At 47.0% G+C, this 72,089-nt stretch overlaps 1 protein-coding gene across 5 annotated transcripts; it reads right to left on the bottom strand.

Moving 5' to 3' along the window:
- Window positions 1-15,740: 15,740 nt before the first annotated feature.
- Aasdh (Aminoadipate-semialdehyde dehydrogenase) lies at window positions 15,741-62,363 on the bottom strand. 5 transcript variants are annotated; one of them, XM_069329844.1, is made up of 4 exons: window positions 62,183-62,363; window positions 58,043-58,115; window positions 57,486-57,603; window positions 15,741-19,300 (listed from the first exon to the last, which is right to left on the bottom strand). In XM_069329844.1, exons 3-4 carry the CDS (start codon window positions 57,568-57,570, stop codon window positions 15,867-15,869), a joined length of 3,519 nt encoding a protein of 1,172 aa, XP_069185945.1. In that variant the 5' UTR covers window positions 57,571-57,603; window positions 58,043-58,115; window positions 62,183-62,363; the 3' UTR covers window positions 15,741-15,866. The 5 variants fall into 5 exon arrangements, with proteins under 5 accessions (XP_069185945.1, XP_045607603.1, XP_045607602.1 ...); XM_045751647.2 differs by lacking the exon at window positions 62,183-62,363 and adding an exon at window positions 62,077-62,109; XM_045751646.2 differs by lacking the exon at window positions 62,183-62,363 and adding an exon at window positions 61,967-62,103.
- Window positions 62,364-72,089: the final 9,726 nt, after the last annotated feature.

The raw sequence follows: 72,089 nt of genomic DNA, 5'->3' as shown, positions 1-72,089 counted from the left end.
AAGAGAGCAATGAACATCAGCCTGCACTGACAGGCGGCGGGGAGAGTCGATACAGGAGGAGAAGGATGGGAAGGAGGATCGGAGGGAGATGAAGAAGAAGACACAGGAGACACGACAGACCGAGCAGAAAGAAGGGGAACCCCAGACAGAGGACCAGGAGGGGGACCCTTCGGGACAGAACTCAAAGGAACAGAGGAGAGGGCAGTGGGCGTATCAGGGTCCAAGGCCCGGAACCGATTGTCAGTCTGAGGAAGGTGGGAAGGACGAGGAGAGGAAGAGCGCAACACGCGAGCATAAGAGACGTGAGCATAAGAGACGTTAGCATAAGGCGAGAGCCGGCAAACCTGGCGCCTCGCCTCAGGAAAAGATAAACGCTCCCGGTGCTTCAAGTTGAGGACGGCTGCCTCTAGCTTGTAATGGATACAGGCACGGGAGAAGGTAGGATGGACCTCACCGCAGTTGAGGCAGCGAGCTTGGGGAGAAGTGCACTCCGAATTAGAGTGACCTTCGCCCCCCACACAAAGGACAGAGACAGTGCCAGAGCAGCAAAGGGCACCATGCCCAAACCTCCAGCACTTGTTACAGAGCCGAGGAGAAGGAATGTACTCCTGGACAGAGCACCTGGCACCAGCAAGAATGACAGAGGATGGAAGGGTCCTACCATCAAAGGTAATCTTCACAACCCGACGGGGTTGACGATGTCGACCACGAGGGGGATGAGTAAACGAGTCTCCCTGGAGGACAGAATGGCCCTGGGCTTCGAGGATATGCCGAATATCTTCGTGGCAGTCCTATAGATTCCGAACACCAGTTGCAACATGGGGTGGGAGGAGTATAGTGCCAACACTGGCATTCAACCGAGTGTTTTTCGAGACCCGAACAGGGGTCTCACCAAGGCAGGATAAGGCGGCCAAGCAGGAGGCTGCATCCTGAGAAGGAGCAGCAACGACACGTGTACCAAGACAGGTGGGGTTGAAGGTAACAGAGGCATGTACTGAATCAACAAGGTGCCTATGGAGGGAGAAATCGTCAGGAGGCATAAAATCAAGAGGGAGGAGTTCAAAGTATTTGGCCCACGAGGCGGGACCAAACAACCAGCGTCAAATGTAATGAAACACCTTTTTCTGGGCGAGACCCGGAGGCTCCCCGGAGCTTTACCAGGCTGATATGCTAATGTCAGACTTTGGCATCAGTCATGTGTATGGAGTTCTAGGGCCTACCGGGGACCACGGCCAGAACTTGGCCCCCTCAGAGAGGCAAGGAGACCAATGGCCTATAGAAACCCCCGTGTGGTTGGAAGCATTCTATGTCTGCCATCGACTGGGTCAAGCATCCAGAAAGGTAAGCATTCCAAAACAAACCCCTATTCTGGTGAAATTATTGCTACCGAAAGCCGAACTAGTGGATAGAATTCCCCAACAGAAAACAAGCAAACTAGTATGACGTCACACGTCACCGCGCCGCTGTCTACGCAGTTCCCCCCTCCCCGGGAGGGGGAAGGGGGAGCCCCAGACCTCTCACACTGGCTATCCACCCATCAGTTCTCAGGCTGGATGTCAAAGCTCGCAATAAACCGCCAACCGGAGGGAGAAGGTTGCCAGGGAGCCTTCCGGGTCTCACCCAGAAAATGGCGTTTTATTACATTCAACACTGGTTTTCTGGAAGGAGCCCCTTCGGCTCCCTGGAGCTAACTACCCACAGAGGAAGGTCAAAGGGACGGATCCGGGAGGCGAACACCACGCACCCCTCAACGGAAGCAAGACAACCGGCAGCAAACACCAACCCAAGGTGACACAGCCCCAAAAGGACTAGGGAACAACACGAGACAACGAGCAGCAAGGCCCCAGTACGAACACCAAAAGATCCGTGCCCGAATGACAGTAAGGACACACCACTCAGACGGCAGCAAGAGCAGCGAAGCCACGAACGCCACGGGCAAGGGGAAAGAACAGTCAGGCTAGCCGCAATAACACGGCAGACAACCCGGGACACCTTGACCTGCGAATAGGGAAGAACGGAACTGGATCAACTCAAAGCGCACCCCGGACATAGAGGCCGCGGCACGCAAATAACAGCGGAGGGCTGTCACTGAACACAAAAACACAGCGCACCCCCGGCCCGACCAACCAAGCACCAACAAACTAAGGACCCCTCCGGAACGCAGCAGCCCCATCCCGTGCCAGAAAAAATGGAGACAGCTGCCACCGAACAACTAAAACACCAAGACCGAAGGAGCAGAAAACCCCTGCGAAGGAGAGCAAGAAGCCCAGCGACCCGACCCCCAGAGGCAAATGCCAACAGGAAAAAGAGCCGACGAAAAACAAACCGGAACCGAAGGGGGCACCACCAACCGAGGAGAAGACAGAGTATGCTGACCAGAGACCAGGACAGTGCAAGTGGCGCACGAACAGGCCGGAGGTGAAACAACGCACGAGACAGCTTACAAACGGTGCAGAAGCAACACCAAGACCGAAAGTAAGCCGAAGTGGCTCCGCCACCGCCGCACGAAACGAGGTAACAGTATGTGGCAAGACGATGGCCCCCAACCCCCACCAGAAAAACCAAGCCGACACTAACAACCGCAACCACCTAAGAAGGAACAGGAGGTAAAGGAAGGACCACCAAAATATCCCATACTGCCGCCAAGAAGAAGCACGCAGGTGGGACATCAACAACGAAGCCACCAGACCACCAACCGGAGGCGAGACATGCGAGGCAGAACGTAATCAGCCCCAACAAGGCTCATCCGAGCCCAGGAAAAGGCAGAACAGCGGGAAGATCTCGGGCGCGACCACCAAAGAAGCCCAAGCCGGCAAAAAGGAGATGGAACGTCTGCCGAACAAAAAGCTCCCCAATGCGAGCAAGCCCGCCAGGAGATCAGAAACGATGGGTCCGACGCGAGACATCGCAAGACCCTGAAAAGCCAACAGGCAGGGCAAGCCAGGAAAACCGAAGGTGTAAGGGTTGCCACTAGACCAGTACCCAAACCAAGGGGTACACGCAATGAAAACAGACCAAGACAATAAGTGCACCATATGACACAGGCTGAAGGAACGCCCAAGAAGCCAAGGAACGCACGAAGAAAACCCCTGTGGCAGAGGAGAAAATAAAGGGAACGCACAAGGAAGGGAAGCAGCAGAAACCGACCCCCCCCCCCCATACAGCAGCAAGTGCAGGCAAAACCGAGCAAGAAGATGCCAGGGAAGCGACAGGGGAGAGGCAGGACGAAAGAGCCAAAGCTCAAACCCCAGGAAACACAACCAGGGGTGGACAATCAGCCGTGGACAGAACCCCACGCACATGGAAGGGCCAAGCCAGGGACCCGAAGACCACGAAAAATAACAGCAAACCCCAGGCACAAAATAGCAGCAAAGTGCCACACCACAACCTGACACAGGAACAAGGACACGCCACCGCAAAACACGTTACCAATGCACACGTGCAGCAGCAACATGCACCACATGCAGCATGTATGTAGCAACATGTCTCTGCAAAGGCAGAGAACGGTGCAGGCAGACTCCAGGTCGACCCCAGACAGGGCCAAAGGAGACACGACAGAACCCAGCAGGCCCAGGAACCAGCACACCAGGCAACCGACGGCGGAGATACCTGCTTGATACCAGCTTGATGGGGTTCTGGGAGTTCATTTACTTTCCAAGCCCGGCCCGAGGCTAGGCTTGACTTGACTTGTGAGAGGTTGGTCCACCAGGTTGTTGCTTGGAGCGGCCCGCAGGCCCACATTCCCACCACAGCCAGGATGGTCCAGAACCTCTATTAGAAAACAGCCTAGTGTTCTCTTGAAGATGTCCACAGATGTACCGGCAATATGTCTTATGCTCGCAGGTAGGACGTTTAACAACCGCTGACCTCTGATGTTTATAGTGTTCCCCAATTGTGCCTATGGCACCACTGCACTCCACTGGTACTATCCCGCATGTTCTTCCATATAAGCAGGACCAAAGAGCCAGAGATCAAACCCCGCAAGCACAACCAGGCTAGCCCAACCAGGTGAGTACATAACCAGCACCACAACCCACACACCTCATAACACGAAAGAGGTGGGTCCCCTGAATGACTCTAGCATGGGTAGGACATGCCTATGAGTGGGACTGGAAGGGTTGAAAAGGGACAGTCACCGGTGTGCCGATGGTCTCATATTTGTACATAAATATACCTAAATACAGTTATATAAATATCTCCGCATCCAGCACCCGGCCGAAAGACGCCATACTGCAGAAACTCACCTGTCGAACGGAGGCACGAACGTGACACGACCCAACAGTGCCAAGAAGATCCTGGGAGCACCACCAGGTGAAGAAGCCAGAGCTGGAAACGCAGGAGAGCAGGGTAGAGGCGAAGGAGGAGGCCCACACCCATGACAAAGGGAAAACCTCGGTGTCCTCCGCACAGCTGTAATCCAGGACACCCCCCGGAGTGACGAGGCACTTACCGGAAAAGGGAGAAGAGCGAGAGGCGAAGCACCAGAGAAAAAAGGGCGCAAAACTCCAGCACTGAAACACACCGCCCAGACCAAAACAAACTCCCACGACGCATGCGCAGGACACACTGGCCAAACTGCACAACTCGCTCTGCGGGAAGGCGCCAACTAAGACTACTGCACAAGAAAAGCAGCCAAACAAAACACAACCCTAGGGAACCGTTAATTAGAAAAAACAACCCATCACACAGGACAGGAGCCAAAAGAGTAAGCAGCAACAACATAACTGGCCAACAAAGCGAAGACAAGGAGCCCAATGGGAACCCAACCGGGCCACGAGTAGCCCAACTGGGCTACAAGTAGCCCAATCCGGCGACTCGGACTAGGAGCCGACAGACGTTCCAATAATACAGGAAGTAGCAAAAACCTACCCGAACCCTCGAGAACACAGAAGCAAACACCAGTCCCGAAGGCACACAAAGGCACAGTCGCACCCGAGACCAAAAGTCACGCTGAACCCCAATAACAGGGAAACATGACGAAGATACCCTGTCCCCAAAAAAAAGGGGGGGGGGGGCAACGGAGAAGAGCACCCACCTACAGGACGGAACCAACCGACTCAAAGGACAAGGAACCGAGCCCGGGGGGAGGGGCTGACGCCTAACAACTCGTACGGCAAGGGTGGGAGGAAAAACCCCACTCCGCATAACCGCAAGCCCCACCTAAAAGGGAGAAAAAAAACGCGTGGTCCTACGGGGCCTTAGTCCCCCCAAATCAGCCCCTCCCCAGCCTCGGGAACCCACACGATAGGCCCCGGGGCCGAGCCGTCCCCTCAAAGCCCCGGCCATACCAGAAAACCGGGGCAGCCGCGAAAATACTAAGGAAGGGAGCCCACTGGCAGACTCTAACAACACGGCTGGAGGAACAGGCTCGAATGCCCCCGTCACTACCCCGGAAGGGGAACTCCCCGAGACCATCTGAGTCTCAAAACCATCGAACCCCGCCCCGACCCCGAACCCACAGATGGAGGTAGGAAGGGGAGATCTAGGGGAAAGACAAGGGGGTGTGGAAGGAACCGAAGCAACCAACATCCCCAAGTCCCAACTCGAACCAAAACGGGGCAGCCCCGGGGCTCCCGGGGAGCAAACAAACGAGAGCATTGCCACCACCAAAGCTCAACGTGCACCGCCTTTGCACCCGCTTTTCAGCACACAACTGGGTAACTGAGCCACAACGAGCAACAAAACTCGCAGGCCTCCGGGTCGAAGGTGTCACCAACCCCACAGGCAGCAGACGGAGGCAAAACAAAGAGTCACCCTGAGACAAGGGGTGAGAGCAATCCTCAAATTCGCTGGAAGCGAGGGGGGTCTCCGGGGTCACATCCATCGGACCTGCTCGCCCCAGGGGTTTCCCAGGGTCCCAAGTGTTTACTATAATGGGACTCACGCTCAGGTAATCCCAGGCAGAGTACTGCTAACCGCCGCCCAAAGCTACCAAACAACTTTCTAAGAACTGAACCCCCAGGACGTGTACACTCACGAGGACCTAGCAGGGGGAACCACCAGAATAATACTCAAGGGATACACAAGGGACACAGGGTACAAGAACAAAGGCAGACCCCCCACCAGGTAGATAAACAAAGAGAAAAAAGAAAACCCCGCAAGAGGACAGCGTACCCAGGCGCACCTGCGCCCCACCAGTGCAAAACTGACCCTTACCCTAAGGCGAACAAGGGAGACAACACCCGAGCACCCAAAGAGCGGCTGAAAACCAAGCAGTAAACGGCCTAGCAAGGGCAAAACCCAAGGAACTTGTGGAAGCTGGCCCCAAGAGCAGTACTTATAGGGCACCTAGGGAAGGGAACCCTAGGCGCATGTAGCCCGAGTACTGGAGACTCACTCCCAGCTCACGCACCACCTAGAAGACAGACACCACACTCTAGGTACAGTGCTGAAACAACTAATGGAGCTGGAGCACACAACCGGTGCCTATAGGCCTTACTTGGGGGCTTGGTTCGGGTGGATAGCCGGCGTGAGAGGTCTGGGGCTCCCCCTTCCCCCTCCCGGGGAGAGGGGAACTGCGCAGACAGCGGCGCGGTGACATGTGACGTCATACTTGTTTGCTTGTTTTCTGTTGGAGAGTTCTATCCACTAGTTCGGCTTTTGGTAGCAATTTTAACCAAAATAGGGGTTTGTTTTGGAATGCTTACCTTTCTGGATGCTTGACCCGGTCGATAACAGACATACAATGCTTCCAACCACACAGGGGATTTTATAGGCCATTGCTCCCCTTGCCTCTCTGAGGGGGCCAGGTTCTGGCCGTGTCCCCGGTAGGCCCTAGAACTCCAAACACATGACTGATGCGAAAGTCTGACATTAGCATATCAGCCTAGCAAAGCTCCGGGGAGCCGACGGGGCTCCCCCCCAGAAAAGGCTTGATAAGTATCAGTACTGGAAGGAATCGAGCGAGTGCGGCCATGGCAAGGACAGCATTGAGAACCCCCAGAGAGAGAGAGAGAGGGGAAGGGGTTAAAAGGTGCAGTAGTCACAACTAGAGACTGAGCAGCCATGCCAGGGGACAAGGTGGTCACCACTGGGGGCTTGGGGCTCGACCCAACCACAGAGGAGGGAGGGGAGGCTACCTTGAGGCTACCTTGAGGTGCTTCCGGGGCTTAGTGTCCCCGCGGCCCGGTCGTCGACCAGGCCTCCTGGTTGCTGGACTGATCAACCAGGCTGTTAGACGCGGCTGCTCGCAGCCTGACGTATGAGTCACAGCCTGGTTGATCAGGTATTCTTTGGAGGTGCTTATCCAGTTCTCTCTTGAACACTGTGAGGGGTTTGCCAGTTATGCCCCTTATGTGTAGTGGAAGCGTGTTGAACAGTCTCGGGCCTCTGATGTTGATAGAGTTCTCTCTCAGAGTACCTGTTGCACCTCTGCTTTTCAACGGGGGTATTCTGCACATCCTGCCATGTCTTCTGGTCTCATGTGGTGTTATTTCTGTGTGCAGGTTTGGGACCAGCCCCTCAATTATTTTCCACGTGTAAATTATTATGTATCTCTCCCGCCTGCGCTCAAGGGAGTACAGATTTAGGCTCTTTAGTCGGTCCCAGTAATTTAGATGTTTTACTGAGTGGATTCTAGCAGTAAAGGATCTCTGCACGCTCTCTAGGTCAGCAATTTCTCCAGCTTTGAAAGGGGCTGTCATTGAGGGGAGCTGAGGGAAGTAGTCAGGAGGCTCAATGGAGGAGCCAGGTCGGGGTCCAATACAGCGGGGGCTACAGAGCCCGGTCTTCCAACACAGGCCTTACTCGGGGGCTTGGTCACCCACCTCACAAGCCCGAGAAGGTGTAAGAGGAACATTAATTGACATACAAACGAGGAAAGACTTTCATTCATGAATGTGCCCCCACACCCACCACGGAGCCACAATTAGAGGCAGGACACCCAACAAGAGACATGTTGCTGATCTTGCCGGGGGCTCCCCAGGGGTGCATCGTGAGTATACGCCACCTTAAGAACCATCAGTCCGTTGAGATCAGGTTCAGTGACGAAAGGAGGATTGACAATAAAAGGTTCCCCTCATTCGTTCAAGACGTTGGGTACTACAGTTCTACGGGTGCAAGAGTATGCCTCCTCAAACACCTGGGCGTCAAAACAAAAGAAGGCCAAAAGAATGAACAAAACAGGCACAAGGTCAGTGGGGAATGACAATTAGAAAGGAGGGGGCAAAAAATTAAACAAAAGGAAAAGAAAAAGTTGTCCAGCAAAATTAATGAGGACAGGAGCAGGAGTATAAGGCCACAAAAGGACAGAGGACTGTCCCATGGAGCATCACACTCAGGCAGCCGCCCACCAAGCCCCCTCACGGCAACAACGAGCCGGACAGGGAGGGGGTCATTGGGTGGTAAATACAGCCTTTTCTTCCCTATAGAGCATTCTATTGTGAACAAATTAATACCAGAATGAACGATGTAACACAAACATTATGTTATGATGTAACATTGACATTATCAAAGTAAAAAGATTATACAGTGAGGCCTGTATAATCTTTTGACTTACGATCCGTTTCCCAGAGACGGATCATAAGTCAAAGTATCATAAGTCGTAGTGATTTTTCCCATAAGAAATAAAGGGAATTGAATTAATCCGTTCCCACCCTCCAAAATATTAACTTACAAATACATTTTATACTGAATACAATTTTTTTCTCTATCTACAATACAGTACATATGTTTATCTTACCTTATGAAGGACTCTTGATGACGTATGGAAGCTGGTGAGGAGAGGGGAGGAGAGGTGTTACTGTTTGGAAGGGGAGTCCCCTTCCATTATAACATCAGGCAGTGAGGACTTCTCTGGGGTATACACTCTGGCACGTTTTGCCTGCATACTACTAGGACCTGCTTCTGGCTCAATGCTTGATTTTCTCGCTAGAAATCGTTCCATTGAAGATCGTTTTTCCCTTCTTTCCAACACTTGTCTGTAGTGAGGCATCACATTGTCATTAAAAAGATCAATGCAACAGGCTGTTACAGCTTTATCTGCGTGATTCTTTTCAGAAAAACTTTGCAGTCCTTCCCATACTGCACACATTTTCTTAATTAATGAGGAAGGGACATCCTCTAATGCCGCCGCCGCCTCCTCTGAAGATTTATTGTACTGCCTAGCTAGTTCAACAACAATAGTACCATTTTCATGTTTACATATGACCTCTTGTTTTTTCCTCTGTGGTCATTCTTACATGTCTTTTCATATATTGAACCTTACCATTGACTTTCTTGGGACCCATGGCGTGATATATAATGATCAGTTTTATGTTCAAAAAGCAAAAAATCACCACAAAAATGGAATTTCTTATAGGCGTGATCGTCACTAAGCGGGCAGCTTTAGTAAACTAAGGCAGGCCGGCCTGCGTGACCAGGAACCACACGCTCGGTCGACCCAAACGTGTACCAACAAATATCGTTAGTCGACGACACTATCATAAATCGAGTCGCATTTTTCAATCAAATTTACATCGCAACTCGAAATTATCGTAAGTCAGGGCAATCGTAAGTTGAGGTGCCACTGTATATATTTGTGTGCAGGTGTAGCGGGTGAGCAAATGTGTGTTCGCTCACGGCTTACGCTTGGCTGATTTTCACCTTTGCTGTGGGTGGGGCGTGCTGGGATTTAGAATATTATATGCATATACCCCTGTAGGGAATTGTATTGTGAACAAATTGATATCAAAATCAATGATGTAGCATGAGAATTGAGGTGAGAATCCCGGAAAGAATAGACACATTTTGGTGGGGTTGCGCATTCACGAGTAACCCTCGGCCGATTTGTGATTGGCATTTGTACTTCATTTGTATATATCCCTGTAGGGAATTCTATTGTGAACAAAAAGATACCAAAATGAATGCCGTAACATGAAAATTGAGGTGAGAAAACTGAAGAGAGTACAGTGGTACCTCGGAAAACAAGCGTCCCAGTTTATGAGTTTTTCAGATTGCGAGCAGGATTTGCTCGGAAAATTTACATCGGAATATGAGCGTTGCCTTGGAATATGAGGGTGTTGATACGTGTACAGGCCGACTAGCGCGTGGTGGCATGGCGACCGCGCCTCAGTTTACCAGTGCCTCGCGCCCAATGACTATCCCACCTGAATTCTTTACAAGGATTTACAGATTTTGTCAGATTTTTGGCCATTTGAGCATAAAAGTTGTTATTATATATCTCGCCATGGGTCCCAAGAAAGCCAGTTGTAAGGTTCAACCTAAGAAAATAGTTGTGAGTAGAGGCAGTAGAGGATGTCCCTTTTTCATTACGAAAATGTGTGAAGTATGGGAAGAACTGCAAAGTTTTGTTGAAAATACTCACCCATATAAAGCTGTAGCAGGCCGTTGCATTGACCTTTTAAATGACAATGTGATGTCTAACTACAGACATGTGTTAAAATGTAGGAAAAAACAAGTGTCTTTAGACACATTCTTAGGAAGACAAGCAAGCAGTGAGCCACAAGCAGGTCCTAGTGGTATGCAGGCAAAACGTGCCAGAGTGCACACCAGTGAAGTCCTCACTGCTTGATGTAATAATGGAAGGAGGCTCCCCTTCCAAACAGTAACACCTCTCCCTCCTCCTCACCATCTTCCATACGCCAACAGCAGTCATCAGCAAGGGTAAGTAATAACTTGAACATACTTTTGTAGTGTAGCTTTAGATGAATTGGGGATAAAATTTAGTTTGAAGTGAGGTTTTTGGGTGGTCAGGAATGGATTAATTCATTTCCCATTATTTCTTATGGGGAAATTAGCTTCGGTTTACGAGTTTTCGGATTACGAGCTGTCTCCAGGAACGGATTAAACTCTTAAACCGAGGTACAGTACCCCTGTATACATATTTGAGTCTGGCCACAAGCTCTCGGGAAACACTCGGCGCACCTAGAGGTAGGCTAGGGAGCACACACCGGGGACGGGAAAGTGTTAATAAAGTTTTTGACTGGGCAGCAGACAATAACATGATGTTTAACAGTGATACATTCCAGGTACTCAGGTACGGTAAAAATGAGGACCTTAAACATAATACAGGGTACAAAACACAATGAAATCTGCCCATAATAGGAAAACAGCATATAAAGGATTTGGAAATAATGTTGTCTGATGACGTAACATTTAGGGAGCATAACCAAGAAAATATTGCGTCAGCCAGAAAAATGATAGAAAGGATTACGAGAACTTTCAAATCCAGGGATCCCATCACAATGGTTGTACTGCACTTTACAAATCACTTGTGCTGTCCCGGCTTGAGTACTGCTCAGTACTCACTTTCCCCTTCAGAGCAGAAGAGATTGCTGAAATAGAGGGAATACAGAGAACATATATGGCACGCATAGACACAATAAAACACCTAAATTATTGGGATCGTCTCAAAGCTCTCCAAATGTACTCACTAGAAAGGAAATGAGAGAGATATCAAATAATATATAAAGTGGCAACTCGGCTTACGAATGCCCCTATTTACAAACTTTTCAGGTTACGAGCCCAACTTCTTCGTAAAATCCACATCAGGTTATGAACTTTGCCTTGGGAAACGAAGTTTGTTGATACGCGTATGGGCGACCTAGCGCATGGTGGTACGGCGACAGTGCTTCAGTTTATCAGTGCCTCCCGCCTAATGACAATCGCGCCTGAATTCTTTGTAAAGAATTTCAGTGTTTTTCAGAGTTTTGGGTAGTTGAACATAAAAGTTATTATTATATATCTCATCTCATCTCATGGCGAGATGGGTCTTGGGACCCATCTCGCCATGAGTCCCAAGAAAGCCGGTGATAAGGTTCAATCTTTAAATTGTGGCCTGAATGTATTTCAGAACTAGACCTTGAAGGGTTTGAGCCTGAACCTGAAATGCCTATTGTTGAGGAAATTGTTACTCTATGCCAGAAATTGGGCTTGGAGATGGTGCTGATGTGGAAGAGTTGGTGGAGGAACACAGCAAAAAACTGACCACCAAAGAACTCCTAGCCCTTCACAAGGAACAGCAAGAGGCAGCTGAGGATATTTCTTCATGGGAGGAGGATGAGGAGGCAGTACAGAATGTCCCTTCCTCAACAATTAGGAAGTGGTGTAGACTGTGGGAAGAAATGCAAACTTTTGTTGAAACGACTCGCCCAGAGCAAGCTGTAGTAGGCCGTGGCATTAACCTTTTTAATGACACTGTGATGCCTCACTACAGACAAGTGTTATAATGAAGGGAAAACAATCTTCTATGGATAGATTTTTAATCGAGAAAATCAAGCAGACAGCCAGAAGCAGGAACTAGTGGTATACAGGTAAAACATGCCAGAGAGAGTACCCCAGAGAAGTCATCACTGCCTGATGTTATAATGGAAGGGGACTCCCTAGGTATAAAATTAAAAAAAATAGGTATAAAATTTACTTTGAAGTTAATTTTTGGGGGAGTGTGGAACAGATTAATTCAATTTACATTATTTCTTATGGGAAAATTCACTTCGGTTTACGAATTTTCGGCTTACGAACCATCTCTGGAAACGGATTAAATTCGTAAGTTCAGGTACCACTGTACGTGGAAAATACTGGAGGGCCAGATCCCAAATCTGCACAGTAAAATAAAAATGTACTGGAGTGAACGACATGGAAGAAAATGCAGAATAGAACCAGTGAAGAGCAGGGGTGCCATAGGCACAATCAGAGAATACTGTATAAACATCAGAGGTCCACGGTTGTTCAACATCCTCCCAGCAAGCATAAGAAATATTGCCAGAACAACTGTGGACATCTTCAAGAAAGACTATAGTTTTCTTCACGGAGTGCCGGACCAACTCGGCTGTGGTGAGTATGTGGGCCTGCAGGCCGCTCCAAGCAACAGCCTGGTGGACCAAACTCTCACAAGTCAAGCCTGGCCTCAGGCTGGGCTTGGGGAGTAGAAGAACTCCCAGAACTCCATCAAGGAGGAGCCCTGGCACAACTCTTCTGGGAAGACCCCCACGAGCCCCTCCTGGAGGACTAACAAGTCCGACATAGGTCGGCAACTAGCTGAAGCCGCCTGCAGATAGTGCACAACCGCGCTCTGCAAACAGCAGTGGACAAAAAGGCGAAGACAACCTAAGAGCCAGGGCCCAAGCGGATTTCAAATAAGCAAGCAAGCACCGCCTCCCAATACGAGATGAGAATAAAAAATTGCAAAACCGCATCCCACAGGAGCGGCACAAACAGCTTCAACAATGCAGACGACGCACGCACCTCCGAAGGGCAATAAACCAGACCCAGAGACGGCCCCAAGCTCCTCCACATCCAACTTAAACCAATCCGAAGACAGCTCGTGAAGGGAGAAGAAACGCAGTGTATGCAAATCGTGTATGCAAATCCTCCGCGACCAAGGCAGCCGATAGGAAAGGAACCTGCACATGACGTAACATCACACCAACATCCAGCGGAAGGGCAGGGGTGAACAAATATGCATCGAGATGCTCAAATTCGTCCCCCAAGAAAACCTGCAATATCGTCTGAGCCTCCATCCACTCAAGCGCGTGGGACCGACGGAATGTGTGCCAAGCCTCCAACGAGAAGAGAGAGCAGTCTGCTAACCAGGATGACTCCGGAACTTCATAATGAACTCAGTACGGACACAAAAATTCATACACGAATGAACGTGGACCCATCACGAAAGCATAAACTGGGTCGCGCATGATGTAAGCCGCAAGGGCTTCCCGCACCACATGTGACGGGACATGGGAAGCCGAAAACCTCCGGAAGGACGGGACTGAGGAACCTACGAGATCACAGAACCGAACTGGGAGGGGCAAACGCCAAATCCAATTCATACAAGGAGGGGGCGAAAGACAACCCCCCTCCCCTCCAAGCCCCACTCCAAGAGACCCAGGTGGGGTCCAACAGGGCCCAAGGCCCCCAAGTCAACCCCTCTCCCGCCCTGGGAACTTCACCCCAAGGACCCGGGGTCAAGCATTCTTCCAAACCCCCCGACTCTAAAGAAAAGGCAGGAGCAGCCGAAAAAGCAGGAACGAAGGGGGCCAACTGGTCAGACCCAGAAGCTCCGGCTGGAGGACTAGGTTCAAATGCCTCCACCGCCACTCCGCAAGGGGACTCTACTCCGAGACCGCTCTAGTCTCAACACCAACTAAACCCTGCCCCAACTCCAAAACCCCTCAGATGTTTCAGAGCCGGCAGTAAGGGGGGGTGGGGGACCGAATGAACCAACGAAGGGGAAAGACAAGGATTGGCGTGCGGAACCAAAGTCGAAGCAACTCCCACCCCCAAATTCTGGTCCCTATAACCAAAACGGAGCAGTCTCGGGGCATCCGGAGAAGCAGCAAACCTCTCGCAATGCAGCAACCTAAACCGAGCATGCAACACCTCTGCTGCCTGTACCCTCATATCATGTTCAGTAGCTTGGGTGAACTGGAGCACGTACAAAAAGCAAACGTCACATGACTCCGGGTCAAAAGAATCAGCGATCTGACAGGCAGCATGGCGGAGGAACAACTGGTGATTGTCATCCTGAGACATGGGGACAGAGCAACCATTTACCTTGCACAAAGTGAGAAGGGACTCAAGGGTCGCATCCATCGGACCACGGAACCCCTTGTGGGGTTTCCCAGGGGCCCTTAGCCTTGGTATCATGCCAAGGGAAGCCCAGGCAGGGTACTACGAACCGGCACACAAAACTACTGAACAAACTTCTAAAAGCTGAACCCCCGGGATGTGTCCACTCACAAGGGCCAAGCAGTGGGTACCAGCCAGAAAACAGATGCCTAGAGAAAGATGCCCAATTGTAGAAAGGGGGCAACCAACCAAAGGCAACAACTCCCCCCCCCCCCCTACCAAGCAGGAAAACAAAAAATTAAAACCCTCGCAAGAGAACAACGTACCCAGGCGGAACAGAGCCGGCCGCTACAATAGGTGATAACTAGCTGTGCAGTACCCCGCGCCCCTACCAGTGATGAAAACTACCTCCTACCCAAAGGCAAACAAGGGCAACAAAAACTCCAGCTGACTCCCAAGGACAGTCAAGTACCAAGCAGTAAAAGAAACAGTGGAGGTAGGTCCCAAAGAGACTTGTATAAGGTGGCCCCAAGGGCAGTACTTACATGGCACCTAGGGAAGGAAACCCTAGGCGCATGTAGCCCGAGTACCGAAGAATATTACTCCAGGCTCACACACCACCTGTAGACAGATCATGCCACAATGCACAGTAATTGAAAGCAAAACTGGAGCCAGAGGCACCTGACCAGCCAGTATCACATCAGCCAAGAACTGGCAGTTGGATAGCCAGCAGAAGGATCTGAAGGATCTGGGGCTTCCCCTTCCCCCTCCCAAGGAGGGGAGGGTTGCGCAGACAGCAGCAGGCAACGTGATGACGTCATGCTCGTTTGCTAATTTTCGTTGGGGAGTTCTGTCCACTTGTTCGACTTTCAGTAGCAATATTTTCACCAGAATAGGGGTTTGTTTTGAGGCGCCTATCTTTCTGGGTGCCAGACCTGGTCGATGGCAGACATAGAATGCTCCCAATCACATGGGGGGTTTCTATGTGTCATTGCTCCTTCTGCCCTTCTGAGGGGGGGAGGGGCCAGATTCTGTCTCATGATGGTCACCGGTAGACAAGAACTCCGTGCACTCTGATGCCAAAAAAGCTAATAGTTACATATCAGCCTGGATAGCTCCAGGAACCCAACAGGGCTCCCCCCACCCAGAAAATTGAATTTTCTCCTGTTGGCTATAACAGGAGGCACAGCCCAGGGGATCAAATTTGTCTAATATTTTGGAATAATTACCTTAGTCAAAATTGTTTCACATTTATTAAAATATGTAGTACATCAATATTGCATATATAACATTCACAGCCCTAATTCAATATTATTGCACTTCAAAGTGATATACCAAACTAATATAATCTTAGTTCCTGACAACTACGAATGTAAATTAAAGCAGTAAAGAAAATCATCTCTACTTCCAACATATAATTTATTCCTGAAAAATATAGGAGATGCAAAAAGCTCGCCATTTAATATAGTTTCCAAAACAACCTCAATGACTGCATTTGGGGATATAACACTAGTATTAGGGTTTTCAGTGTCTACTTCAATTTGGAATACTACATGAACTATAAACAATCTCCCAGATGTTTCACATATTACTGCTCGGAATGTCTTGTGATCGCACAAAGAAAATAAAAATGGGGTTGCATAAATGGGAGACGACCCTTTGTATTGTGCTATTTTATCACCATAACTGTTAAGGAAATATACACTATGGTCGTGGCAGCCAATGCCGATTACTTCCGCACCATTTTCTAACGTCAACACAAATGGGGAGGAAAACACATTGCCTTCTGTCTTAAATATCCAAAGCCTAGAGCCCAAAAGAGAGTAACTAAATATCTCGCCACAAACATTTGCAAAAATTACACCTCTTGAGTATGAAGCAAGTGAACTAAAGACAGGTTTCTTAGCAGATATACTCCACTTAATATTACCAGTGTTCTTATCCACCCCACAAACTACACCGTCAAGTGTTGCAGCCAACACATAGTTACAAGTAACACAAGGCGAAGAGAATACACTGCCATGTGAAAGCTTTGTACTCCATTTTAATTCACCATCTGCTGTTAAACAGTATAATTTTTTGTCATGAGAACCAAATATCACCAAGTTCAATTCATCATCAATGACTGGAGAGCTTTTCACCTCCCCTCCTGTTTTATACTTCCACAGGATTTGTCCATTTTCAATACAAATACAATATAAATAACTATCATAGCAACCAACATACACGTGTCTGCCGTCTCTTGAAACAATGGGTGAAGACTCCACTCTATCTCCCAGCAGTAGGCACCACCTTGCCATTCCAGTCATGGCATTGATGCATGCAAATTTATGAGAATGCGAGCCAACAAAAACAAAAATGTTCCCATTGTTGTATTCAGTAACCACGGGAGATGAGTCGATGCATTTGCTAAGATTATACTTCCACAGTAATTCTATTTTATATGGTACAGCATAATAATTTGGTAACAACATTCCTCTACTATGCACACCTCGTCTTGATAAAATAGTTAGTGTTGGATCAGAGAGTAAAGACTCGTGTTCATTTTTTGAATTATTAGATTTCTCAGACTTCCCTTTGTAATGGGACTTGGAAAAACTATTTTTTGGCTTGGAATAGTCTTCATAATTTATTGTTGCTGGTTTAATGTACATGGACTGACTACTGTAGGCTTGTTTATGTTCACTTTTGAGCTTTTTTGGATTTTGTGTATACAAGCTCTCAACATTTTTTAAATTCTCTATAGAATGTTGATATTTTTTTGTTACCTGTAAGGTTTTTGAAAAGGTTTCATTAAGCAACACATCAAGAAGCTTTGGTACCTCACAGCCTAAAAAGTCTTTCAATTCTTCTGTAAAGTATACAGCATTAAGTGAGGTTCCACCAGACTTGATAAAATTATCATTTGGACCCACATTATAGCATCCAAGAATTTTCTTCCATAAATCTTCAAAATAACTTTCTAATGAAGTGTTATAATTACTGCAGTTTAATGCAGAGGAATGGTATTCAGTAGACAGCAACTGAAGTGTGTCAACTTTTCCATGTTTATTAAAGGGCACATTCTTAACTATAATTATATTATCTGGTAATTTCCAGTACGATATTTTTCTCTTCAGATCCTGCCAGACATCCTCAGCAACTAGAGTTTTTCTATCTGAGTACACAAAAGTTGTAATTTTATTTCCACTAAGTAATTCTACATGGCAATTATCCACATAATCCAAGCTTCTACACTGTTTACAAATTTCAGCAAGACTAATTTTTTGTCCATTACGCTTTACTTGTCTGTCTAATCTTCCAATACAATAAATATGACCTTTACTCAGTATTCCTCTGTCACCTGTTTTCCGGAAAACAGCTTGGATATACGTATTGTTTATATCTCTGCTTTCTTGCTTAAGAACTTCAGTACCATCATCCACCCAGCACTCTCTCTCGTGCCCTCCAATAAATATTTCTCCCTCTTCACCCTCTTTAACTTCTCCTCCACTCTTGTTGAGCAGCTTGACTGTAGTGAAGCTTAGCGAGTCACCTATTGGAACCATGTCTGAAAATGAATATTCTAGCATGTTGAATTCCCCAGCCACATAATTTGTTTTTGTATCATTACCTGCTACTATTATTTGTTGACCTTGCTCTGTACTGGTCACTGATTCTGATCTGTTTAATACAATTTCTGCTACAGTAGCCCAACAGGACACCTCAGTTATGCCATAAAGATTAAAAATTCTTATTCTGCACTTCTCATTAACTATCTGCTTTAAAAATGACAATTTCGGGAATATCTCACCTCCTAAAGCCAAAACCTTAAGAGGAGAATATTTTGCAAAGAGTGAGTTTCTTAATCTATCTTTTCCAAAACTTAACAGAAGAGTTGGAGTAGCTTGTAAAATTGAAACTTTATTCTTCACCATGATATTAAGCAAAATTCTTGGCATTTTCAAAAGATGAGGGGATACCATAACTAGCACTGCTCCAGCTGTGAATGCCATGAACATGTCTACAACACTTGGGTCAAATGTGAGAGGAGCAGCACAAAAGATACAGTCGTCCTGCTCTACTCCAAATAAGGAGGCTAAATCTATGATATTTGGCACTATACAACGATGGGGCACAAACACATACTTTGGAACACCAGTTGATCCTGAAGTTGGGATCACATATGCCAGGTCGTTCATGCCATTTCTTTGAGATATTGATTGGTTTTCACTATCGAGAGAAATTATTTTAAAGCAAGTTTCAAATAAACAAAAGCAGTCTTTAACAACAAAGGGGATTTCTGCAATATTTTCCAAGTATTTTTCTTCCACCAATATTCTCTTAGGACACACTCGACCAAGTATTGATGCAAGTTCTTGCTTAGTATATTCTGGAGAAATATATATATAGGCATTTTGACTCACTATCCCAAGTATACAAGCAACTGCTCCTGGTCCTTGGGAACACAAAATTCCAATAACAGTTTTCTGTTCATAATTATTATTGGAGCCTAGGTCCTCACTGACATATGATTGCCTGCCATTAAGGCTATACAAGTTTCCAACTGAAATTTCATCATTAAACTCATTTTTGTTCTCACTAGAAAATGAGTGCTTATCATGAACACTTTTAGTTTGAGTATTTTGTTTCAATACCACATGTTTATGCTTTTCATACGGCTGCTCTTTTGACAAACCTGCACGTATAAACAAATCCTTATCTTCATTATCTCTAGTACTTTCAGACAGAATCCTAGCTACTTTAACAGCTTCTGTTTGTAATTCACTATATGTAACCTTCTTTTCTTGGCATTCATCTGTAAAAGAAAGAAAAAAAATTATAAGATCACTCAGAGCACAGACTACTTAGGTTAAAATCCTATTTAAAATTACAGCCATATAGAGGAGCCTTTTTTTTTTTTTTTTTAACAGTGTTTTCACATGACATCAACCCACAAGTCAGCCATATAGAGGAGCCTTTTTTTTTTTTTTTAATAAACGTGGGTCTTTCCCAGGTGTCAAGACTACAGCCCTTATTTAACCATATTTTCATGTTATACAGTAAGATTGGCGGTAATGGTTCAGATGAAGACCAGAAGGTTGAGGGCAGGCCACCCCGTGATTAGAAGATAACTCGGCCCAAATTCCTACATTACCCAGTGGTCAAGAGCAAGCCTGATCAGCCTAAAATTATATTTGCTTAGAGCCTTTGATGTCTAAAACAATAACCTAGAATATGGGAGAGAGGAGGGTCCCACCTCTCTCCTGCTATAATAGAAAATCCAGTACAGTATTGTATTTGGATCACTCCCAAAACACACCCAGAAATCCTTACTAGAGTAGTCTACTCATCACACAAAGACTAACTTTGTCTTCTGAAATCCATAAGTATCAAGCCTGGAGCCTGTCACATTTAAGTCTGTCCTGAATTAAGCTCTAGATTGAACCAGCCAATGTGACAGTAGTTATAAATTTATAAACATAACCACCGACAAATTTATTGTATGCCTCCAGTCCTTTATGAAAAAAAACCAGCGTTGAATGTAATGAAACGCCATTTTCTGGGCGAGTCCCGGAGGCTCCCCGAAGCGTACTAGACTGATATGCTGTGTCAGACTTTGGCATCAGTCATGTGTATGGAGTTCTTATGGGCCTACCGGGGACCACGAGCCAGAACCTGGCCCCCTCAGAGAGGCAAGGGGAGCAATGGCCTATAGAACCCCCGTGTGATTGGAAGCATTCTATGTCTGCCATCGACCGGGTTAGGCACCCAGAAAGGTAGGCGTCCCAAAACAAACCCCTATTCTGATGAAAATTGCAACCAAAGACCGAACGAATGGATAGAACTCCCCAAACAAAAACGAGCAAACTAGTATGACGTCACCTGTCATAATGCCGCTGTCTGCGCAGCTCCCCCGTCCCCGGGAGGGGGAAGGGCTAGCCTCAGACCCACCACACCGGCGACCCACACCTCAGTTCTGAGGCTGGATGTCAAAACACGAGAAAAAAACGCCGACCGGAGGGAGGGAGGGATGCCGGGGAGCCTCTGGGACTCACCCACAAAATGGCGTTTCATTACATTTAACGCTGGTTTTCTGGGGGGAGCCCCTACAGCTCCCTGGAGCTAACTACCCACAGGGGAAAGAGAATAGGAACTTACCCGGGAGGCGGTTGCCGCTCACTCCTCAACGCGAAGTCGAAACAACTGGCTGCATCTGCCGACCCAAAGCGACACAAGCCCGACTGGGCCCAGAAACGTTTACAAGGTAACGAGCAGCCAGGACTCTGTTCGACCGCCAAAATCCCCGCACCCGAATGTCAGCTCAGGACATATTTCCAAAGACGGCGGCAAGAGCCAGGAACTTGCGGACGTCATGGACACGGGGATAGACCGCAGGCTGGCTAGCCTTAATTAACCTGTGGACGTCCTGGGAGGCCCCACACCCTCGAACAGGAAAGAAGGGAAACAATCAACCCAAAGCGCGTCCACGGATACAGAAGCCGTGGCGTGCAAATAATGGCGGAAGAGCCGCAACCAGACACAAAACATGATGCACCCCGGCCTAACCAACCAAGCATCAACAACCCAGGGACCCCTCCGGAAAGCAGCAGTCTCATTCTTCGCCAGAAAAGAAGGAGAAGGCTGCAGACAAACAAAACGATCACCCCGATCGAAAGAGCAGAAACCTCTGCGCATGAAGCTCGCCAACCCGACCCCCAGAGGCCAATGCCAACAGGAAAAGAGCCTTCAAAAAACAATCCGGAACCAAAGGAGCCACAACAAACCGAGGAGAAGAAAGAAAAGAGAGCACCCTGTCCAATGACCAGGACGGCTCAGGTGGAGCATGAGCAGGCCAGAGGTGAAACAACGCCCGACATAGCTTGCAAAACGACGCAGACTGACATCAATACCGAAAGCAAACTTCAGCGGCTCCACCAGCGCTGCATGATACGAGGCGACAGTGTTAGGCATAAGGAGACGGTCCTGGAACAACCAAGAGAGAAAGGACACCACCACCCTAACAGAAAGCGAAGCACAATGACGAAGACGTAAGAAGAACCGGAAGGACCGCCAGGAAACTTCATACTGCCACCGAGATGAAGCCCACAGGTGGGACACTAATAAGGAAGCCACCTGACCACCATAGAGATGATGATAAACTTGAGACAAAAGTACCATACGCGAAGACTCGAGAAGATCGAACCAGCCACGTGACGGACCGGACCGATCTGCTGGAAGAGGCGGAGCCGCTGAAAAACCTCTGAGTTCGGACATTGAGCAAGCAGCGCCTGAAACCACAGCTGGACCAGCCACCAAGGGGCCAAGAGGACAACTCTTCCCTGGTAAGTCTCTAAGTGAGTCAGGACCTGGAGCAACCGCTGAACCAGGGAAAAGAGGTACAGGAACCCCCACCTTGACCAGTCCTGCCGAAAGGAGTCAACCCCGACGGCCTCGCTGTCGGGAAAGGATGCCACATACAAGGGAAGGTGCCACGACCACACCGACTCGTAGAGGTCCACCTTGGGGCGTCCGAACGTCTGACAAAGCCAACGGAAGGAGTTGGCATCAACCGTTCATTCCGTGGAGAGGGAAACGAAACGAGACAGGCCGTCGGCCAAGACGTTGGACACACCCCGTACGTGAACCGCCAGGAGAGCCAAACCTCGAGAACTCAGCAGACGAGTCACCCAAAGCGACCAGCACCAAAGAGCCAAGGACCACATCGAACCCCCCCTCCCCCTGATTCAGACAATGAACCACTGGGGAGCAGTCCCAATGGAGCCGGATCATCGACCCGCGGGTGACTCAAAGCCTCCGAAGAGCAAACCACACCGCCGTGAACTCCCGCACAGCGCTGTGGGCTCGACGGAAGGACGGACCCGCACCGTCCCTGGCCGGCCTGATGAGCACTGGGCACAAAGCCCCAGCCGAGAGACGACGCATCCGTGAACACATCAAGCGAGATCTCGGGTAGGAGCCGAGGCACTGAACTCCGAAAAACCCGAAGAGGAAGCCGGCGATGCAGCAACCGACACAAATCCCCCGGGGTCCAAACCCAGCGATCGCGAGAGAGGCGAAAGGGACATCCTCGAATGAACCAGAACAGCTGACGAAGCCAAACCCGACCCAGTGGGTAGACCAGTATCGTGAAGTTCATCGTGCGTGAGGCGTGTGAAAATGCGAGGTGCCAGGTTCAAATCGAACGGGAGACAACAAAAGTGGTAAGCACGAAGCCCCACAACAAAACCGAGCCAGTCCCTGAACCCCGGATGAATCAGGACGTGCCAATAAGCGTCCCGGAGGTCCAGGGACACCATCCAAGGACCCAGCTCCAACAGACGGCGAATCTGAGACAGCGTAGTCATCCGAAAGGAGGGGCAATGAACCCAGGGGTTAAGACAGGACAAGTCCAGAATGAACCGCAGGTCCGCACAGTCACGTTTAGGGACTGAAAACAGACGGGAAACCCATCTGAGGGACGGAGTCGTTTCGACCACGCCCAAGCGAACCCACTCCAGAACGACCTGACAGAGCGCAGGGGAAGAAGCCTGCCCCGCCAGCTCCGAACACCCCGCAGGAGGAGGGGCTACCTAATGCCACCGGAGGCCATGCGAAACGACCCAAAACGCCCACAAATCGTGGGACCAGGCGTGAGCGAACAGCGCAAGCCTCCCCCCCCCCATCACCCTGTCAATGGGGCAAACCGTGAAAGGGCCGGCGCCCCTTACAAGACCCAGAACCTCGCACAGAGCGAACACCACACCGACCAGACGGAGGCAGATCTGAAGGAGAAACCGAACCCGAACCAGACACCAGTGGCCTACCGTGACGAGAGGAACCCCAAGCCTTGGCACGACTTTTTCGGGAAGGTCCACCACGGGTTCCCCGGAGAACCAGCAAGTCCGACATAGGACGACAAGAAGCCGAAGCAGCCTGAACATACTGCACAACGGCGGAAGCCTCAAACAAAAGTCGGAAGACAGCTCCAGGAGGGAAAAGAAGCGCAAGGCCGCAACCAAAAGGCCCCGAGCGCGCAAGTCCTCCGCCACCTGTGCCGCCGAAAGGAGGGGGATCTGTACACGAAGCTGAACGACACCAACATCCCGGGAAAGGGCAGGAGCAAACAAGCACTCATTAAGGTGCTCAAGGTCGCCCCCCAGGAAAACCTGAAGCACCGTCGAAGCCTCCTGCCACTCAAGCGTGCAGGAATAGCAGAAGGAGCGCCAGGCCTCCAAGGCAAAGACAGGACAGTCCGCCAGCCAGGCGACTTCGGAACCTCGTAACGGAGCCAGAAAGGGAACGAAATCCCAAACCTGAAAGCTGAGAGATCCATTGCCGAGGCATAATCCGGGTCACGCAATAGGTTTGCGGCAAGGGCCACCTGCACCTCAGCAGGTTGGATGCGATAAGCCGAAAACCTCCGGAAAAACGGAACCGAAGCACCCGGGGAACACGGAACAAAATCAGGGGAAGGACAGATACAAAGTCCAACTCGTACGCAGAGGGGGGAAAAGAAAACCCCACTCCTTGTAACAGTAAGCCCCGCTCAGAAGGCAGAAAAACCAAGGCGGGGTCTAGCGGAGCCCAAGGCCCCCAAGCCAGCCCCTCCGCAGGACCCGGGGCCGAGTCCTTCCCCCCCAAGCACCGACCCTACCAGACAAGGTCGGCACAGCCGTAGAAGCCGGATAGAATGAGGCCCACTGGTCAGACCCAGAGGCTTAAGCCGGGGGAGGAGACTCGAATGCCTCCGTTGCCACACCGGAAGGGGCATCCCCCGAGGCTGCCCGAGTCTCAAGACCAACTAACCCCCAGCTCCGGCTCCGAAACCCTCAAGACGTTTCGGGGCCGGAAGCAGGGGAGGGGGGACCAGAACGAACAACAGAAGGGGAAGGACTAGGAAGTGCGGACTGAACCAGGGTTGAAGCGACTCCCACCCCCAAGTCCGGGTCCCTATAAGCAGAACGGGGCAGCTGCGGGGCATCCAAGTGAGCAACTAACCTAGCTCGTTGCAACAAACGAAACCTAGAATGTAATGCCCGCGCAGCCTGTACCCGAAGATGATCATCCACAGACTGGGTAAATTGAGTCACCAGCAAGCAGCAGTACTCACAGGACTCAGGGTCGAAAGTGTCACCGACCCAACAGGCTGCATGACAGGCAAAAACAGTGAGGGTCGCCCTGAGACAAGGGAATTGAACAACCCTCAAACTCACACGAAGCGAGGAGGGACCCCGGGGTCACATCCATCAGACCCACGCGTCCCCTAGGGGATTCCCAGGGCCCTGAGCGTTTACTTTAACACTTTGGTGTACCCCGCGCGCCACCCCTCAACTGTGCGATTTGGGTCCCAGGGTTTCACGGGAGCGCGCGTAAATTCTGAAAAGTGTATACTCTCTTCAACTTTGTCACCTTAATTCTCGTCCTACAAGAATAAATTTGGTATCATTGTGTTCGTAATAGAATTCTCTAGAGCACTAAAATGCATATAAACTCCAAAAGCCTGGCTAATTACTCGCAGCAAACAGAGAAAGTGCGAACGAGTTACCCAGGAGTGCGCAAACGCGATAAAATGTTTTCACTATTTTCACTCTGGTCACTTCAATTTTCGTCCTAGGTCTTTCATTTTGGTCTCAATGGGTTTGCAATAGAATTCTCTAGCGGAACATTAGCATATAAAATAAAAATCCTGGTCACGCTCCAACCGCCGACGAGTTGAAGACGGGCCACGCGTTAGCCGCGAGTGAGCGCTCAGACGCCTTCCAGCTACACTCCCAATTCCCGCCCTTTTCAAGCCTTTCTTTCGCAATTTTCTTCCTGGAAGAGCCTTGTTCATGATCACTATCCATCGTGGAGTAAGAGTAGATAGTTTCTAAAGCCGCAGTAAGAAATATAGCCACGGAAAATAGCCGAAATGTTCACACGTTTGAGATGCGAGGGGAGGCGACACCGGTCACAACAGTGGAGCGAAAACAATGGGCTGACGGCGTGTGCCGAGCCGCCTGCGTGCCACGAGGCGCAACAAAGAAAATGGGAAGACATCGGCGCGCATTTTAAAATCAGTCCCAAAAAAATCAGATAAAAACCTGATTTTTGGCGATTATTTAAAGTGGATGACGCAATGCTGCGTCATGCCCGGGCGAAAGTGTTAAGAGGACTCGCACTCAAGTAAACCCAGGCAGGGTACTGCTAACCGGCGCCCAAAACTACCAACCAACCAGACTAAAACTGAACCCCAGGGACGTGTACACTCACGGGGACTAAGCAGGGGGCACCACCAAGTATCAGGGGGAAGCCAAACACCAGTGGCAAGTAGGGCAGAACCCCCCACCTAGGCAAGAACAAAAAGAAAAACAAAACCCCCCGCAAGAGGACAATGTACCCCAAGGAACAGAGCTGGCCGCTGTGATAGGTGACAACTAGCTGCGCAGCACCCTGCACCCCTACCAGTGCAAAAACTACCTCTTACCCTAAGGCAAACGAGGGAGACAAAACATCCAAGTACCCAAAGGGCGGCCGAAAAACCGAGCAGTGAAACGGACACACAGAAGCAGACCACGAGGAACTTGTGGAAGGTAACCCCAAGCTCCAAGGGCAGTACTTACAAGGCACTAGGGAAGGGAACCCTAGGTGCATGCAGCCCGAGTACTGAAGAATAACTCCCGGCTCTCACACCCCTGAGTACAGCAACCACACACAAGGCACAGCGCCGCTACAGACCGGAGCCAGAGCACACAACCGAGCCGATAGCATCAACCTCTAGAACTGGGGTGTGGGTCGCCAGCGTGGTGGGTCTGGGGCTACCCCTCCCCCCTCCCCCCTCCCGGGGAAGGGAGAGCTGCTCAGACAGCGGCGTGATGACGGGTGACGTCATACTAGTTTGCTCGTTTTTGTTTGGGGAGTTCTATCCACTCGTTCAGTCTTTGGTTGCAATTTTTACCAGAATAGGGGTTTGTTTTCAGACGCCTACCTTTCTGGGTGCCTAACCCGGTCGATGGCAGACATAGAATGCTTCCAATCACACGGGGGTTCTATAGGCCATTGCTTTCCTTGCCTCTCTAGGGGGGGGGGGGGGGGGGGTTCTGGCTCGTGGTCCCCGATAGCCCACAAGAACTCCATACACATGACTGATGCCAAAGTCTGACATTAGCATATCAGCCTAGTAAGCTCCGGGGAGCCGTAGAGGCTCCCCCCAGAAAAAAATGAAAAATTTTTGAAAAAAATACTGTAGTTGACACTGTCTGGATGGCTGGTAACAATGATACAACGTATCATCCAACCACAGTGACGCAGGTACAGTATTTCACACAAATTCAGATATCGGCTTCACTTTGCCTTCATATCTGTCCCATTCTTCCTTGTCAAGGTTTTAATGATAAGTATAAATTTGTATGCTTCTTGTTCATTATTCTCAGGTTTGGCAGAGATTCTCCTTTACTGATCATGCTTATTTACACCACAAAACTGTTACTGACCCAGATCAGTGGCCATATTAAGTAAATCATATTGTCAGTAAAAAGCCAGCTTTAAATGTAATGAAATGCTCTTTTCTGGGGGTAGCCCCCGGAGGCTTCCTGAAGCCATCCAAACTGATATGTGCTTTATTAGTTTGGGGTCACTAGTCCCATGGAGTTCTTAGTCTACTGGGGACCACTAACCAGAATCTGGTCCCCCTCCGAGAGGCACAGGGAGCAAATGGCGTATGAGCACTCTTCATGTAAAGTACAGTAGTGACATTCCCCATCAACTGGGACAGTAGCCTAGAAAGATAGGTGATCCAAAACAAACAACTAGCTGGTAAAATCGAACAACTACCCAAAGAAGCAAAGAACTCCTTGCAAACAAAAACAACAAAGAAACTAGCAATTCTGTATGCAAACTAGTACTCCTACTTGTTAGTGCTTCCCCCTACCCCCACCCCCAAAGAGAGGGGGTTGAGCCAGCTCAGGTGGCCCCACTGTCCACCCATCAGTTCGAATCCTGATGGAAAAAAATGCCGACCAGAGGGTGGGAGGTTGTTAGGGGGCCTCCAAGATACCCTCAGAAAAGGGCATTTCATTACATTCAACGCTGGCTTTCTATGGAAGCCCCGTCAGCTCCCAAAAGCCAACTGCCCATTGAGAAAGAAAAACAGGGACTTACCCGGGAGTCGGCTGGGAAGATGCTAGATTTGATGACACCGAGGATAACCCGGAACACACGAGCCCTAGAACAGGGAACTTGGTAAACCAAATCCACCCAAAGAGCATCCACTGACACAGAACTAGTAGCCCACAGGTAATGGTGTAAAGCCGCCACAGGGCACAACACATGATGCATCCCCGGCCAAAGCAACCAAGTCTCGACCATAATAGGACTCCTTCGGAAATTCGCCATCTCACTCTTTGCCAGAAAAGAAGGGAAAGGTTACAACGAGACGTCCATGAACACATTGAGCGAGGTAAGGGGAAGGCGCTATGGCATCGAACCCAAAAAACCCGAAGAGGAAGAAGGTGACACAGCAACCGGCTGAAGGACACTGGGGTGCAAACCAAACGATCGCAAGCACAGAGAAAGAGGTGGCTACGAAAATACCAGAACAGCCTCCGAAGCCAAATCCTGCCCAACGGATACACCAGAGGAGTAAAATTCAGGGTCCTGCACAGTCACTCGAACAACCGCCGAGTGACCCGGGACCCCCTCAAAAACAGCAGAAAACAGGACTGCAGTTGAATCAGCACTGCAGGAGGAAGAGAAACGAACGCAATCCGAGAATCTCATACGAGGCCAACTTGGTTGATACTTGGTTGATGGGGTTCTGGTAGTTGTTCTACTCCCCATGCCCGGCCTGAGGCCAGGCTTGACTTGTGAGAGTTTGGTCCACCAGGCCAAGACCGAACCTGGAACGGAACTGGAATCTCCACTAATTTACCAGGAACCCGAACCCGGCCAACTGGGAAAGAACCCGATCCTTCGCTAGCAGGTTAGCTGGGAGCCTAGCCCAACCAGTCATCGAGGTGAGCCAACACCCCAAAGTCCTAGCAAACACAGATGGCCCACTACGACCCGAGGAAGATGTGTAATTACGCGAGGTGCCAGATGTAAGCCGAACAGTAGACAACGAAAGCGGTAAGCCTGTCGCACCACTCGGAACCCCAACCAATCCCTGAACCCCGGATGAAAAGGGATGTGCCAATAAGTGTCCCCAAGGTCTAGGGATATCATCCAAGCCACCCCCCCCCCCTCCCTTCCTCTAGAACAAGCCGGTCCTGAGCCACTGTGGAATCAACCGGTTCAGACAAGACATGTCCAATATGTACTGGAGATCTGCACAGTCTTGTTTTGGAACTGGAAACAAGCGGGAAACCCACTTGAGAGACGACGTTGTTTCGACCACTTCAAAGTCACTCCTGGATGATCAGAATGAGGGGTAGGGAAGAGAGCTACCCCCACAGACCCGACCCCTCCCAACAGGGGGACGGTAAACCTAGAAAGAACAAGATGTCATGCCACCAAAGGCCGGAAGAGACGACTCGAAACTCTCACCTATTTGGGGATGTTATGACCCCACATACACCAAGTATGGCTGGTGTATGATGTGATCACAGATGATTAAATGTATATATTCTTGAATTCTATGTACTACTGTATATAACCTACTTTATATACTGTATTGCTATGCACCTTGTATACATTTATATGTCTGATGTATTATGCTAAAAATATGTATGTATTATGATATATCTATTTCCCTAGCTGAGAAATGAGATAGCCTCTTGTCACTTTGCAGTGATCGTGCTTAGTACTTGACATACTTGTTTTGTGAGAACATATACCAATAGGCAGTTTTGCTGCCAGGTTGTATATATTATACTTGTATTAATGTATAATGATGTATTAGAGTTGACCAGTAAAGTTCTAGAATCTTCCCTTCACCCCCCCCATCCCCCTTGCATATTGGTCCAGTCAGTGATGCCATGTCTCATAGATATGAACTCTTTGTTGATTTGTTCACACATTTATATTATCGCTTGTGTGTCATAATGCTTTGTTACTTTCTTGGAAATATATTGTACCATACTACATTATTTACATGTATGTTTAAGGATTTATTGCTTGTAAATGTCATGTTCTGAGATAAGAGATATTTGAAAGAGTAGTGACGGGTATCTTGCAGAGTTGGATAAAGTGTCTCTTGAGGCTCTCCCCGCCTCCTGTGAGCTCACTGCTCGGTTGGCGATTCAGAGAAGAGGCCGTGCTGCGTCGTGCTCTCATTTGTATGGTTTTTGTAGGGTCTAATGACCGTGTAACATATAATATGTACCTTTATTGATGTGTAACGGATCAGTCTACCGATGTACACCATTTTGACAGGTGGTACGTGATATTTTATGTATGATTTATGTGGTGGAATTCTGAGGACATTAAGTGACTGGATGATATTGCTTCCTCAAACCACTAGTGATATTTTGTGACACCACCATTCTGTATAATACTTTGATTTGAAGCATGCTAGAGCTAGTTTACCACTGCACTTGGATAGAACCTAGTGACAGCTAGCTCAGAGGGTGTGCAGTACAGTGCATGATGATGATGATGATGATGATGATTCCTAAGAGTTTTGAGTAAAGCAAGTACTATAATGTGAAATAGTATCAGTTGTAGAGAACTTAGTCATTTCTTTTTCTATTCCAGTGCGTTATTTTATATGCCCCAGTAAACTGGTTACTTTTAGTGATTATGTTTATTTTACCCGCTAGACACGTATTGAAGGCCAGGTGGTCTTATTGAGTTTTGATCACATTACTATTATCAGTGATGCTGTGGATCATGAGGGCACGACAGGGACCAAGCGTGGGCAAAAAGAGCCAGACTTCCCTCCAACGCCCTGTCAATGGGGCGACCCGTGAAAGGGCTGACGCAAACCCCAAGAAGTCAAACTCCGCAAAGAGCGAACACAGCGCCGACCAAAGGACGAAGACTCCTGGGCATTCACTAATGCAACAACTGGCACCAACGGACTACCTTGACTAAGATAAGCAGGCACCCTGGCACGACCAAACTGGGATGACCGAGAACGATGCCCCTGAAGCTCCAACAAATCAGAAATAGGATAGCTGTAGTGGAAGCCACCGACAAAAACTGAGCCACCAAGCCCTCAGGGAACAAAAAAGGATAAAATAGCAACAAAGAATGCAGATCCAGGGCCCACGCAAAATCCAAAAGAAAGAGAGCCTGCACAGCCTGCCGACACGCAGGGCAGGAGGAGAAAATATAGAAACCGCCTCCCGAAGGATCGGTGCAACCAGCTTCAGCAAGGCAGATGACGCCTTGGCAGCTGAAACCAGAATTGAGTCGAAGGCCCCTCACACTCAATGCCCCCACATCCTCCAAAAGCCAATCGTCAGCAGCCAAAGCAGTTGAAAGACTGGGAACCTGAGCATGCAACTGCACCAGACCCACATCACAAGGAAGCGCAGGAGTGAAGAGGCACTCATTAAGGAACTCGTGCGAGCCCCCCAAGAACACCTGCAACACTGAAGAGCCACTCACAGTTGAGAGGCGGGACCAAAGAGCCAGAGCTCAACCCCCGCAAGCACAACTAGGCGAGTACTCAAGTGTACGGGAACAACAGAAGCCATGCTAAACCCCCAAAGAGAAAAAGAGGGCAGTCTACCAGCCAGGAAGACTCTGGTACTTCGTAACATACCCAAAACAAGGAAGAAGGACCGAATTCAAAAGAGACCAAATCAATCACCGAGGCAAAACCTGGTCTCAAAGGAGGTACGCACCTAGGACCTCATGAACATTCCCAGGGGAAAATCCAAGAAGAAGGAATCCTCTGGAAAAGACAAATCTAGGAAACCCAAAAGCACCTGAAAACAAACCCAGGGGAGAGGGGGGGGGTGTTGTGGAGCCCCACTCAACTTAACCCTTAACATGCTAGGGGTATAATATCCTTTCTTCCCCACAGGCGCATGTAATTTTGAAAAAAAAAAAATATATTTTTTCTTCCAAATCTGTTAATTTGTGTTCACTGATCACAGGAAAAATAATAAAAAAATCGTAAGTGGCATATATTGCCCGCTATAGGGCGGGGAAATCTGGCAAAAAACAGGCGCTGAGTCAGCGTGCGTCCCAGGCGGTCTGTTGATCGCCAGCTGTCAGGCCGGAGTTGCCACAAAGAGATAATTACCTAATTATTTCAATGTCTCTGATTGATTTTTCATAGTTTTTTTGCTGTAATATTATTCAATAGTGTGTAGTTTGATATATTTATATAATAAAATGAGTGAATCATCGCTGCACAGTATCCACTAAATTTAACGGCCTCTTTTATACCGATCTGCCGGTAATAACGACCGGTTTGGGAGACCGGTATCTGGAGCCTCGTATACCGGTCTAGCGGTCGATACTACAATCGGTATTGGGTTTGTTATGGCATCGGCGTCCCCTCACATGGCGACCAGGCCACAGACCTCGATTGTCCAGAGTCGTATATTACATCTTAATTTTCTTTTAAAATGATTCAGTTTAATGAAGAAAATTCTAAATTATTATTAATAGAATATTTTGAAACAGTTGTTATTAAGCAAAAGTCTTTGTTTTCTTATTAAATACCTTTTATAGTATAGGCACTAGGTATTTTTTTTCCCACAAACCTAGAATGTACTGTGCCGGGCCATGTGTTCCCATTGTTTACTGTGAACTCACATGGCTAGCTTCAATTGTGAAGGACATTACTGTTAATTGTGATCTTCCTTTTAATTTACAAAATGTCAAAAGTTACCCGAAGGAAGCGCCTTTGCACAAAACACAAAAAGCTGGAGTTAATTAAGAAACTCGATAAAGGATATTCTCATGCATGAGCAGCAGCAGAGTTTAACATCGGGAAAAGTACAGTAAGTGACATCAAGAAACAGAAGGATACTCTATTAAAATATGTGAGCACAACAGAGTGTGCTACTTCTGGTGCTGCATGTTCGAGAAAAACAGTAAAGTCTGGTCAGTATCCACAATTGGATGCTGCAGTGTATAAGTGGTTTATTCAGCACCGCACAATTGGCATGGCAATACGATTTGAAGAACTTAAAGCTGCAGCAAGTAAACTTGCCATTCAATTAGGTATAAAAAGATTTCAATGCAAGTGATGGGTGGGTTGGAAAATTTAAGGCTCTTCATAACATTTCAAACACCAAAAATATTTCTGGTGAGGCATCAAGTGCTGATCCCACTAATGTTGATTCATTCAAGGCTAAATTAAACAAGTCCATTGTCAGTAATAATTTAAGCAAATATCAAGTATATAATGCTGACGAGTCTGGGTTTATGTGGCGAGCTGTACCAAGTACATCCTTAACCAGTAGGATGCAGGAAAATATTCCAAGACGAAAGATAGGCAAGGAACAACTCTCAGTCTTGCTCTGTGCTAATGCTGCTGCCTCTCACAGGACAAAATGTGCCATGGTAGGCAAGTCTAAAAATCCTCGAGCCTTAAAAAATATAATGCAGGCACTACCCGTAATATATTACAGTTCTAAGAAATCATGGTTTAATCAAACAATATTTACGGACTGGTTTGACAACCACTTTTGCAAAGAAGTCAGAGAATTCCAGATCAACAAATGTGGAATAATGGCTAGTGAGGTTAAGGCATTGTTGCTGCTAGATAATGCCCCTGCTCATCCCATTAGCAAGTTAATTTCGAGGGATGGCAGAATAAAATGCATGGCACTTCCACCAAACACAACATCCTTGATCCAGCCCATGGACCAAGGTGTTATCCTTGCTGCTAAACGTATGTACCAAACAGCAATGCTTGAAGATGTTTTAGTTGTTTTACTTAGCGAGGAAGATGAATTGACAGGAAAGGATACAAGGGCTCAAAGAACACTAGAAAATCTAAAAAAGTACACAATCAGGGAAGCAATATTCCACTGGGCTAGGCTTTGGAATAAAGTGAAAGAAACCACACTAACAAATTCATGGAAGAAACTGTTAACAGAGAGGCCTAGATGTGATGCAGCAGTATCTGATAGTGAATTCAAAGGCTTTGAAAATGAAGCCAATGATTTTGAAGGGTTTGAAGAAACGATCCGAACAATGTTGTTCCAAGCTGGTCAGGGTGTACAAGTGAATGATATCAATGAACGGTTAGAAAATGATTACGATCCTGGTTATGAATTGTTAACTGAAGAACAGATTGCTCAAAGTGTTCTCGGAAATGATTCTGATGACTCGGACGATGTTAGTGAGGCTCTGCCTAGAGGTGTCGGATATCAGAAAAGATTAGAACAAATTGAGGAACTCATTGAATATTCAAGAAAAAGTAAACATGAGGTTGTTGGAAATTTTTATGTACACTTTACAGCCTTTAAGCAATGTCTCAGAACGTTAGCCAGAGAAAATCAAATTCAGACAAAAATAGATAAATTCATGATTTCAACGGTTCGTGAAAAATCTTCGTCAACAAGCCATGCTGCACTCGCCGATGCAGATTTCCCATCAACAAGTCGCGCAACCTCCGTCGGCAACGAATGCTCTACAAGCCATGCTGCACCCGCTGATGCTGAATTCCCATCGACAAGTCATGGAGCATCCGCTGGCAATGAATGCTCTTCAAGCCATGCTGCACCCGCCGATGCTGAATTCCCATCGACAAGTCTTGGAGCATCCGCTGGCAATGAATGCTCTTCAAGCCATGCTGCACCCGCCGATGCTGAATTCCCATCGACAAGTCGTGGAGCATCCGCTAGCAATGAATGCTCTTCAAGCCATGCTGCACCCGCCGATGCTGAATTCCCATCGACAAGTCGTGGAGCATCCGCTGGCAATGAATGCTCTTCAAGCCATGCTGCACCCGCCGATGCTGAATTCCCATCGACAAGTCGTGACAAGTCATCCACTAACGATATAAAATATGATTGAAAGGCATATAAATTAGTGTAAAAAGTGTTGATAGAGTACAGTATTGTAAGTGTTAATGATTAATTAAGCCTTGACAAAAAGATACTGTACAGTGTAAATATACAGTAGAAATAATTTTAAATAATGAAGTAGAATTAGAACTCATGTGAATTAGTAGTAAGCCTAGCTGTTGTGTGAAGTGAATGCCTGAAAATAAGTGTACATACAGTATGTACCCTGTATACAATATAAACAATATAAAACAAGCGCTGCAGAGGATGACGTAATCTTCACAGCTTCGTTATCTTCAGCTTCATTAAAAGTAAGTCAATTTACCAATTTTATTATAGTATTACAACATATTAATTGTTTTTTTCTACAAAAGCTACATATTGGTCTCTGCAAATGTATATTCTATCATTAGCAGAGAAAAGGTGAGCTCAAAATATTTTGTCTTGGCTAGCTCTCAGTTAATGACAAGGCTGGATCGCCATTGTATGGCTTGGCTGCCACAGCCTGTGTCATGACGGGGTTTCTCCTCTCTATTATTCTCTACCCTTACTCTGGGGTGAGCAATAGTTATGCTCAAGGTCACTCATCGTAGCCCTGCGGGTCTTCACTCGATCCTCACTGCGCCACTGCACGCCAGGAGAGTCTCCCAGTCAATCTTAACGGCCTCTAATTAAGAAAGAGTGAGAACACGACTCATGCACTTGACTGTCGTGTGCCCTCCCCAACAATCGGGCTCTACGGTTAATCACAAGGTCGCCAACTGGTGTTTTAGGTGGCCAGTAACACCATCAGTGGACTGGTGTATTCAGTGGTAGCCTTGGCAAGGTCACTCTCAAAAAATCAGGAATCAGGCAGGTACTTATTGTTATCGCTCTATGTTTACCAGTATAATATAGCCACAAGATCAATGGAGGGGATGATATAAACACAAAGATAGTTTTGTATTTTACTTAAAATGTATGAAAGATGTCACAAAGCCAAACAATAATCAATTAATCAACTGATCCTGACGCGGCCGGTAATTCCCACGGATATTATGTGATCACCAAGGGGGCAACATCTCCCCCCCCCTCATCAAGTGTCAAGAACCAGCTGATCGCCTTTGCCTTTCCGCGAGAAAGCTTTGCTTGTTTTCTAGATGCACGCGCGCTGTTTCTTTAAATTCTCCAATATTACTAGAAACTCGCACACTCGATATTGGCACCAATAGACCGTATTACTTAGTTACACTGTACTCAGGCTCAAACAGTCTTTTCTACAATCAATGCTATAATGATTCACTGTAATGGCTTTACATCGTTCTTCACTCAACCATATATTATGAAACATTAACACTGGAGTTTTCAGTACTTTCTCTCGTGGGCGATAACGCAATAATTCACTGTACTCACAAATGATTATTCACTGAACGAACATAGACATATATATGGTATATAAATCAATCATCAATACATGGAAAATAAATAGTTTCTGGGCACATAGCCTAACCTCCAAATACTGGCATAATATTATATATAATTTACCACTATATATTCATATCAAAATCTATAGAAAGTTATACACAACACAGTAAATTAATCACTTGTTCCTGGTGCCTGTACACACCAATAATCAACATGAATATTACAAGTACTCTTGATAGTACTGTCTGGCACACTGGTGCTTTATCGTGACATGGGTGAGACTTGCTCACGACATATAAAATCCTCAGGCTAGATAATATAGCCGAATAATATAGCTAACTAAAGGGGAATGGGGAGGGAACTAGAAACACCTACTTCACCCTATCCTCCGATGAGAGTCGAGATGTAGCTCCTGGTCCTCGTGTCGGGAACGCCCCCACACTACACGTCGTCGTGTCCTACCAGAGCCTCTCGTCGTCCCACCGTTTAGCGCGTCGTCTCCGTGCCTCCTCACTGCAGGTCCGTCCTCCTTCTTGACTTCTTGAAGGTTGGAGTCGGTCTCCTGGCCGTCGTCTTCTCCCAGCAACGGCTGTCGCCTACGTCTCAGCTACAGTCGTCCGGTTTCCCCAAATAGTCCTCTCTTCCTCAGCTACCCAGTGGCTCTGTCTGCCACTACGCTGTCACGAACTGGTGAATTGCCACAGACGTCACTGCACGGCTTCACTGCTTCTTGCACAGCACCTGACTGGAGCACTTGTTGCTCAAATAACCGTCAATTCCCTCTTCTGGTTCAACACATGAACTAGGGAAGACTTCTCAGAGTACTGGCAGACTTCAGGTGACGCGTAAATCCACGGGAGCGGGATACAACTGTCCAACTGACAGGACCATCCGTCGCACGTCCGACCTCTATGACGTGTCGTGTCTGACTGCTGGCGCCAGAGTGGCGCGCGACCCGGACCCCCTTCCTCCGTGACGTCACTTTCGCTACGGGAAGTTTTCATTGGCTCCTGGTGCCACATTGCTGTCGGTGACCAATCCGGTGCCACTGACATCACACGGTGTTGGCGGGAGATCAGGGAGGTAAGCGCCATCTTGGCTCCCTAAAGGGCCTAAACCACAGGCCAAAACATTACTATTTCACAAATTTCTCGGCTCTCCGAGAACACTCCACTCTCTCCCATATATCAAATTGTAGCCTGCAACGTAGAGAACACGAAAAAAAGTAGACATGACTCTTACTGCAGGCGTGGGAGAATTATAAGGGGGGGAACTCCGTCACATACCCCTCCCCTTAAAATAAGAGTCATGTCTCGTTAGTGTATGCGGGATAGGGCGTCCGCTACTACGTCGTCCTTCCCCTTGATGTGCTTGGCCTTGATCCTCGTCAGACTCTCAGTGCGGGTGAGACTGGTGCCGTCCGCCCTGGACCATTTACTTTCCTCCTCCGGGAGTTCTCGGTCCCTCGGTACACTCAGACCCGTCTTACGCTGGGTTTCTCGGGACATCGTTCCTTCCTGCTTGTCGGCTCTTCCTTCCACAATGAAGAAAGGTTTCAGGCGGTCCATGCGACACACCTGTTTCTTCCGGGGTCCATCCGGCTTCCCAATCTCGTATGACACTGGACCCAACCGTCGCAGCACTCGGTATGGTCTCTTGAACCGCGACTTGGTCACTCTACCTTTACCCGGCAGCACAACCATTACTTTGGATCCGGCCTGAAAATCCCTCTGCGCAGCTCTCCTGTCGTACCACTCCGACATCTTACGTTGCGCCTTCTTCAGGAGTTTCCTAGCCTGTCCCTTCGCTCGAGTGAGACGTTCTTTGAACTTCTGGACATATTTAATCACCGTTCCCACGGTTGCTCCTGGTGTCCATCGTTCCCTCATCATGAATAGCATGGCATATATAATATAGATAAATGGAAAGCAAGCCTTCTCAGGACCCACACGTCCTCCTTCGGCCTTACTACCCAATTCGGGGAACTCCTCCTGCTGTAACTCTCCGAGACGAGTGCGGTTTACCCCTGGAGAACTGGTGAGGGTCACCTGCAACTCACCATTCGGGCTACTTTCGCCCTCCACTCGTTCTCTGGGTCCTACGCAGAGGTGATCTGTTCCCAGGCTGTCAGTTGACTCCTCAGCCCCATCAGATCCACAACCTCCTTGTACTTTGTGTCGTCTTGGTATCACAGCACAAACTGGGATCGCCACCGGTGCGATTCCCTTCTCGTCCCCACAGACGTTCAACTCTCCGCCTGTCTTCCTGTATTGTTCTATGTACTCTTCGCCTTTCACGAGATGCGGGAGGACGTATCCTCCACATGCGTCATTCCCCAAGATGACCTGCGCCTCCATCTTGGGCATTGATGTACAGACTCCCACCACTAGGGTCTGGCAGCCATATTCGGAATTTAAAGTTACCTGGTGTAGGGGCATCCTCACTGGGCCTCCCACAGTGGCCACCCGTGCCACCCCCACACTGGTACTTTCGTAACCCTCGGGGAACAGGGTTTCACTTACCAGGGTAAAGTCAGCCCCGGTGTCTCTTAGCATCTTCACTGGGATGGGGTCTGCGACCCCCATCCTTACGGTTCCTTGACATATGAATGGGTGAACTTTCTTCTCCCCATTCAGCACGGGTTCATCCCGCACTCCCTCGGCCCTCTGGTCCTCGAACACCACTAAAGCAACGTGTCCCCGCTGCTTAAAGCGTCTGCATTCCCGCGCGACGTGTCCGGGTATTCCGCAGTTGTAGCAGCGGCCCCTCGGCGGAGACCATCCGCCACCGCTCGCCTTAGCACTGCCCCCAGAGGCCGTCACACCCTGTGTCTTTCCCGCCTCACTTGTCGTTTCTTTCCCTGCAGTAACAGTTCCCGAGCACTCAGCTTGGTTCTCCTCTATCGGCTCTACAACACCTTTTGTTCCTCGGGTGTTCCAACTTGAGAAATGGGACTTGGGAGAACTCGTTCCTGTCCTCCATCCATCCGTCCTTCTATAATTCCTATCGTTTCCGACGTATGCGAGTGGTCGGTTCTGTCCCTCTCGGCGTGGGCGTAGGGCTTCTTCTAACATGTCGGCCCGGTCGGCTGCGGCCCTCAGGTTCTTTATGTCCGCCTCCTTTACCCTCATCCTGATCTCAGGAGGGAGCACGGACATAAACTTTTCCATGACCATTAGTTCCTTGACCTCTTTGGCCGACCCCGCTTCTTCAGAGTCCAGCCACTTAAGGAACTTTCTTTCCATGTCCCTCGCCGTCTCCGCATACGATTTTCCTGGCGACCGTGTACATTCTCTAAACCTCTTTCTGTAACACTCTGGCGTGAGTTTAAAGGAACGGAGCACAGCTCGTTTTACTGCATCGTAGTTGGTGCATTCCTGGAAGTCGAGCATAGTGAAGGCTTCGCGAGCTTCACCTGTGAGCCTCCCTTGGACCAACTCCGCCCACTCCACCCTCGGCCACCTCTTCATAGCAGCAACTCTCTCAAAGTGATCGAAGAAACTTTCGGCTTCACTAGGCACAAAGACCGGCAGGTCTCGTTCCCTCACTCGTCGGTCTTCCTGTGGCGGGGCAGGGGCCCCTAGTCCCAGTTCAGCTCACTTCAGCTCCACCTCCTTGTTGGCTTCTATTTCCTGTCGTCTCAGACCAACTTCTTCGATGTGCTGCTGTGCTTCTCGCTCTTGTTCTTCCCGGCGTAGCTGTATTTCTCGTTCCTCACGCTGCATCTGTGCTTCTCGCTCCTCACGCTTCATCTGTGCTTCTCGCTCTTGTTCTTCTTTGCGCAGCTGTGCTTCTCGCTCTTGTTCTTCTTTGCGCAGCTGTGCTTCTTCTCTCCTCAGCTGCGCTTCTGCTTCTCGCTCTTCCTTGCGCTGCTGTGTTTTTCTCCTCAGCTGCGCTTCTGCTTCTCGCTCTTCTTTGCGCTGCTGTGCCTCTCGCTCTTCTTTGCGCTGCTGTGCCTCTTCTCTCCTCAGCTGCGCTTCTAGCTGTAGCTTCATTATTTCCAGCTTTATGCTGTGCCTGCTGCCGCTGGATCCCCTGCTGCTTCCACCAATACTCAGGGGTTCACCCTCACTGGCAGGTGTTTGGGGCCGTTCCTCCCCCAAAGCTTCGTCTCGAGCCTTGAGCTGAGCCATTATCTCTAGTCTCCTTTCACCAACTCTGGCAGATTTCAGCTTTATTCCAAAATGATTTGCTATAGCCTGTAACTGTGCCTTGGTGCACTCTTCCAGCACCTGTTCGTCTCTAGAGTCAATAAACCTGGTTACTTTATCATCCTCCATCTTGTGCTATGAGTGATAACCTGCGCCTGATCTCTAACACCACTGCCAAGTACCACCACTGCAACCTTTACTTCGATCTATATCCTGGCAAGGTCGCCAATGTCGGGGTTTCTCCTCTCTATTATTCTCTACCCTTACTCTGGGGTGAGCAATAGTTATGCTCAAGGTCACTCACCGTAGCCCTGCGGGTCTTCACTCGATCCTCACTGCGCCACTGCACGCCAGGAGAGTCTCCCAGTCAATCTTAACGGCCTCAAATTAAGAAAGAGTGAGAACACGATTCGTGCACTTGACTGTCGTGTGCCCTCCCCAACAATCGGGCTCTACGGTTAATCACAAGGTCGCCAACTGGTGTTTTAGGTGGCCAGTAACACCATCAGTGGACTGGTGTATTCAGTGGTAGCCTTGGCAAGGTCACACTCAAAAAATCAGGAATCAGGCAGGTACTTATTGTTATCGCTCTATGTTTACCAGTATAATATAGCCACAAGATCAATGGAGGGGATGATATAAACACAAAGATAGTTTTGTATTTTACTTAAAATGTATGAAAGATGTCACAAAGCCAAACAATAATCAATTAATCAACTGATCCTGACACGGCCGGTAATTCCCACGGATATTATGTGATCACCAAGGGGGCAACATCTCCCCCCCTCATCAAGTGTCAAGAACCAGCTGATCGCCTTTGCCTTTCCGCGCGAAAGCTTTGCTTGTTTTCTAGATGCACGCGCGCTGTTTCTTTAAATTCTCCAATATTACTAGAAACTCGCACACTCGATATTGGCACCAATAGACCGTATTACTTAGTTACACTGTACTCAGGCTCAAACAGTCTTTTCTACAATCAATGCTATAATGATTCACTGTAATGGCTTTACATCGTTCTTCACTCAACCATATATTATGAAACATTAACACTGGAGTTTTCAGTACTTTCTCTCGTGGGCGATAACGCAATAATTCACTGTACTCACAAATGATTATTCACTGAACGAACATAGACATATATATGGTATATAAATCAATCATCAATACATGGAAAATAAATAGTTTCTGGGCACATAGCCTAACCTCCAAATACTGGCATAATATTATATATAATTTACCACTATATATTCATATCAAAATCTATAGAAAGTTATACACAACACAGTAAATTAATCACTTGTTCCTGGTGCCTGTACACACCAATAATCAACATGAATATTACAAGTACTCTTGATAGTACTGTCTGGCACACTGGTGCTTTATCGTGACATGGGTGAGACTTGCTCACGACATATAAAATCCTCAGGCTAGATAATATAGCCGAATAATATAGCTAACTAAAGGGGAATGGAGAGGGAACTAGAAACACCTACTTCACCCTATCCTCCGATGAGAGTCGAGATGTAGCTCCTGGTCCTCGTGTCGGGAACGCCCCCACACTACACGTCGTCGTGTCCTACCAGAGCCTCTCGTCGTCCCACCGTTTAGCGCGTCGTCTCCGTGCCTCCTCACTGCAGGTCCGTCCTCCTTCTTGACTTCTTGAAGGTTGGAGTCGGTCTCCTGGCCGTCGTCTTCTCCCAGCAACGGCTGTCGCCTACGTCTCAGCTACAGTCGTCCGGTTTCCCCAAATAGTCCTCTCTTCCTCAGCTACCCAGTGGCTCTGTCTGCCACTACGCTGTCACGAACTGGTGAATTGCCATAGACGTCACTGCACGGCTTCACTGCTTCTTGCACAGCACCTGACTGGAGCACTTGTTGCTCAAATAACCGTCAATTCCCTCTTCTGGTTCAACACATGAACTAGGGAAGACTACTCAGAGTACTGGCGGACTCCAGGTGACGTGGGTGAGTCACCTGACTCACCCACATATACTGTTTTTGCTTTTATTCACTATATACAGACGCTATATATAAGTATCTACATTCATGTTCACCATAACGAACCACTAAGTTGGTATGCTGAGTGGCAGTGGCAGCCCGCCACTGGCTGCCACTCCCTCCCTCCCTCACTTCACCTGACTTGCCACCATTCTCCACCCACCATACTGTTTTTGCCTTTATATACAGACGTTATATATAAGTATTTACATGTTTTGTTCACCATAACTGTACATCTACGCTTGTATGGTAAGTAAAGGCACAAAGACGTAGGACCTCACACAGTCAGCTGATGGCTGCCGCCCTCAAGGCCAGACGCACTAATATTTCTCCTCCAACAATACTGATTGTGGTGTTATTACGCTATATACACACATTATATATAAATATCTACCTGTTTTATTCACCATACTTGTACAAGTAAACTGGTATGGTGCCCAAAGACTATAGTGGTAACCAGTAAACAACACCGTCGTCTGCACGGTGGCGTCGTGCAGACGACGCCACCGCCCTCACCAAAATGGCGGCTCCCAACCTTCTCCTCTTGCTGTTTATACCCTCTATACACACGTTATATATAAGTATCTACATTTGTGTTCACCATAGCGAACCACTAAGCTGGTATGGTGAGTGCAGTCAATAAAAGGTGGCCACACACAGTCAGAAGACATCGCCACCACCCTCCCTCCCACAGCATTACTCCTCTCTCCATGGCGCACAGCGCTAAATATCACCACAATCCTGCTATTATCAGAACCCTGGTCAGTTTTATCACAGTCAGGAGTCTTCTGTAATAATATCATCGCTACATAATAGCATGAACAAGTATATTATGGCATTTTTAGGCGATGCTGTGGTCACAAGCTGAACAGCAGTGCTGTTAGCTCATGCTGCGTGCGTCAGGCTTGGTAGCTCACTCAATACTGAGGCCAATAACACCCGGAAGTTTGGCCCACGATTTAAAAAAAAAATGGCGTCTGTTTACAAGAGCTCTGATGAAGGTGTGGTGAACCCCGTGTATCCGCAAGCCGTTTAAATCTTGCGTAGTACTCCAACACGTCATATGACGTGATGCACAGTTGACTGGAACAACTTTCAACACGTCATATGACGTGATGCGCACTTTAAGGGTTAAACTCATACAGAGACAGGGGATACAAAAAAACCTTCCCTGCAGCAACAACCCCTGCTCAGAAGGCACAAGAACACAAGCAAGGTCAGAAGCCCAAGCACTCCAAGCGGACTACCCCCGAGCCCTCTTCTACGCCCACCACCCCAGAAGACAAGGCAGAGTTCAAGGAAAGGCTTCCAAGAAGGAAGGCGGCTGGAATAAACCTGGAAACCTCAGCGAGAAGAACGAGCTCAACCACCTCCACGCCCAAATCGGAAGGAGCAACCCCCGAAGTCCCCTGTGCCTCATCCCAAACTAAACCCTGCCCCAACTTCACAACCCTCAAACATTTTGGAGACGAAAACGGGAAGAGGAGCAAGACAAACCATGCCCACCTGGAAGGAAAGCTGGGGCGCAGACGGAACCACGGTCGAAGCGATCAACACCCCCAAAACCTGGTCCCTAAAATCCAAACGAGCCTGGCCCGTTGCAAGGAATAGAAACGCGCTTGCAATGCAGCCGCTGCCTGAAACCTCTGATCTATAGATTAAGAATGTGTGAATTGAAGAACAAGCAGAGAACATGTCCCTCAAGATTCAGGGTTGAAGGTGTCACCGACCCAACAGATAGCATGGTGGAGGCAGAAAAAGTGATCGTCGCCCTGAGGCAGGGGTGCAGAACAGTCAACATCGCACAAGGCGAAAGAGGACTCAAACAGATCCATGACACCAACCAAGTTCACGAGGGTTTACCAGGGCCCGCAAGATACATTAGCTCAGGAAAAGCCCAGGCACTGTGGCCTGCTAAGCTGGTAGACCCCCTGCTTGAGAGCAGGCAAACCGACAACCAGTAGCTGCGGTGGAACCTCGGGAGGCAACGGAGGCTATCTAGAGGTTATCTTGATTTCGGGGCTTAGCGTCCCTGCAGCTCGGTCTTCGACCAGGCCTCCATTTTGTTACACACCCTCAGACAACTGCTACGGGCTGCTTCCTAACTCCCAGGTACCTATTTACTGCTAGGTAACAGGGTAAAAGAGAGACTGCCCATTTGTTTCCGCCTCCACTGGGGATCAAACCTGGAACCTCAGAACTACGAATCCTAAGTGTTGTCCACTCAGCTGTCAGGCCTCCTCTAGGCAGAGGAGGAAAGCAAGCACAACCTAGGCTAACTTAATTAACTGCTAAGCAGACCTCCTCCATCTAAGAGCAAAAACCCACAAGGAATTGAACATGCCCTGAAACCATATCCCAAGCAAACTGGCAGGTGGAGAGAAACTTCAGCCGTTGCAAGGTTGTAAGCAGACTGCACAAGCCACAGCGCGTTCCCCCCAGCCAACAACACTCCCGTACCCAGGGCAAGACGGAAAATCAAAAGACCACCGACTCAACCCTAGGGCGAGGACAGCGTCAAGCAACAAAGCCCCCAACGGGGGAGCGAATCCCGAATGCCAAGCGAAGTAACCCTGACCCGCAAGAGTAGTACAGTATTTACAGAAAACCCTGGGAAGGTTCGCCAGGTCGCATGCAGCTCCCAGCCTTATGAACACCTGGGCAACACACCACACACACACCTGGCACCACCACACAGGGCAAAATCCAGACAGGTGAGCGAAGCCAGTGGAGACTTGTGACCGCCAAGCAAATCAGATGCGAACTGAGGGGTGGACAGTGGGGCCACCCGAGCCAGCTCACCCCCGTCCTCTTCAGGGGTGGCGTGGCGGATGGGATCCACTAATGAGCGGGAGTACTGGTATGCATACAGAGTTGCTAGTTTCTTTTGTTTGCTAGCAGTTCTTCATTTTTTTGGGTAGTTGTTTGTTTTGGATTGCTTATCTTTTTGGGGCTACTGCCTCGGTCGATGGTGGAATATGACAATACTTTACATGTAGAGTACTCATATGCCATTGCTCCCTGTGCTTCTCTGTGGAGACCAGGTTGTAGTCTGTGGTCCCCAATAGGCTAAGAACTCCATGGGACTGATGACCCCAAACTAATAAAGCATATATCAGTTTGGATAGATTCAGGTGCTGATGGGGCTCTCCCCAGAAAAACAGTATTAAATGTACTGAAATGCCTCTTTCTGGTTGAGCCTTCAAAGCTCACTGAAGAGTCAGTGAGGTAGCTCAACACATGAGACTCAGCCTTTGGATTCCAGAATAGCCTACCAGGGACCAAAGCCCACACCTGGCCCCCCCATCATGGAGGCACAGGGTGCAGGGGATTATAATCACCCTCACCAAAGGAAACATCAAGAAAGTAGGCAAACAATACTGTACAGACAACTGTATGGTTCAGAGAAAAAAGAACTGAACTAACAAACAATTCTGCAAATAGGTCATTTAGTAATTAAATTTAACATTCTAGTTTTGGCTGACCACCAACATGTGGCAGCACCACTGGGAGCTCCCGTCTCCCACATCATCAGACCTCAGTTCGGAGCTGAAAAACCACAAACTGAAGAACTCGGAAAGGGACCAGGGAGCCACCAAGCCCCAACCAGAAAGAGGTGCTTCATTACATTCAATGCTAGTTTTCTGGCGAGGCCTAATAGTGGCTCCCTGAAAATACAGGACTTACCAGGGAGGAGGAGGAGTCAAAACTACATTCTAAAAGGAGAGAACCCTGACCGAGGGCAACACAGGCCTCATGGGGAATAGGGAGAGTGACTAGGTAATTAGTCGCCAGGACCCTTTTAGACTTCCAAAAAATCCCGAGCCCTAAAATCAGCCTGTGCCTTAACCCTTTAGTTGCGCATCGCATCATATGATGCTTTGACCGACTTGCAGTAAATTGCGCATCGCATCATATGATGCTTTGGAGTACCGCGCAAGATTTGAAAGGCCTGCAGGGTATAGGGGGTCCCCATACGCTGCCCAGGGGCTATAGTAAACAGCCACCATTTTGAAAAAAAATCCAGCTCACGCTACTATCGCGTGGGAGGCCTCAGTTACCCAGCAGCCACCATATCGAGCACACGGCCGAACACTTCCCGGGCACGCCCCACGCAATCACTCACCCAAGAGCAAATAACCAGTGAATTATTTTCTGATGGTGAGGAAAGTGACTTTGATGACTCTGATATTGATAAAGACTACACACAATTGACCGATGATGATAGCAGGGACAGTGAAAATGAGATACAGCCACCTCCCATGGTGAGGCCTACACGCTCACCCATGCCACCTCGCCCAGTGTCTACTCCAATTCACCCTCGGCCACACAGTTCCTGTGATTATTTAGAGTCTGAGGATATTTTCGGTGACGAGTCAGAGGAAGGTGACTCTTTTTCTGGTTTTAGTGAAGTGGAATCAGAACATAGTGTTACCGAGCCTGGTGCCAGTACCAGTGGTGTTACTGGGCGAGATTTTGTTGCGTCAGCAGTGTCTCGCCCAGCCAAGTGCCACCGCATGGAACAACATGAGGCACCAAGAGCCTCATGTTCACGTGCTTCTACCTCACGTGCACGTAGCGGGCGTACTGTGCGTAGACGGGCTTCAGCTCCTGGTCCACAGGGTGCATCGCTTCCTCGCCGTAGTGCCCCTGTTGCGTCCCCTGCGTCTCGCAGGACACCAGGTGTACTAGTGTAGAGTGATGGTGCTGGTTTTATTCCCTGAATTCCTGCCTTTGACAATAAAGACGTTGGGATTACAGAGCTTTTCCCTGATAATGGAGAGGATATGAGTGAATTTGATTATTTTACAGCATTCTATGATGAGCCGCTCATGGAATATATTGTACGCCAAACGAACCTTCATGCGGTTCATCTCATTAGAAGAGAGATAACAGAATTTTCACGATTGCAACATTGGAAAACCACCAATGTAGGTGAAATGTATGTGTTTCTAGTGATATGTATGTTGATGAAACACTGTGGCAAACACGCTCTCACAGATTACTGGAGCAAAGATCTGACTATTCCAACACCTTTCTTCGGGAAATATATGTCCCGAGACAGATTTCAGATACTCCTCAGGTGTCTGCATTTTGCAAGTAATGAGGACCGGACAGAGGATGATAGACTTTGGCGAGTGAGGCACTATATGAATGAAGTGATTGGAAAATTCAGAGATTTTTACGTACCAGCACAGAAGCTGGTGATTGACGAATCCCTTGTACTTTTCAAAGGATGCGTTTCATTCAAGCAGTATATTCCCTCCAAACGAAACAGATTTGGATTGAAATTCTTTGTACTGTGTGACTGTGAAACAGGATACGTGTTACACATGATTCTGTATTCAACTAGCGACGTAGACATTCCCGGTAACGACGAACATGGTTTCTCTGGTAGTGTGGTGAAATCACTGATTTCACCATGGATGAACAAGGGGCACATCTTACACACAGATAATTACTATACAAGTCCATTGCTAGCTAGGTTCTTGATTGAAAATAGAACCGGATTGGTTGGCACAGTAAAGGCACAAAGAAGGGAAATGCCAGTGTTTGGCGGTGGACTTGCAGTTGGCGAGTGCCAGGTACGGAAATGTGATCAAATACTCTCGGTACGGTGGAAAAAACAAGAGGGAAGTGAATCTGCTGACAACCGTTCATGAGGGTACAATGTTGAACAGTGGCAAGGTGCACCGTGTAACGAGAGAACCAGTATATAAGATTGTGTTCTTGACTACAATATCAACATGCGTTTCATTGATAAGGCTGACATGATGATTGGCACTATCAAGTGTGTGCGGAAAACATTGAAATGAACGAAAAGTGTGTTTTTCCATCTTGTTGACATGAGCATGTTGAACTGCTATAATTTGTATCTGGTGAAAACTGGACGTAAACCTATTTTCCGTTATTTGCTTTTACACTTGCAACACAGTTATTAGCAAAGTTTGCTCAAAAAGTTCCTGGCATACGAAGACCAACCATGAACCCAGTGTTGCAGCATGCTGCAACACCCAGGCTCGCTCACATAGATGCCTTTCAGCAACACAGACTAAAGAATATGCCAGCAGGTGGAAAGCGTGCAATAGGCCAACGTGCATGCCTAGTATGTAAAACAACAAAACGAAGAGAGCAAAAACGTAAAATGGTGCAAACATGGTGTGAAGGGTGTGGAGTTGCATTGTGCGCTGTCGACTGCTTCAACGACTACCACTCACTCCAAGATTTCTAAATGTGCAATAATAGTGCAAAAACCTGTACATAGTGCGTGCTAGTGTGTACATATAAAATAATGAACATTGTGATTACATAATATAATGGCGTAATGGAAAACGTTTGTGCGCGCATGTGTATACTCGATGTATGCAATATTTATTGACAATAACTGTGAAGTAACATTATGTGCAACACAATTAGTGACTAATATTGCAAAGAATACAGGCCTAGACACTGTAAATAATGACGCGAAAATAAATTCGTGGTAACTCTGGCTGCTTGAAGACCGCGTGCGACGCCTCCGGGACATGAGCGAACATGCAAACTGTGACGTCACCACCCATCTTGTCGGCTCAATTACATCGCCGGTAAGTACAATTGATTTTTTTTCCCGTGATCAGGGAACATGACTTAACAGGTTAGGAAGAAAAAAAGATTTTTTTTTTTGTATGCGCCTGTGGGTGTCAAATGGTATATAGCCATGTGCCATTTAAGGATTAAAAAGATGATAGTGACCAAAGGGGCAACCAAGAACTGAGAAGAGGAAAGAAACACAAACATCCTATCAAGAGATCAAGATGGTTCATAAGGAGCATAACCCAGCCAGAGGTGAAAAAATGCATAAGATAATGTACAGAACAACGCCGAGGAAACATGGAATCTGAATACCGACCAAAGGGTATCCCATGGCATCCACCATTCAGAAAGGACAGAACAACAAGAGCAGGTGGGAGCCGGTCGGCCGAGAGGACAGCACGCTGAACTTGTGATCCTGTGGGTCCCGGGTTCAATCCCGGGCACCGGCGAGAAACAATGGGCAGAGTTTCTTTCACCCTATGCCCCTGTTACCTAGCAGTAAAATAGGTACCTGGGTGTTAGTCAGCTGTCACGGCTGCTTCCTGAGGGTGGAGGCCTGGTCAAGGACCGGGCCGCGGGGACACTAAAAAGCCCCGAAATCATCTCAAGATAACCTCAAGATAAGGTGGTGTAATGCTATGTGAAAGAGGACCTGACTGCAACCACCAATAAGGACTAAATACCATGGGATCCTCAGTCTGTTTGGTGCAACATACTGTACTAACTCAAGATGGTAACATACTGACAGTGGGAGTATGCTACAGGGCTGACACAGCAACAGCAGAGGAAGTTACTGATCTGTATAATGTGATCAATGCTGCATCACAAACCCATCACATAATAGGTGACTTTAACCACGTGACAATAGGTTGGGTAAATCTAACATCATAAGCAGAAGGATATCACTTTCTTGACCTGGTGCAGGGCCCCTTCTCATATAACATGTGACAGAACCCACTCGAAGTAACAGCATTTTAGACCTTGTGCTAACATCAGAAGAGGACATGATCGAGCAAATTCAAGTAGGGAAAAACTCACTCCATCGTGTGATCACAATATTCTAAGATGGAATACAATTACAGAAACTCACATAAAGGTCCAGGATGATGACCTTCTAGATTTCTGTCAAGGAGACTATCAAAGATTTTTTTTTTAATTTTTCTATTACAAACGTGGCCACACATTTACAATGGTAACCAGTATATATACATTTTCTTATGTCCTCCAGGGACAGGGTTAAAGATCTGTTAAACATATAATTCAGTGATTTATTGAACAATCAACCACAGAAGGAGATTGTATGTTCTTAAAATGCTAATCTAACCTACAAAAAATCTAATATATACCTAATCTACAAATATGCCTAACCTACTGTACACCAGCTTACATCTGTCCTACATAAACAGGGTTCGAGGTGTCTTTACATAGCTTCATTAACCCTTAAACTGCGCATGGCGTATATATATATATACGCCATGAGTAACATGTCCCACCGAGCGCATGGAGTATATATATACCACAGGGTGCCAGGCACGATTCAAATGGCCCGTGGCTACACGGGGTTCACATCAACTTCCTCAGGGCTCTTGTAAACAGACGCCATGTTTAAAAAAAATCGTGGGCAATATTCTCCGGTGTGAGAGCCACAGTACTGTTGGAGCAAGCAAGGCTGGCGTACGCAGCATGAGCTAACAGCATTGCTGTTCAGTTTGTGACCACAGCATCGCCTAAAAATGTCAAAATAAATATGTAACTGCTATTATTTAGCGATGACAGTATTACAGATGACCCCTGACTGTGATAAAAATGACCAAGATTGTGATAATAGCAGGATTGTTATAATAGCAGGATTGTTGTGATAATTAGCGCAGTGTGGGAGGAGTAATGCTGAGGGAGGGAGGGAGATAGCGTCGTTTACTGACTGTGTGGCCACCTGTTATTGTCTGCATTCCTATACCAGCTCATTCCTATACCAGCTCAGTGGTTCTCTATGGTGAACACAAATGTAGATGGTGAACACAAATATATAATGTGTGTATTAGTGTAATAACAGCAAAAGGATTATGTTGGGAGGAGCCATTTGCATGATGGAGGTGGCGTCGTCTGCATGACTTGTCTAGCTATGTAGAGGGTAATAACAGCAAAACTATTTGTTTATTGTTTTATGAACGTAATAATTGGATCACTAATATGAACACCATACTTTTGAGTATAGTGATGATTCACACATTTTATTATATAAATCTACCACACAACACACTATTGAATAATATTACAGTACTGCAAAAAACTAAGAAAAAATCAGTCAGACATTGAAATAATTAGGTAATAATATCTTTGTGGCAACTCCCACCTGACAGCTCGGGTGACGCTGACCGCCTCTGACGACTGCTCTGTCAACGCCCACATTTTGCCAGACTTCCTCGGCCTATACGCGCCCAAAATATGTCACCTAAGATTTTTTTTCCCGGTGCTCAGGGAACACAAATTAACACTTTCGCGCTTTAGATTAGAGATAACTCGTCGCCGTTTTTTCTTACGATTCCGCATAACAGCCTACTTTTCTCGTCCATCGAAAAAATATTTCTATAAATTCCATTTTTTAACCGAAATGGATGGGGATACTTTTGTTTTGTAGAGAATTTATTTGCGAATTTTTTGGTACCAGAATGAATATTATATCACATAAACTTCTATGAGTAAAAAAAAAATACACAAAGTATGTTTGGGGGTGTGGCGAGCGTGTGGCAGTGGGTTCCCTTTAGCCGTTGATATATCCAACACGTGGGAAATATTTGTATGTGTTATGTATATGTCTGTGTAGGGAATTTTACTGCGATCACTGTCATACAAATTATAAAATGTTTCAACAAGTATAAACATGACAAACATCAAAAGAACGAAAACAATGCGTTCGTTTCTGCCGCGAACGCATACTGAGCGACGTGGTTCTATATTTGGCGCTTCTCTTACACATGCTTTGTACAAATGTTATACAGTTCATCTTATAGAAAATTTTATTGCGAACACATTGGTATAAAAAAGAAATACGTACATAGAAAAGTAGGGTCAGGAAACGTATAAACTTTCCAAGCATGATTTCCCCCCTGTGTTTTCGCCAGTGCGCTCGCGGCTAACTACTCTCCACTTCACACACTCTTGCGGGTGGGCAATTACCTATATTAAACATTCATATGCATGTGTCCGTGTAGAGAATTTTATTGCGATTCCAATGATACCAAAATTAGCGATGTAGGACAACTGTAGGCTTCGCAACCATTAAGAGAGTGGAAACATTTTGTTGCTGTTTGGCGCTCTCGGCGAGTGATCTGCATAGTTTTTTATTTGGTGTTGATACTCCTTATGCTTGGGCGGCATTTTATAGGTATGCTCTTATAGACAGTTTCATTGCGAACACAGTGATACCAAATTTAAATACGTGCGCCTTCAATTATTGTCAGGACAGTCAAAAGAGTGTACACTTTTTCGGTCTTACCGCGTAGGCACGCTAAGTGCCGAAAGCATCTAGAGTATTGTTTTTTTTTTGAGCGCCGAGAGCGCGAAAGTGTTAACATTTTTAGAAGACAAAAAAACCAGCGTTGAATGTAATGAAACACCATTTTCTGGGCGAGTCCCGGAGGCTCCTCGGAGCTATCCCAGGCTGATATGCTAATGTCAGACTTTGGCATCAGTCATGTGTATGGAGTTCTTAGGCCTACCGGGGACCATGACCAGAACCGGGCCCCCTCAGAGAGGCAAGGGGAGCAATGGCCTATAGAAGCCCCCGTGTGGTTGGAAGCATTCTATGTCTGCCATCGACCAGAACAGGCACCCAGAAAGGTAAGCGCCTCAAAACAAACCCCTATTCTGGTTAAAATTGCTACCAAAAGCCGAACTAGTGGATAGAACTCCCCAACCGAAAACAAGCAAACTAGCGTGACGTCACACACCGCCGCGCCGCTGTCTGCGCAGCTCCCCCCTCCCCGGGAGGGGGAAGGGGGGAGCCCCAGACCCTCCACGCCAGCTACCCACACCTCAGTTCTTGAGGCTGGATGTCAAAAACGCGAAAAAAACGCCGACCGGAGGGAGGGAGGGATGCCGGGGAGCCTCCGGGACTCACCCAGAAAATGGCGTTTCATTACATTCAACGCTGGTTTTCTGGGGGGAGCCCCGTCAGCTCCCCGGAGCTAACTACCCACAGACGGAAAAAAAGAGGAACATACCCGGGAGGCGGTCATCGCTCACTCCTCAACTCGAAGCCGAGACAACTGGCTGCAACCGTCGACCCAAAGCAACGCAGGCCCAACGGGGCCCAGGGACATTCACAAGGTAACGAGCAGCCAGGACCCTGTTCGACCGCCAAAATCCCCGCGCCCGAATATCAGACCAAGACATATTCCCAAAGACGGCAGCAAGAGCCGCGAACTTACGAACGTCATGGGCACGGGGATAGACCACAGGCTGGCTGGACTTAATAACCCTGAGGACGACCTGGGAGACCCGAACCCGCGAACAGGGAAGAAGGGAAACCGGATCAACCCACAGCGCATCCCCGGACACAGAAGCCGTGGCGCGCAAATAACGGCGAAGCACCGCAACCGGACACAAAACATGATGCACCCCGGCCTGACCAACCAAGCATCAACCACCCATAGACCCCTCCGAAACGCAGCAGTCTCATTCTTCGCCAGAAAAGAAGGAGACGGCTGCAAGCAAACAAAACAATCACCACTACCAAAAGAGCAGAAACCCCTGCACCGGAGAAGAGCATGAAGCTCCCCTACCCGACCCCCAGAGGCCAAAGCCAACAAGAAAAGTGCCTTGGAAAAACAATCCTGGACCGAAGAGGAAACGGTGAAGGGGCCACAACGAAACGAGGAGACGAAAGGAAAGGCAAAAACAAACTGAATAAAATGACAGAACCCCCCACCAGGCAAAAACAAAAAGAAAAACAAAACCCCACAAGAGGACAGCGAACCCCAAGGAACAGAGCCGGCCGCGATGTCGGGAATGCAAACTGTGCAGCACCCTGCGCTCCTACCAGTGCAAACTGCCTCTTACCTGCCGGTAACAAGGGAGAACAGAACACCCAAGAGCCCAACAGGTGGCCAAAAAACCGAAAGGTAAAACGGACCAGCAGAGGCAGACCCCGAGGAGCCTGTGGAAGGTGGCCCCAAGCCCCAAGGGCAGTACTTACAGGGCACCTAGGGAAGGCAGCCCTAGGCGCATGCAGCCCGAGTACTGAAGATAACTCCTGGCTCTCGCACCCACAAAACCAACACCACACGCAAAGCACAGTGCAGTAGCGACACCGGAGCCAGAGCACACGACCATCGCCTATAGCATCAGCCTCAAGAACTGAGGTGTGGGTAGCAGGCGTGGAGGGTCTGGGGCTCCCCCTTCCCCCTCCCGGGGAGGGGGGAGCTGCGCAGACAGCGGCGCGGCAGTGTGTGACGTCACACTAGTTTGCTTGTTTTCGGTTGGGGAGTTCTATCCACTAGTTCGGCTTTTGGTAGCAATTTTAACCAGAATAGGGGTTTGGTTTGAGGCGCTTACCTTTCTGGGTGCCTGTTCCGGTCGATGGCAGACATAGAATGCTCCAACCACACAGAGGCTTCTATAGGCCATTGCTCCCCTTGCCTCTCTGAGGGGGCCCAGTTCTGGCCGTGGTCCCCGGTAGGCCTAATAACTCCATACACATGACTGATGCCAAAGTCTGACATTAGCATATCAGCCTGGGATAGCTCCGGGGAGCCGACGGGGCTTCCCCAGAAAAAAGTTAAGAATTTTTTTCTTGCGCACAGGGGTGTAAATCTCCTCAGGACCCCTTAGCAGCTTAAGGGTTAATGTGCATTTACAAAGGTGAAATGCAATTCTGGCTAGCTTCCATATATCCTATATACAAATACAGTTTATCAAGGTTTAGTTTAGTTTATCAAAGAATCAGAGAGGAATTGCAAAATACCTCCTGGAGGAAGCTGGTAGGTGATCATGCCATGGTAGCACCAAGGGAAAATTTAAAAAAGGTTATTACCGAACTCGTTCAAAGATATGTGCCAAAAAGGAGAAAGAAAAGACATCATCACACACAGAACAATTTTGTAAAATCAATGCAACATGGGTTTATTAAAAATAGATCCTGCCTTACAAACCTCATCATTTCTGGAAACGGTAACCAGCTATTCAGACAAAGGACTTCCGGAAGATGTAGTTTACATGGACTTTGCCAAAGCTTTTGACAAGGAACCACATGAAAGAGTAGTAAGGAAACTACAGGCACATAGAATAAATGGGAGAATACTGGAATGGATAAAACAATGATTAAAACAAAGAAAACAAAGGGGGTCGTGCTAAATGGGAATGAATCTGACTGGAGAAATGTGGTAAGTGGGGTGCCACAGGGGTCCATTTTGGGGCCAACCCTGTTTGTCATATACATCAATGACGTAGATGAAAATATTACAAACTACATCATCAAATTTGCAGATGATACTAAGATTTATGGTAAAATGGGAGGTGGAAATGATATTGAGAACTAACAGAGATATACATCAACTCCACAAATGGTCATAAGACTAGCAAAAGCTTTTTAACATCAATAAATTCAAGGCCTTGCACATGGGGCATAACAATCCACGTCACAACTACCAACTTAACAACAATACCTTACAACAGACTGATGAAGAAAAAGACCTTGGAGTCAAAATCCATCACTCACTGAAAGTTGCACAATAAGTGGGTGCGGCAGTAAACAAAAGCTAACCCTAGGAATAATCAAGCATACCTTTACCTTTAAGGAGAAGGTAGTCATACAATTCTATAAGTCTCTGGTGCGCCACCACCTGAATTATTACATCCAGGCATGGAAACCTCATCTTCAGAAGGACATAGTTCTCTGGAGTAGTTCTCTATGTAGGTGATTGGACTGGATGGATGGATGGTGAGGGGACTGGATGGATGGATGGTGATTGGACTGGATGGATGGATGATGGAGGGAACTGGATGGATGGTGGAGGGGCAGGCAGCAAAGTGGGTGGATAGGTGGGCAGCAGTGGACGGGCAGGTTTCAGTGTGTGCAGGTGGGCAGCAGTGAGATGGTTAGCAGAGTTGGTCACCCTCCCCACTATCTCCTTCCCCCCCCCATCCTGCACCCTCCCAACTACTCCATTGCCCCATCCTGCATCCTCCCCACTACCTCCATCCCCCCCCATCCCACTTCCTCTTCGCTACCTCCAGGCTCTTCCCCCCACACCAGACATCCCCAGCTGTACCCCTCCCAGCCATATGGACGGTATTAATACGGTGGGCTTCCTTGCTATCAGCTGATGGATCGGGAGGCAGACTCCCTGAGCGCCTGACATTAAACTCTTATTTTTTATTAACTGACTGGTTGCCACAATTGGCAACCAGGAAACGCGAAAAGCCGAAAACCTCAGGAAGGACAGAAACGAAGGATTCGCAGGGACACGGAACCGAACCCGGGGGGGAGGAGTCGAACCCGGGGAGGAGTTGAATGGGAAGAGGAGTCGAACAGGGAGAGGAGTCGAACCCGGGGAGGAATCGAACCCGTGGAGGAGTCAAACCCAAATCTAACTCGTACGCATAGGGGGGGGAAAGAAAACCCCCACTCCTCATAACAGTAAGCCCCTCTTGAAGGGTCAGAAAAACTAGGAGGGGTCCAACGGAGCCTAAGGCCCAAGCGAGCTCCTCCCAAACCCCGGGAGCCTCCACATCAGTCCCCAGGGGGAGAGTCATCCTCCAAAGCCCTGACCTCACAAGAAAAAGCCGGGGTAGCCGAAATAGCAGGAAGAGAATGGGCCCCACAGGTCAGACCCCAGAGCTACGGGCTAGAGGAACAGACTCTAATGCCTCCATTGCCACCCCAGAAGTGGCAACCCCCAAAACCGTTGAGTCTCAGAAACCTTTAAACCCTGCCCCAACCCTGAAGCCCTCAGACGCTTAGGAGCTGGAAGTGAACGAATGAACCACAGCAGGGGAAGAACATGGAGGCGCAGACAGAACCATGGCCGAAGCGACCAACACCCCCACCCCGGGAAAGCAACCTACCGAGAACGTTGCAACAACCTTAACCTATCCTGCAACGTGTGAACCGCCTGCACCCGAATAAGGTCATCATCAGATTGGGTGAACTGAGTCACAAACAAGCAACAGAGCTCACAGGACTCAGGGTTGAAGTGTTACAGACTCAACAGGCAGTATGACGGAGGCAAAAAACAATGAGCGTCGCCCTGCAACAAGGGAATAGAGCAACCCTCAAACTCGCACAAGGCGAGAAGGGACTCAGGGGTCGCATCCATCGGACCCAAGTGCCCCCCCCCCCGCGGGGTTTCCCTGGGCCCCTAGAGTGGGCTGCTAAGGGTAATTCCAGGCAGGGTACTGCTAACCAGTGGCCAAGCTACCAATCAACACTGTTAAAGCTGAATCCCCAGGAAGTGTCCACTCAAGAGGGCGAAGCAAGGGGGTACCACCAAACAAAAGCAAACCCTAGTATAACAGGGGAAAGGAACACCAAGGCAGACTCCCCCACCAGACAAAAAAGGTCTGAGACTCCCCCCTTCCCCCTCCTGGGGAGGGGGGAGCTGTGCAGACGTGCAGCGCGGCTCGTATGACATCATGCTTGTTTGCTCGTTTTCATTTGGGGGAGTTCTGTCCACTCATTTGTCTTTTTTTTTTTTTCGCCAGAATAGGGGTTTGTTTTGGGGCACTTACCTTTCTGGGTGCCTGTCCCGGTCAATGGCAGATATAGAATGTTCCACAATCACATGTGCATTTCTATAGGCCATTGCTCCTTGTGCCTCTCTGAGGTGGCCAGGTTCTGGCCGTGGTCCCCGGTAGGCCTAGAACTCCACCCACATTGACTGATGCCAAAAGTTAGGGGTATCCTTATAAGCCTGGATAGCTCCGAGGAGCCGTAGGGGCTCCCTCCAGAAAAATAGTAGGTTGAATGAGGATTACTTACCTTCAAAATATATAACTGCCAAGTTTTGGGGACATTCAGCAGCCTTACTTTGAAAAAGAGCATAGAGGTTCCTGGGACTAGCCATGTTACTCTGCACCACTAACACAACTATTTTAACCTGAAATAGAATGAAAGTCAAACTTATGTCCAGTACTATAAACAGTGGCAAAACTAGAAATTTCTGAAATTATGACTTTTGGTTATGTGTTGTATGTGGGTGCTGCAAGTGAGTCTCTTGTCTATGTATAGGCAAAAGAACTTTTCCATCATTTTGCTAATGGTATAACCAGCAACAATTATAACAGAAATAATAAAATCCGTAGGAGCAGCAATGAGGGTTTGAACCTATGTGGTGGATGTTCCCATGCACACACCCTAGACAACTAGGTCATGACATGGTCAAAAGGTTCTAGTTGACTAGGGCGTGTGCGTGGGAACACCCACCGCATTGGTTCGACCCTCATCATGGCTCCTACGGATTTTCTCATTGACACATCACGTTATGTTTACTCTCTGTGTTATAATAATAATAGACACAAAACTGCCAAACAACTCACCTAAACAATTAATAATTGACAATAGTGCCTCTGGGAACACTCAGCACATAGATTCAAACCCTCACCAAGGCTCCTGTGGATTTGTTCAATAATAATAATAATAATAATAATAATAATAATAATAATAATAATAATAATTAAACTTAATGCAAAAGCACATACATATGATACAGCACAAGAACAGTGGAGAATTCATAGGTAAGAGAAATTACAATATTTAAACCCAGCATTGAATGTAATGAAATGCCTCATTCTGGTAGATCCTCAATGGCTCCCTGTAGCTATCTCCCTGAGATTGCTCCATTCTACTTGTCACATCAGTTTTATGACTTCATTTGGCCTACAAGGGACCAGAAACTGGCCCCCCTTCATATTGAGGCACAGAAAACAAATGACATTTCAACATTTCACTGGGAAAGCATTCATAATATCAGAGAAGCTTTACAGATAAATGCTGGGTTCACAAGACTCAAAGCCCCAAAACTGCCAAACAACTCCCCCCAAACAATTAAAAATAAACAAAAGAATATGCCTAAACTAGCTAGAACGTAAAGCTGTAGTATATAAATCCCACCACCAGGCAGCCCAGAGCTCAGTTCTGTGTAAGCTATTAATTCAGTTCTGGAGCAGATAAAGAGCTACAATGAACCAACGAACAAAGAGGGGAGGGAGACAGGAAGCCATCTGGGTGCTACTAGAAAAAGGTGTTTTGATTTCATTCAATGCTTGGTTTCTGGGGGAGTATGCTACAGGGTTGACAAGGCACCAGCAGAGTAATTTACCAAAATTGACCTGAGGGCTACTAAAACTCTAGAGGTCTCAATGAAGACAGGAGGGCCGGTAGCTTGTCAAATGTTATTGAGAAGTGTCATTTATCCACATGATCTTTTTCAGCTGGAATTTAAAATTTAACAGTTTTGGCATTTATGGCTTAGGTGGGTAGATGGTTCCATGGGTTTATAACCCTGTGGGTGAAATAGCTTCTCCTGTTCTTAGTCGTACTGAGGTAATCAAACGCTTTGTCAGACTTGTAGCATATTTGTGCTGACTTGTGGACTTGTGCTTCAAACTCACACTCTATCTTGTACTACCCACTTCCACAATATTAGTACTTAAGAAGATTTAGAAGATTAGATGACAGTAAAATATCTTCACTAGTGTAATCACCTCTGTCAACTTATATTGTAGTTATATGTTAACTACATCTCATCTCTACCTAATTTCATCCTCATAGTTTCCTACCTAGTGCTTCAAACTCGCACTGTATCTTGTGCTACGACCTCCCCCAATATTTGTGCCTAAGACTTGCAACTTCACCATTGTAATCACTGCTATCAACTTATACTTGTTATCTTGAACACAAATTTTGCTACAATGTATTTATTAATAATATTCAAATTATGCTACAATGTACCTATTAATAATTCAAATTTTACTACAATGTACCTATTAATATTATTCAAATTTTGCTACAAATTACCTATTTATACTTGTCTGTTAGATTAAGGACTTGCCCGAAATGTTATGCCTATTAGTGGCTATGCAAGAATGTTAAAATACCAATCTTATGTAATCTCACAAACCCACTGTATCTTCTTGTGAGTTAGTTTAGTTCATTTACTATGCACCCCATACCCATCTCGTGGGAGGTACTGGAAAGGGCATACAATCATATAATTAGTAGAGTGTAGGATTGAATCCCACAATCTACTAAGTAAGTTACAATCTTGATGAGCTAGTTACAAAATTAAATGCACATCGTCACATCAACATTAGGCTCGAGATTGACCACAAGTACAGTTTCTAAATTATACAACTGACATATATGGAGAGCTAGTATCACAATTGATAAGTATATCCTGCACACCGTCCCCCATCCAGTGGGCAGCAGTGAATAGGTTACAATCACTCACTCACTACTGTACCTACAGTTAGTAAACTGGGGATACTTTGCTAAAATTTCTGGTAGCAGATAATTTTTAATTAAATATTTACACATCTCTGGAACATTTGTTATAGAGTTGTCTCTGAATTCACGTATCTTTTCGCACTCCATCACATAGTGACGGAGGGTGTGCGAACAATTTTGTTGACACAGTTTACATTTGGTCAGGTCTACATCAACAGATAATGAGAATTCTCAGAGATACTTGTAACCGAGTCTAAGCCGAGCAGTAGTAACATCTAGAAGTCTGCTGATTTTATTGGATGATCCATAGATGTGTGGCTCTTCTTCCATTATAGTATGATGATAGATGGAATTACTGGTGTCAATTTCCTTCTGCCTGAGATCTACAAGATTTTGTTGACGTTCTTGGTGTACTATTGCTCTTAGACTGCTTATTGACAATCCAACGTTATATTCAATTTATCCTTTAATTAAAAGCAGATTCTTTTGCTAACTCACCAGCCCTTATTATGCATTCGGAGACCAACATGAGATGGAATCCACATAATAAAATTATTATTTTTAATCAAATAATTACAGCAGTTACATCCCACAATAATACCATGCCATATAATATAACCGAGTGATTGTAACCTATCCACCGCTGCCCACTGGATGGGGGGGCGGTGTGCAGGACAAACATATCAATTGTGACACTAGCTCTCCACATATGTCAGTTGCTTAATTTAGAACCTGTACTTGAGGTCGATCTCGAACCCATTGTTGATGTGACGACTTATATTGAATTTTGTAACTAGCTCATCAAGATTGTAACTTGCTTAGCTAAATGAATTGTGGGGTTCAGTCCCTGAGCCCATTATGTGCCTCTGTAACCCTTTCCACTACCGCCCACAAGATGGGTATGGGGTGCATAATAAATGAACTAAAAAAAAAAAAAAAACATAATATACAATACATATATACAGTTTAAGCACTTTCTATTCACTATAACAATAAGCAAATTGCATAATCAACTAAAGCTAAATCAAACAGAAAATAAGAGAGTACATGTTGTTGTTGTTGTTGATTTAGGGGTGACAATGATAGTGGGGTTGAATGCACCCTGCCATACCCATGAAGGGTGAATCGCAAAGCCAAATGGTGAAATGGATGTTGCCTATCAGCGGAAATTAATTTGCCTCGCGGCCAATAAACACATGATTGGGGAGCCCCCAAGAGTCCCTCAGGGTGACGAGCACCACCCCACAAAGAGAACACTGGATAGCAAAACCAAAAACTCGACCCCAAACTAAAAATGGAAAAAGTCATCCAGTGCCCTCCGGCAGAGCAGAAGCCAGCCGCCCACCACGGCTGAGGGCACATCAGAAACCTACCAAGACCCACCAACTCCCGGCACCTCTCAGCCAAGCCGGCGCCGAACACCGTCACCCCGCCGGGAATACCAGCCAGAAAATGTTCAAAATCTATAAACTTTCGCCTGAAACGCTGTATTCACCTAGTTGTGCTTGTGGGGGTTGAGCTCTGCTCTTTCGGCCCGCCTCTCAAGCGTTACTACTTTTTTTTCCCCCAAACCACACACACATCCCAGGAAGCAGCCCGTGACAGCTGACTAACTCCCAGGTACCTATTTACTGCTAGGTAACAGGAGCATTAGGGTGAAAGAAACTCTGCCCATTGTTTCCCGCCAACGCCCGGGATCGAGCCCGGGACCACAGGATCATGCGTCCAGCGTGCTCTCCGCTCAACCACCAGCCCCTTATTATTGTGCGTATTGTGCGTATTAGTGGCTTTAGGTATTGTATGTGCTAGCTCTATCTATAAATCCAACTTTATGTTTGTAACTCCTCTTCTATGTGTGTACTGTTACCTGAATAAAAAATTTAATTTAATTTAACTTATCCTGTGACCCAAAGGTGATATGTGCGCCAGGCGTCTTGACCGTTGAATAAAAGTGCCAACCAGACAGAGATGTCCTCTATTGACACTGGTGATGACTCAAAAGGCCCACTACTTACAAGCTATTCATGCCCGTGCCACCTTTTGGGTGGCTTAATCGTAATCAATCATCAATCAATCAGAGATGTCCAGACGTTGTTAAGGTTGACCGAGAGTACATTACACCGACCTGTAAACATGTGAGTCACAGCTGATCTGCCACTTACCACAACAATAACAGTCAAGCGAGAGCCCATCATGCACAACAATAACTCCAGCCAGGTACTTGAATTTACCTGAGGGACACTAACACTAGTGGCCTTGACGAGGACAGAAAGCCGGCGGCTTGTCAAAGATCCCGCCTTTTGCCTTGATGATTTTTTCCAGTTGGACTTTTAAAGTTAACAGAGTTTTGACAGCGACGGCTTTGGCGGGTAGGCGGCTCCATGGGTTAAAGCCGCAATAGGGAACTTCGTAAATGCACACTAGAAAGTGAAGAGACGACGACGTGTTGGTCGTCCATCCTGGACCATTATCAAGTCGATTCACAATCGACTTAATAATGGTCCAAGACGGACCGAAACGTCGTTGTTTCTTCACTTTCTAGTGTGTGGTTTAGTCAACATTTCTCAGCCGCACTTTCCTGCACCGTGGGAGATTACACCCTTTCCAATTTTAATCCCTCCCTTTCCACCCAAGAAACAAATTAGAGATCAGCCCAAGCTTCGTCTTGAGGCAAAGCTCAACGCCTTAAGCCATATTCTCTTAAATTTTTCTCTTAAATTACATCATTATGGAGTCAGAGGACACTCCCTACAATACCTCAAATCCTACCTTACTGACAGGCTCCAATATGTTTCTGTGAATAATACAATTTCTCCCACCCTACCCATCAACATTGGTGTTCCTCAGGGCAGCATACTTGGCCCTCTCCTCTTTCTCATCTACATTAATGACCTTCCAAATGCCTCCCAACACCTCAAACCAATTCTATTTGCTGACGACACAACCTTCATTTACTCCAGTCCTGACCCCCTTGCTCTAAATGCCACAGTAAATACTGAGCTAAATAAAGTCCATCTTTGGCTAACTGCCAACAAACTCTCCCTTAACATTGACAAAACTTTGTATATTCTGTTTGGCAATAAATCCTCTAGTCAAATAAATCTCAAAATAAACAATACCCAAATTTGTAACAAATTAGATGGCAAATTCCTTGGCATTCTCATTGACCACAAGCTGAATTTCCAGGGACACATTCTAAATATATCAAAAAAAGTTTCAAAAACTGTGGGCATTCTTTCTAAGATCAAATATTATGTAACACGCCCTGCCCTGGTGACTCTCTATTACTCCCTTATCTATCCATATCTCAACTATGGTATTTGTGCTTGGGGCTCTACTACCCAAAATCACTTACGTCCTCTAATTACTCAACACAAAGCTGCTATTAGGACAATATCCAACTCTGGCCCCAGACATCACTCGGTACCCCTACTCAAATCTCTGAATATGTTAGACATTAAGTCACTGCACATTCTCTCATGTGTATTATACATATATAAAACGCTAAACTATAATGCCAATCCTGATCTCAAAAGCTTCATAGAAGGTTGTAACAGAACCCATGAGCACCACACCAGAAATAAATACAGTTTTGATATTCCTAGAGTACGACTTAATCAAACTAGAAATGCTCTACAAATCAAGGGGCCCAGAATGTGGAATGACCTTCCCAACCATGTTATAATAATAATAATAATAATAATAATAATTTTTATTTAGGCAAAGGTACATACATAAAGAGATTTTACAAAGTTTGTTGGCTTTATAGATAAGAGCTAGTACATACAATGCCCAAATTTGTAACAAATTAGATGGCAAATTCCTTGGCGTTCTCATCGACCACAAGCTGAATTTCCAGGGTCACATTCTAAATATATCAAAAAAAGTTTCAAAAACTGTTGGCATTCTTTCTAAGATCAGATATTATGTACCCCGCCCTGCCCTGGTTACTCTCTATTACTCCCTCATCTATCCATACCTCAACTATGGTATTTGTGCTTGGGGTTCTACTACCCAAAATCATTTACGTCCTCTCATTACCCAACACAAAGCTGCTATTAGGACAATATCCAACTCTGGCCCCAGACATCACTCGGTACCCTTACTCAAATCTCTGAATATGTTAGATATTAAGTCACTGCACATTCTCTCTTGTGTCTTATACATATATAAAACACTGAACTGTAATGCCAATCCTGACCTCAAAAGCTTCATTGAAGGTTGTAACAGAACCCATGAGCACCACACCAGGAATAAATACAGTTTTGATATTCCTAGAGTACGACTTAATCAAACTAGAAATGCTCTACAAATCAAGGGGCCCAGAATGTGGAATGACCTTCCCAACCATGTTAAAGACTGTACCTCTCTCAACCAGTTTAAGATAAAAACTAAACACTACCTAATAAATTCCCTGTAACCCACCTCACTCCTTTATTGTCAACCCATGTCTGTTATTTTATTTTATTATTATTATTTTTTTTTTTTAATCAACACTGTTTGTCAACCTATTGTATTTGTGCTGCTTTTTCAGTCATGTTCCCCCTTTTTTTTTATCTTTATTTGTATTTGTTTTCAACATTTTTTATTCTTTATGCTCAATTAGTAATAAGTTCTAGTTATTAATGTTTTTCTTGCCCGAAACGCATTGCGTAATAGTGGCTTTAGGCATTGTATGTACTAGCTCTATCTATATATCAATCCATTAATGTAACATCACTTGTATGTATGTACCTTACCTGAATAAACATATTTATTTATTTATTTATTTAAAGCCACTATTACGCAAAGCGTTTCGGGCAGGAAAAAACACTACTGACTAAAGCTTAAAACTAATGGGTAAAAAGAAAAAAATGCGTTGAGTACAAATAAAAATAGAGGTAAAAGAGGGGGGAACATTGTTGAAAAAACAGCACAAATACAATTACAAATTATTACAGAAAATTACATTAAAACAGCGTTGATTTGAAAAGAAAAAAAAAAACAAAAAAAAAAAAAACATACATGGGTTGACAATAGAGGGGTAAGGTAGGTTACAGGGAATTTATTAGGTATAGCTTCGTTTTTAACTTAAACTGGTTGAGAGAGGTACAGTCTTTAACATGGTTGGGAAGGTCATTCCACATTCTGGGCCCCTTGATTTGTACAGCATTTCTGGTTTGATTAAGTCGTACTCTAGGAATATCAAAACTGTATTTATTTCTGGTGTGGTGCTCATGGGTTCTGTTACAACCTTCTATGAAGCTTTTGAGATCAGGATTGGCATTACAGTTTAGCGTTTTGTATATGTATAGTACACATGAGAGAATGTGCAGTGACTTAATGTATATGTCTAACATATTCAGGGATTTGAGTAGGGGTACCGAGTGATGTCTGGGGCCAGAATTGGATATTGTCCTAATAGCAGACTGTACTTAAAGACTGTACTTAAAGACTTAAAGACTGTACCTCTCTCAACCAGTTTAAGTTAAAAACGAAGCTATACCTAATAAATTCCCTGTAACCTACCTTACCCTTCTATTGTCAACCAATGTCTGTTTTTCTTTAATGAGCGCTGTTTGTCGACTTAATTGTATTTGTGCTGCTTTTTCATCTATGTTTTCATTTCTTGTTTTCATTCTACTCATTATGCTCAATTAGTATTAAGCTTGTCATTTAAGTTTATCATGCCCGAAACGCTTTGCGTAATAGTGGCTTTAGGCATTGTATGTACTAGCTCTACCTATAAGTCAACCAATCTTTGTAAAAATTTATTGTATGTATGTACCTTACCTAAATAAACATTTTATTTTATTTTATTTTATTTTATATTGATGCTCTGTCCACAGAGAGAGCATCTCCTCTCCTCTCTCTCAAATCATATACACTGATGGTTCCCTACACTGCACCACGGGTGCAGCTGGAAGTGCAGTTGTCCTGACAATGGGCGATGGCTTATAATTTGAGTGGGGAGTCCGTATAAACAAATGGGCCTCTACACTTCAGACCGAACTATTTGCCTTGATCCTTGCACTGAAATGTATGTTCAAATCCACAAGGGCCGTGACGAGGATTCGAACCTACGTCCGAGAGCATCCCGGACGCTGCCTTAATCGACTGAGTTATGTGTACAAGTGTGCGTGAAATGTATGTATGTGTGAAATGTGTACAAGTCTCCAAACTTGATACATTAATTGTAAGTGACTCTTTATCATCCTTAAATGCTTTCAACTCTTTAAGACATAACTGTAACATGCTCGTGTCCGAAGCTAAACACAAATATAACTAAATTATTAATGATGGTAACAAAGTCCATTTCATGTGGTCTCCATCTTATGTTGTCCTCCGAATGCATGATAGAGCTGATAAGTTAGCCAAAGAATCTGCCTTTAAAGGAAAAAACTTTGAGTGTAACCTTGGATTGTCAATGAGCAATCTGAGAGCAGCAGTACACGAAGAGCTTCAACAAAACCTTGTACTCACCTAATTGTGCTTGCGGGGGTTGAGCTTTGGCTCTTTGGTCCCGCCACTCAACTGTCAATCAACTGGTGTACACATTCTTGAGCCTACTGGGCTCTATCATATCTACATTTGAAACTGTGTATGGAGTCAGCCTCCACCACATCACTTCCTAGTGCATTCCATTTATTAACTACTCTGACACTGAAAAAATTCTTTCTAACGTCTCTGTGGCTCATCCGGGTACTAAGTTTCCACCTGTGTCCCCTTGTTCGTGTCCCTCTCGTGCTGAAGATTTTGTCTTTGTCCACCCTGTCAATTCCCCTGAGAATTTTGTAGGTGGTTATCATGTCTCCTCTTGTAATAGTACAATACAATACAATACAATACAATACAATACAATACAATACAATACAATACAATTTTATTTAGGTAAGGTACATACATACAATAAATATTTACAAGGATTGGTTGACTTATAGGTAGAGCTAGTACATACAATGCCTAAAGCCACTATTACGCAAAGCGTTTCGGGCATGATAAACTTAAATGACAAGCTTAATACTAATTGAGCATAATGAGTAGAATGAAAACAAGAAATGAAAACATAGATGAAAAAGCAGCACAAATACAATTATGTCGACAAACAGCGCTCTTTAAAGAAAAAAACAGACATTGGTTGACAATAGAAGGGTAAGGTAGGTTACAGGGAATTTATTAGGTATAGCTTCGCTTTTAACTTAAACTGGTTGAGAGAGGTACAGTCTTTAACATGGTTGGGAAGGTCATTCCACATTCTGGGCCCCTTGATTTGTAGAGCATTTCTAGTTTGATTAAGTCGTACTCTAGGAATATCAAAACTGTATTTATTTCTGGTGTGATGCTCATGGGTTCTGATACAACCTTCTATGAAGCTTTTGAGATCAGGATTGGCATTATAGTTTAGCGTTTTATATATGTATAATACACATGAGAGAATGTGCAGTGACTTAATGTCTAACATATTCAGAGATTTAAGTAGGGGTACCGAGTGATGTCTGGGGCCAGAATTGGATATTGTCCTAATAGCAGCTTTGTGTTGAGTAATTAGAGGACGTAAGTGATTTTGGGTAGTAGAGCCCCAAGCACAAATACCATAGTTGAGATATGGATAGATAAGGGAGTAATAGAGAGTCACCAGGGCAGGGCGTGGTACATAATATCTGATCTTAGAAAGAATGCCCACAGTTTTTGAAACTTTTTTTGATATATTTAGAATGTGTCCCTGGAAATTAAGCTTGTGGTCAATGAGAATGCCAAGGAATTTGCCATCTAATTTGTTACAAATTTGGGTATTGTTTATTTTGAGATTTATTTGATTAGAGGATTTATTGCCAAACAGAATATAAAAGGTTTTGTCAATGTTAAGGGTGAGTTTGTTGGCAGTTAGCCAAAGATGGACTTTATTTAGCTCAGTATTTACTGTGGCATTTAGAGCAAGGGGATCAGGACTGGAGTAAATGAAGGTTGTGTCGTCAGCAAATAGAATTGGTTTGAGGTGTTGGGAGGCATTTGGAAGGTCATTAATGTAGATGAGAAAGAGGAGAGGGCCAAGTATGCTGCCCTGGGGAACACCAATGTTGATGGGTAGGGTGGGAGAAATTGTATTATTCACAGAAACATATTGGAGCCTGTCAGTAAGGTAGGATTTGAGGTATTGTAGGGAGTGGGTATAGTAGGCTCCTTCAGTCTCGGGAGACTGGAGTTGCGCCCTAGTTGTCAATCCTGGTGCAGCGTCTGGTGTGACTGATGAGGCCAATCCGAGAGTGGCAGTCCATCGCACACCGAGCACAAACGAAGTCCGATTCTGGTCTGTCTTCCTGGCTACCGGCTTTCTTTCTCTGTCTCTTTGCCTCCGATTCCTTGGCAAGTGACTCCTCGAACTTATGTGTAAAAGAGATCTCTTTGAACAGACTGAACGGTCTGCAGCCAGTGTCTCCCATATAGCAAGATCGACGTCCATGGCTTTCAGGTCCCTCTTGTATACGTCTTTGTACCGTAGCTGGGGCTTGCCTGTTGGACGCTTTCCCTGCATCAGCTCTCCGTACAGGAGATCCTTGGGGATCCTGCCGTCGCCCATTCGCACAACGTGCCCGAGTCAGCGCATTCGTCTCTGTTTCAGCATTGTGTACATGCTGGTGATTCTTGCTCTCCCCAAGACGTTGTTGTTTGTCACCTTGTCCTGCCAGGTGATGTCCAAGATGTGTCGAAGGCAGCGCATGTGGTAGGCATTCAGCTGTCTTTCCTGATGGGCGCGGAGTGTCCAAGACTCACTGCCATAAAGGAGAGTGCTCAGGACACAGGCTCTGTAAACCTGAATCTTAGTATACTCAGTCAGCCTATTGTTGGCCCACACTCTCTTTGTCAGTCTGGACATGGTAGTAGATGCCTTACCGATGCGTTTGTTTAACTCCGTATCAAGAGAGAGGGAGTCAGAGATTGTGGAGCCCAGGTACACGAAGTCGTGAACGACTATTCCAGTTTGGAATCGGAGATGCCGATGTCAGGTGGGGAGTCCACTGCTTGTCCCATGACTTGTGTTTTCTTCAGGCTGATGGTGAGTCCGAAAGCCCGAGAGGCCTCACTGAAGCGGGTCATGAGCCGTTGGAGGTCTTCGGCTGAGTGGGCAGTGACTGCTGCGTCGTCGGCAAAAAGGAAGTCTCGCAGACACCTCAGCCGAACCTTCGTCTTGGCTCTCAGCCTGGCGAGGTTAAAGAGCTTTCCATCCGACCTGGTCCAGAGGTAAATGCCTTCCGTGACAGATCCGAAGGCGTGCTGCAGCATAACTGCGAAGAAAATCCCGAACAGGGTTGGAGCCAGTACGCAGCCCTGCTTTACTCCACTTCGGATGTCAAAGGCATCTGATGTTAGGCCATCAAAGACCACGGTGCCCCTCATGTTCTCATGGAAAGATCTGATAATGCTGAGGAGCCTGGGTGGGCATCCGATCTTGGGGAGGATCTTGAACAGGCCATCCCTGCTGATGAGGTCGAAGGCCTTCGTCAGATCTATGAAGGCTACGAAGAGTGGCTGCTTCTGGTCCCTGCATTTCTCCTGCAGTTGTCTGAGGGAAAAGACCATGTCGATGGTGGACCTGTCAGCTCTGAATCCGCATTGTGATTCTGGATAGACTCTCTCTGCAAGTACTTGGAGCCTCTTCAATGCGACTCGAGCAAACTGCTTTCCGACAATACTGAGGAGGGAGATTCCACGGTAGTTGTTGCAGTCGCCCCTGTCACCTTTATTCTTATACAGTGTGACGATGTTGGCATCCCTCATGTCCTGTGGCACCTCTCCTTCTTCCCAACAGAGGCAGAGAATTTCATGCAGCTCCATGAGCAGGCTACTTCTGCAGCACTTCAAGGTCTCAGCAGGAATGTCATCTTTGCCAGGAGCTTTACCAGAAGCAAGGGAGTCTAGGGCATCGCTGAGTTCTTCCAGGGTAGGTTCGCTGTCGAGCTCCATTAACACAGGCAGACTTTCAATGGCGCTCAGGGCGTCTTCGGTGACCACATTGTCCCTGGTGTATAGCTCAGAGTACTGCTCGACCCAGCGCTTCAGCTGCAGTGTCTGGTCCTGAATCCCCTCGCCAGTGGCAGATTTCAGTGGAGCGGTCTTCCTCTGGATTGGGCCGAGGGCCTGCTTGATGCCGTCATACATTCCCCTTACATTGCCTGTATCCGCTGCAGTCTGTATCTGAGAGCAGAGCTGGAGCCAATAGTTGTTGGCACATCGCCTGGCGCTCTGCTGCACTTTGCAGCGGACGGCCCGAAGGATCTGTAAGTTGCGCTGACTTGGGCAGGCTTTGTAGACTGCCAAGGCGTTTCTCTTCTCTTCGATGACAGGTGTCATCTCTTCCGAGTGAGCTTTGAACCAGTCTGCCGACCTGCTGGTCTTCTTGCCAAAGGTGGAAACGGCAGCGTTGAACACAGCGTCTCTGAAGTGTTCCCATCTTTTACAGGCAGTGACCCCAGCTGGGCCAGGGAGAACTTCCTCGAGCACGCGTGCAAAATAAATAAAATAATAAATAAATATGTTTATTCAGGTAAGGTACATACATACAAGTGATGTTACATTAATGGATTGATATATAGATAGAGCTAGTACATACAATGCCTAAAGCCACTATTACGCAATGCGTTTCGAGCATCTTCCACCTTGTCCTGGTTGCGGGTCTTGGTGGTGTCGATGCGAGGTCTGCTCACCTTTTTCGAGTGAGGAATCTTCTTTGGTTGCATCTTGACCCTGCTACATACCAGGGAGTGGTCGGTGTCACAGACAGCACTCTGGTAGCTACGCGTAATCTTGACGCTGGGTTGACTTGCACGCTGGTAAGAGTCAGGTCAAGCTGGTGCCAGTGCTTGGATCTGGGGTGTCTCCAAGATACTCGGTGTTGAGGTTTTGTGCCGAAGAACGTGTTGGTGACACAGAGACCATGAAGGCAGCAGAGTTCTAGCAGACGTTGCCCGTTCTCATTCATCCTCCCTATGCCGAATTGATCCAGACAAGTGGGCCAAATGTTGTGCTCGGCACCCACTCTGGCGTTGAAGTCGCCGAGGATGAACAGTGGCTCCTTTACAGGGATTCTCGCTATGACTCTGTTGAGGTCATCGTAGAATTTTTCCTTTGTCTCTGCTGGAGAAGTCAGGGTTGGTGCACATGCACTAATTACACTGACTGGTCCTGTTTGGGAGTACAGTTGCAAAGACAGAATTCGTTCGGTTCCCCCGTCGGTGGCATAATGTGTCCCAACAGTGCATTCCTGACGGCAAATCCCACACCATGTTCTCTGGTCTCATCAGGTGGTTTTCCTTGCCAGAAGAAAGAGAAGGTCCTCTCCCTCACAGATCCTGATCCTGGGAGCCTGGTCTCTTGGAGAGCAACAATATCCATCTGCAGCTTGCTCAGCTCCCTATCGATAATTGCTGTTTTTCGGGCGTCATTGATTTCTTGCAGGTCGTCAGAGAAATCTGGTGCCAGTGTCCTGACATTCCATGTGCCCAGCTTTAGGGCAGTTGATATTTTCTTCTTTGGCTTGGTATTGCTTGGTGCAAAGTTGTCGGGCCGCTTGTCGGTTTTCACACTAAACCCCACGCACCCAGTGAGGTTAACGGACCGTGGCGAGGCAACACTTTATTGGCTGGGGTTTGCCCAGCTTGAGGCGGGCGGTAGCTGCCCAGTGGGGCGCGATGACCCCTCCCACCGTCGGAAGCAACCCCTGGCGTCACACTCTTCGCCAATCGAGCAGAAAACTTAAAACCGGTAGACTGTCGCTTCCCGTGTTGGTTCGACGCTGTGAGGCGAAGCTGGAGTGCCCTATCCAGGACGCAAAGCCTGGGTAGGTAGATATGGAGAAGAAGCTGTTACCCATGCAGCAGGTCCCCCTCTCCACGTTGCTGAAATTATCCAATAGAAAGGTAAATGCCAATACACATGGTTCCAGCAACGTCGCAGGAGCTGCCAGAACGAGGTCAACGTCAACAACGAACTGCCTTAGGGGCTCCAACTCCGGATTTTTCCTCGAGGTTGACTCCTGAAGCCTTTCCCAAAAAAGGGGATGGCCGCAAGGCAGCGGAGGTTTAAAATCAGGGTTTTCCTTCCACTAGATGGGCTGCCTTCCCAGGCTATCGAGTCACACACACCTGTCACTAAGAAAGATAA

This window comes from Procambarus clarkii, chromosome 23 (genome assembly GCF_040958095.1).
Source record: "Procambarus clarkii isolate CNS0578487 chromosome 23, FALCON_Pclarkii_2.0, whole genome shotgun sequence".
In the NCBI taxonomy this organism is placed as follows: domain Eukaryota; kingdom Metazoa; phylum Arthropoda; class Malacostraca; order Decapoda; family Cambaridae; genus Procambarus; species Procambarus clarkii.
Note: the sequence above shows the minus strand (reverse complement) of the source record. Positions and strands in the feature narration are given on the sequence as shown.

Bases quoted from the DNA above. Each gene is read 5' to 3' on its own strand.
- Aasdh (XM_069329844.1), bottom strand. From the start codon at position 57,570: ATGGCTAGTCCCAGGAACCTCTATGCTCTTTTTCAAAGTAAGGCTGCT. The intron at 19,301-57,485 runs GTAAGTAATCCT...TTTCTTTTACAG, and splicing joins GGCAGTTATATATTTTGAAG to ATGAATGCCAAGAAAAGAAG.